The 72,089-nt window shown below is 38.5% G+C and overlaps 2 protein-coding genes across 2 annotated transcripts in view; one reads left to right on the plus strand and one right to left on the minus strand.

Annotated features, from left to right (window-relative positions):
- LOC127640664 (transmembrane protein 60-like) overlaps positions 1-1,905 on the minus strand; it is a 2,535-nt gene extending 630 nt beyond the window's left edge. The window contains exons 1-2 of the mRNA XM_052123354.1: positions 1,761-1,905; positions 1-325 (exon numbers count right to left, since the gene is read on the minus strand). The exon at positions 1-325 is cut by the window's left edge and continues 630 nt beyond it. Coding sequence (XP_051979314.1) covers positions 1-288 — 288 coding nt within the window. The 5' untranslated portion in view covers positions 289-325; positions 1,761-1,905. The remainder of the gene's footprint in view (positions 326-1,760) is intronic.
- A 21,264-nt stretch (positions 1,906-23,169) lies between these two features.
- Positions 23,170-33,025, plus strand: LOC127640549 (leucine-rich repeat neuronal protein 3-like). Its single transcript, XM_052123169.1, has 2 exons — positions 23,170-23,417; positions 30,039-33,025. The coding sequence occupies exon 2, from the start codon at positions 30,391-30,393 to the stop codon at positions 32,470-32,472; it is 2,082 nt and encodes a 693-aa protein (XP_051979129.1). The 5' UTR covers positions 23,170-23,417; positions 30,039-30,390; the 3' UTR covers positions 32,473-33,025.
- The last annotated feature ends 39,064 nt before the right edge of the window (positions 33,026-72,089 follow it).

Below are 72,089 nucleotides of genomic sequence, written 5' to 3' on the forward strand. Positions count from 1 at the left end.
TGCACAGAGCATCAGACAGAATGTTAGTTTAAGCAGCATGGCCACAAGGTACCACACCCGCTTCTTCAAGTTCTCCGCTCCATTGCGAGGGTCGAACCCCGGCTTGCAACGGCCTGCCATTTTGACAATGAGCATGAGCAGGAGTATGAGATCAAAGGTCCAGACAGGAAGGAAGATAAGAAACCAGTTCCAGGGGATTTTCTCATCCAGCTTTAGGACCAGCATTATGAGGAAGATAAGTGTGAAGATCCATGTGAGGAAAACTCTCTGGGCAAGGGACATGTTCATTGGTAGAGCTGGCCTAAGGGCACAGCAATGAACTGACCTGAGAGCAGGACAACACAGAACACACATCAATTACCATCAGATACATTAAGATGCTTTTTTGTGAAAAAAGAGACAGTACAGAAGTGTAAACGCACTGTCCCACTGCTTAAAAGGAATATTCCAGGATCAGTACCAGTTAAGATCAATCAAAAGCATTTGTGGCATAATGTTGATTATCCCAAAAATAAAAAATCAACTTGTCCCTCCTTTTATTTAAATAAGCACAAATCGTGAGGCACTTACAATGGGAGTGAATGGGGACAATATTTGGAGGGTTGAAAGGCAGAAATGTGAAGCTTATAATTTTATAAAAGCACTTGTGTGGAATAATGAAGGCCTCTTTCAAAGGCTGTGTCTATAGGAATGAGTTTCCTGTCTCTGTACCCTCACATACCCCACGTAGCTCAAACATATATGTTATACCCATATAGGGTAAAGAATAATTTTATTGGTGGGGGTCCAATGGAATGTGGTTTTTCTGGACCATATAACGAAGTGCCGAACAATAAACGTGGAAGTATTTGATAGCACTGGGTCTCTGTGTCATTTTTTCTTCCCTCAGCTGAGCCGCATCGAGACGGGGATTGCAGATAAAGAAAAATAAATTAAATACTTTGAATGACAAATATATAATATATATATATATATATATATATATATATATATATATATATATATATATATATATATATATATATATTCTCTAACAGATTGCATTAATTATTCTGTTAAACTTGTGTATTATTTAAGATGTTAAATTATTTTAATCGTCGTTTACCAGGATTACGCTATTAACAGTGTTACGTTGTCATGGCAACATAGTTGTAAAATAGGATATAACTTTACACAGAAAAGATTAGTCAGTGATATTATCACGTTAAATCATGTTAATACATATTGTTTACTCCTTGAAGCTATACTTCCATTGTACGTGCCTCAATGTAACCCCGATTTTTGCTTTTTAATAAAAGCAGCAAATCGAAATACATTTTTGTGGTAATCAATATTATGCCACAAATGTTGTCGGTTGAGTTTAACTTGGATTGAACCCCGAATATTCCTTTAACATTAATTTCCTCTAAAATGGTTATTTTAAAGTGAATGAAAATAACAATTCTGACCCTTATAAATTCTCATCCTCATGTTGTTCCAAACCCATGGGAGATGTTAAGATGAATGTTAGCCTTAGTCACCATTTCGTTTCATTGTATCTTTTAGCCATACCATGAAAGTAAACAGTGACTGAAGCTGTCATTCTGCATATATATATATATTCTATCATGACTCCCCTGTCCTGAATTAAACCTATTTTTAAAGGTTGTTACACTACTAGCAATAAACTAGCTGTGATGCTGGACGGGATGGTTCTATCTCTATTAAGACAACACAACGGGATCAAACCCGTATTTAACGCAGTTGACAGATAAGCTTACCCAGGATAAAGACAATCCGGCAGATGTTTCAGTCAGAGAGATGTCTGATAAATGCAAAACCTTTTTAAATGACAGTGTACAATTTGAACACAGCTACAGCTCAATACGTTTTCAAAACAACTAGACGTCACGTGAAAGATTAACTTGAAGTGCGCAGCGCCGTCTACCGGGCAGGAGGATGAATCATACTAACAATTATATGTTATAAAGTATTTAGTCATTAGTAATTAAGTTTAGTAATTAGTAATTCAAGTAATAATAACACCTTGTTCACTTTTAATTTATATAGGAATCTTCATATCAGATTACTGGTAAAATGAATGCCAATAATTTGCATGTGATTTGCACGCATTGTTAAAGTGGCTGAGCTGAAATAAGAGCACTCGCGCAAAGTCTGTCAAATATTGACTAATATTATCTAATACTGAAAATATAGCGATGCATTTAAATTATTAATAGTAAAGTGTTAATAAAAGCTCTACAACAGTGCTACTTTTTTGTTGTTACCCATGTTGATGGTGGCAGCCATGTCCTGCACACCTGCGCAAGGATCCTGCTGAAAATGAATTAGGCTATAAAGTGTATGGTTGCAAAATTTATTGTTTAGTGTGTTTTTGATTAATATGAAAGATGACGTAATTCTGGAATCAATGACGTAATACACAATCAATAACATGGTTTTGTTTTCCCACAATGAAAACACATTTTAGGCTATAGGCCTACCTTTTTTTTTTTTTTTTTTTAAATCTCCTTTGCATATTTAATACAATTTACCCTTTTGTAGTTTTGTAATTTTAAAACATTAAAGGGATAGTTCACCCAAAAATGAAAATTATCTCATCATTTTCGCACCGCATGCCATCCCAGATGTGTATGACTTTCTTTCTTCTGCTCAACGCAAATATTTTTTGAAGGATATCTCAACTCTGTAGGTCCTCACATGATGAAAGTGAATGGGAACAAACATTTTGAATCTCTAAAAAGTATAATGCCAGTCAAAAAGTAATCCACAAGACTCCAGTGTTTAATCTATATCTTCAGAAGCAATGTGATAGGTGTGGGTGAGAAACAGATAAGTCATTTTTTAGTATGAATTCTCCTCCCTGCTAAATAGGTGACGATACTCATGAAGAATGCGAATCGCAAAACCACAAGAATAATGTGAAATTGGAGATTGATTAATGAAAATGACTTTGTATTGATCTGTTTCTTACCTACACCTATCATATCGATTTGAAGGACATGGATTTAACCACTGGAGTCTGATGGATTACTTCAATGCTGTCTTTATGTGCTTTTTTGAGCTTCCAAGTTTTGGTCACCATTCACTTGTATTGTGGACCTACAGAGAGAAATATTCTTCTAAAAATGTTTGTTTGTGTTCTGCAGAAAAAAGCAAGTCACACACATCTGGAATAGCATGAGGGTGAGTAAATCATGAGAGAATTTTCATTTTTGGTTGAACTATTCCTCTGATCCGCAGTGCCACAACCCAAAAGTAAACTCGATTTCTTCGTCCAGCCACAAGATAGCACTGTTTCATTGTCTTGAATGGTTGAACAGCTTCTATCGGCCTCTATCGAGTTGCAAGCTGATCTTCACAATTAGCGAGGATTAGTGATGATTAATCAGCACTTTAAAGACTGCAAATTAATCGCTATCTCTACAAATGGAAATGGAATCCTAGTTCAATTTCGGCGTAGGCCTACCATTATGTAAATGCATTGTAGTTTTGCTCTTTTATAAACTTGATATGTAAGAGCAGACATTTTTACACTAGAATGAAACAAAAATTTAATTTTTCAGATTTCTCTTAGGTCAAAGCCACACACCTGTACTAAAATCCACTAATATCCAACATATTACATACACAATAGCCTATTTTCTAAAATACCCTTTAGGATACAAAAAAAAAAAAAGGGTGAATTGATAAAACACAAAGGGCCACATGCATGCTGAATCAGTTAATGAGCTTATTACCCTTTGCAAATATCCTGTTGTGGCTGCCATTACCAAATGCTTAAGGGGATGTCAGGACAAAAAAGCCAGATACAGCAGCTTCTTTGTTCCTTGTAACTTAGGCCTATTAGTGAAACACATAAATGCAAGTTGCCTTCAGGCCCTGAGTTGAGGATTGTGTTTTAATTGGGTCAGTCTCATTCTGCCGCCTGTTGCCACTACATGAGCTGATATAGAGAGCTGGAAAAAGCAAAGCATCTCTATGCCTTTTTAAGGGATGCACAAGGTATTGGAGCTAGCATACATCAACCCTGCTACTCCCTTTTGAAAATGTAGTTCTTGCATAACCATAGTTTACCTGTGCCTTCTGTGGTTGTACGACGTATACCACATGAAAGAAAACTAGTAGTAAAATGTAATACCCATATAGAACCATGGATGTCTCCACAATATCTTGAACATTGATTTCATGATTTCATGTGTTATTGTAGTTTAGCTAAAATTACACAGATCAATCTTTAAGGCACCGCTCACTTCGCATGAAAATCAGTCTACAGGCTTTAATAGGCAACCTAGAAAGTCCGGGAAGGGCTAACTTTTTAAGTTGCGTTACAAGCCGTTCACACATTGGCAAACAAGGGTGAATATTACATGAAAATTGTTACATATTGCACCTTTAAGAAGAGAAATAACCTTCCTTATTTTATGGGGTGCCCCAACCGATTCACATTCCATGTGGATAGAGACAATCCACTCATATTAACATCTGACATTTTGCCATATAAGAAAAAATGTATTGTGTGTCAAAGACAAGATTATAAAAACCACATTCCAACATTAGTGCAACAATCAAACACCGAACATTCCCTGGAACAAAAAACAAATCGGAAAAAAAAAATCGGAAAAAAGAAAAACGTGCGCATTAACTCCGCGAACGACAGCTCCAACTGGCATCTGTCCCTCAAAACTCAAACAGTCCATGTAAGCCTATGAAGCCTGTGACAACCTTGCTGTCAGATTGCTCAAGTCCAGAATTTCTATACAAATTTTGTGAGACAGAACTACACAGCAAAAGATAATCAAAAAAACAACTCTAGCAAATAGGCAGAATAAACACAAGTGTGTAGCTTCATCCATAAAACTGTCCTGAAGGTGTATTATTCTACTAAATAAACTCCAGCCACTAGGCAGAACCGGCACAAAGTGTGCAGATTCTTCAAACAGTCAAATGGGGGGCTTTATAAATGTATACCAAATTTATAAAAAAATACCAAAGTGTAATAAAACAATAAAAAATGAAATATTTGAAGTTTTATTGAAGGGATAGTTCACCCGAAAATGAAAATTCCTCCTTGACCAATAGGTGGCAATATGCACAAAGAATGCGAATCGGCAAAAACAAAAGAAGAATGTGAAAGTGAAAGGTGAGAGTCATAGTAAAAAAAAAAGGACTTAAATACACCTATCATATCTCTTCTGAAGACATGGATTAAACCACTGAAGTCATATGGATTACTTTAATGTGCTTTTGGAGCTTAAATAATGTGGTACCCATTAATTGAAAAAAAGTTTGCAAAGTTATGCAAAAGTAGGTACTTGATGCATCTTAAAGTGATACTGAGGGTCAAGAAAAGGTCGCCTTTATCTTGCTTTTGTAAAAGTTGTAGCTGCAATCTGGCAGAGCCATTTGCTTTGATTTTAGCCATTCATAAATATTTCATATTAAGTAAAACATAGTGTCCTACTGTGCTTTACATTCCAGGCATTGTTGAGTGTTCAGCACAGCTGGACACTAAATATTAAACGCATTCTCTGGAATACTGTTGCACTAAACAAGTGGTGGTGGTGTAGTGGCCTATATACATTTATCATCTATTTTTGGAAATAATTTAGCAATAATGATGATTTTTCCAGTAGTTGTTAATTATTAGATAAGGATTTTCAAAAATCATTTCAAGGAAATTGCAGATTGGAGTAGGTTTCAAGTACCAATTTTTGGATTTGATGAACAAAAAAAAATGTGTGTGTGTGTGTGTGTAAACAAATGTCTCTGGTAAGACAAACATGTCCTCAGATTTGAGAACAGTATAACTGTGAAGAGTAATATCTAGCAAATTAAGTATTTTAGAGAAGAGCATAACTAGGAAAATAAAAATTCACTATAGAAATGTCCATACATTTTCCATGACCTTAAAAATGGTATTTGCTTTCTTGGCCTGGAATTACATTTCTAAAATTCATTGATATTTCCAGGTTCCCTTCCGAGGGAACTCGCACTGCGTCGTTGAAAACGACTCTTTGGGGAACGCTCCTTAGCGTGCGCCTCTGAATTATGAATGAAACTATTCCAATCTTGATTGGTGTTGCGTCATGACGTAACATGTGACGGCATAACCGGATGCATAAAAGTGACGCCGGTACACACACACATTAGCTTTCGCTCTTCAGCAAGCGCTCTATGTTGAAATTGTTTGTCTTATTTGGTGTTGTTTGTCTGATTTAAAAATATTATGGCCACCGAACAGTTCAAGAAGTGCGTGCACCCCTGCCCTCGTTTCATTACGTGTAGGGACACGCACGCTTTATGTGTGAACTGTTTGGGAGCGCTAGCACGCACTGAGGCAGCTCTCGAGGGATCTGCCTGTGAAAGTTGTGAAGCATTACCCATGAGAGTGCTGCGCTCCGGTTGGCGTGCTTTAATGAGCACGGTCAGGCTCGCGTTCCCCACGGTTTTGGTCCCGCGTCTGTTGAGGCAGCGCGGCGATTGAAATCGCGGGGTTCGCAGCGGATTTGCAGATGAGAATGAGACTGCTGCGCACGTTCTCATTCTTCGTTTGAGGATCCTGAGCCTACTGTGAGTGGTGCAGAAGCCCGCGTCGCGCTTCTTCTGCCCATGATCAGGTCCCGTTGCTTGAGCTCACTGCTTCCGAGGAAGTGGATATGCTCAGCATCGATGCGGATCGACCGTGAGCCAAGCACGCCAGTTTTTGGCCAAGCTTATGAGGAGCTGATTGAGGTTGTGACGTGTGCCGTGGCCAGACTGAATATCAGCTGGCCACAAAATGAGCAGGGAACGCAAGTTGAAAGCAAATTAGACGTGCGTTTCCTGCGGCACAGATCACAACCTCAGCGCCGGGGTTTGCCGCTTTTCCCCGATCTCCACAAAGATATCTAAAACGAGATCGTGGGGTAAACCGCATTCGTCCCGTATCTCCAGCCCCAGTGTTTGATTACAGACGATGATTTGGGGGCACGGGATATGGGCTAAAACCCCGGCGCTGCCTAGTAAGCCCTGCAGAGATACATCTGCTTTAATAAGTAGGGCTTACATGGCCGCACACAATCGGTGTTGGTTTCCGCCGTCTCTGACGCTTCGGGCCACATCAATTTCCAGCTGAACGCACACCGTGCCGTTCGTGTCAAAAAAAAAAACCCAACAAGCATCAATTGTGGTCACAAGAACCGTATCGACTAAATCCTGCCGGTCTTCCGCTTCAGGAAGTCGAGAACAGTGCTCGAAAAACACCCGAGACCAGCCTCGAGAGGCTGGTTCCCTTAGTAGATTTTGTAGAGGCATGGAATCATCTTCCCAACATATCTGCATGGGTCCTGCATATAATAAAATCAGGGTACAGACTGCAGTTCGGGCACCGCCCCCAAATTCTCTGGGGTGGTGCAGACTACAGTGGTTCCGAGCAGGCTCAGGTGATGGAACAAGAAGTGCAATCTCTGCTGCTGAAGGAGGCCATAGAACGTGTTCCTCATTCAGACAGGGAGTCCGGTCTTTACAGCCGGTACTTTATAGTTCCAAAAAAGGATGGGGGGTTGAGGCCGATTTTAGATCTCAGTGTTTTGAACCGGCCTTTGAGGAGGTTCAGGTTCAAAATGCTTACCATTCCTGTCATCGTGAGTCAGATCAGATCCGAGGACTGGTTTGTCACGATAGATCTAAAAGATGCCTATTTTCATGTACCCATCCTTCCATGTCACAGGAGGTTCCTGAGGTTCGCTTCGGGGCGAAGCTTACCAATATCGGGTTCTTCCGTTCGCCTAGCACTCTCTCCCCGCACATTCACCAAATGTATGGATGCAGCTCCTGCTCCTCTGAGACTTCAGGGCATCCGCGATACTGAATTTTATCGATGACTGGCTCATTCTGGCCCAGTCTCGAGAAATGGCGGTTCGGCATCGAGATGTCGTCCTTGGCCATATTCGAAGTTTGGGGTTGAGACTCAACACAAAAAGAGTGTGTTACAACCATCCCAGTGCACAACGTTTCTGGGTGTTGTGTGGGACTCGGTTACGATGCAGGCACGCATGTCTCCTGCACGTATCGAGTCCGTTCTGGCGATGGTGTCCGGGTTAAAACTAGGCCAGGCCATCACTGTAAAGCAGTTTCAAAGACTGCTGGGCCTCATGGCAGCGGCATCCAACATTATACCTTTGGGCCTTCTACACATGAGGCCCCTCCAGTGGTGGCTGAAAGCCAAGGGGTTTTCCCCAAGGGGAATCCATTTCAGTATAATCAGAGTAACGCGCAGATGCCTTCGTTCTCTGCTAATATGGAAGAAACCTTGGTTCCTGTCCCTAGGGCCAGTGTTGGGAGCGTCATGTCGCCGGAAAACCGCTTCGACAGACGCCTCCCTCACTGGCTGGGGCGCGGTCATGGACGGTCGCTTTGCCAGGGGTCTGTGGCAGGACCATCATCATTCTTGGCACATAAACTGTCTAGAGATGTTGGCTGTGTTCAGGGCTCTGAGGAGCTTCCTTCCAGACATCTAAGGTTACCATGTCCTAGTACGCTCGGACAATACATCAGTGGTAGCTTATCTGAACCAACAAGGGGGACTCGGATCGGCCCTCTGTGCAGACTGGCGCATCAGATAATTCTTTGGTCCCAAGGGAAAATACTGTCTATCAGAGCAATGTATGTTCCGGGGTTCAGAATCAGGGAGCAGACATCCTGTCGAGGCAGGGGCTGAGGCCCGGGAATGGAGACTTCATCCAGAGGTGGTGAAGTCGATAGGGGACAAATTTGGACCATCGGAAGTGGATCTATCCGCATCTCGAGGGACGCCCCACTGTCCACTTTGGTTCTTCCTCTCACATCCAGCCCAACTGGGGTTGGATGCCATGGTACAGGCCTGGCCGAGGCCTCGCCTGTACGCATTTCCCCGATCGCTCTGCTCCCGGAGTCCTGGAAAGGGTCCGCCAAGAGGGCATCAGTCTACTTCTGGTTGCCCCGATGTGGCCGGCCCGAGTATGGTTCTCAGACATAATTTCACTCCTGATAGCTCCGCCATGGCAGATTCCTCTGAGGAGGGATCTGTTGTCTCAGGCAGGGGGCACAGTTTTCCACCCTCGTCCAGAGCTGTGGAAACTGTGGGTCTGGCCCCTGAGGGGGTTCAGTACCTAAATGCTGGTCTATCAGCGGGGTGGTTGAAACCATACTTGGCTCTAGGGCTCCGCCTACTAGGAGATTATATGGCCTCAAGTGGAATGTGTTCTCCACTTGGTGTAGAGAACATGAATTAGATCCAGTTAACTGCCCGGTGGCTTCAGTTCTGGAGTTTCTTCAAAATCGTTTCTCTGCGGGTCTCTCCCTTCCACACTTAAGGTGTACGTGGCTGCCATTTCGGCTTTCCATGCACCACTGAGTGATGGGCCTCTGGGGAGGCACCAGCTGGTCATTCGTTTTCTCCGTGGTACATGGAGGATGAGACCGACAACCAGGTCCAGGGTTCCTGCCTGGGACCTGGCGGTGGTTCTCGAAGGGTTATCCCTGGCCCCCTTCGGACCCCTTCAGTCGGCTTCACCCAAGGACCTGACGTTCAAGATGGCTTTTCTCTTAGCTATTACCTCTCTAAAGAGGGTGGGAGATCTTCAAGCCCTGGCAGTAACACCAGCTTGCTTGGAGTTTGACCCTGGCGGAGTTAAAGCCATTCTGCACCCGAGACCTGGCTATGTGCCTAAGGTGCCTTCTAACGCGGCACGGTCCACGGTCCTGCAGGCTTTTCATCCTCCACCTCATGTGTCGGCAGAAGAAGAGAGGCTCCATTTGCTCTGCCCTGTCAGAGCTTTGGGCATTTACCTCGAGAGGTCCTCTTCTTGGAGGAGGTCGGACCAACTGTTAGTGTGTTTTGGGTCACCTAAGAAGGGGCTCCCTGCCTTGAAACAAACCATTAGTAATTGGATTGTTCAGGCTATTATCTCGGCCTACAGGTGCTAACTTGCCTTCACCTTTGGCCATAAGGGCTCATTCAACTAGAGGCATGGCGTCCTCTAGGGCTCTCTTATCGGGAGTGCCCCTCCAGGAGATCTGTGAGGCAGCCGGTTGGGCTACCCCGCACACTTTCATCAGGTTTTATAGTCTGCACCTCCCTAGTACGCCTGGCGCACGTGTGCCCTCGCCCTAGTTGAGTGCCTGAGTTCAGTTTCACTCTAGGGCAGGCCTTTTTTCGGTGCGTGGCCTAGTGGGCATTCGTTCCCCAAAGAGTCGCTTTCAACGACGCAGTGCGAAGTTCCCTCGGAAGGGAACGCCTCGGTTATGACTATAACCCTTGTTCCCTGAGAAGGGAACGAGACACTGCGTCGCCCTGCCACACCCCTCAATGCCTGAGAGCGGCTTGCTTCATCGCTAGGCTAATGTGTGTGTGTACCGGCGTCACTTTTATGCATCCGGTTATGCCGTCACATGTTACGTCATGGCGCAACACCAATCAAGATTGGAATAGTTTCATTCATAATTCAGAGGCACGCTAAGGAGCGTTCCCCAAAGAGTCGTTTTCAACGACGCAGTGTCTCGTTCCCTTCTCAGGGAACAAGGGTTATAGTCATAACCCGAGACGTTTTCCATGACAGAACCCAGTATCATGGTATAATGTAAACTTTTTATTTAGTAAAACTACAGCAGTGTGACAGTCCAACATTTAGTAAAATATTGCAAAAGCCAAATTCTACAAAAAGGATATGCATGTTCAAACTCAAGAAAAAGTCAACATTTCATACAGAAAACAAGTGAACCTAAGCCCATTTTAAATACAAAAAGAAATGTAGGATGTAGAATGTATGTGGATTCTCCACGGCACAAAAAAAGCTTCATGAGAAAGATACACCATTCATCTTGCATCTACATCAACAACTGAAAGCACACATCTCTTTGACTCTAAGGTAAATTCAATTTGAGCCTTCAATTTCCTCTTGTGGGTTTTTAATGTGGTTGTCATGTTCAATGAGCGATTGCTTCCATACAACAGAGTTTTGTGGGTACTAAAATAAGCAGCTATGGCATGCTTGTTCCCCGTGTCCTTCTAGAGAAGATTAAAAGCTTGATATTGAACTCATGTTTTGTCACCGCAGCAAGACATCTTGTTTACACAGGATGAGAAGATAATACAGAATATCAGACATGAAAAACATGTTTTTCTCCATATACGGGTGATACTTCAAATACGGGAACTTTTCTGACTTTTAAGAGGATTTTATAGGAAAAAGTTTCTTCCATAATTAAATAAATAAAACCAAAAATCTCATCATTCTTCTGTTAAAAAAAGTTTGAAACTGTCAACGACAGTGAAATTCTACTTTGCAAAAACAATCAATTTCTTTTTATATTTATACATTTGAAGGTAACTGGTTGATCAAGGTCATACATGTCTAGGATTTTAACATATGTGAAAAAAAGGTTTGAATAAGATGTGTAAAGATTTCAAGTAGTTAACAGTGCCCCTTATGGAAGAATCACCCATGTATGTATGCACAAGTGCTGCATGGCTTCATCTCCGTTATCTTTTGTTTCTGCAGTATCCTAAGATTTGTGCCCATTCCCTGATTCACTTAAGCCCTAAGGTTGTCTGTGGTGATTTATGTTTGACAGCCATTGAACTCATCACAGCCTTGTGCGAATATCCGCATTGACCTGTGGCCACTCACATTAAATCTGATCGAGTTTAGTCTAGCATGGTATTCTACCTTCCCTCTAGGAGCAATCTGCAAATTCATAGCTATGGCATTTAAGGACAAATTTATCTTTGGTAGCATAAGATCAATATAAAATTGTAGCCAATTTTGCTTTTACATAGGGTTTGTGCATATGGACATACTTTATCTACAGCACAGAACAGGTGGATATGTCAGATATATCACTAAGTATAACACTAGCTATTATCTATGAGACTTAATTGGACTCTTAGGTAATCTATTGCCATAAAATGGAAATTAGGATTTAAAGTATTGCAGATCACAGCATTTTCCAATTCACTAACTAGTTTGTCGATAATTTGACTACATCAATTAAATGGTTGCCAAATATATATATATTTTTTGGACACAATTAGCCATTAGAAATAAATAAATAATTAAGGCAAATGTTTGTATCCCATTGTATCACATGTATTTTATTTGTCAAAACTGAAAGTATAATACAGTACATGGTTTAACTCTATTCTATGAATTTGATCATCAAATTGGACCAAAAGCACAAACCTGCACAAAGGGTTGGAATATGTACAATTTACAATAACTATTTAAGTTACTACCGTAGGACTCATTCCTTGGCACTGATTTGGCCCACATGGTTTTAAACAAAACATTTATATAGTCTCATGAGGGTTGATGGTTATATATGATAGTCCTTAAGTTCAGTCAGTAATTGTCCTCTGTTGCTCCATCACAGTTCAACAGGGGTCGTCGTTCAGGGGGAGTGATGGCTCTGTCCGCTGCCACCGACTGGGTGGCCAGATGATGTGATACGCCCAACCTTCGTCAAGACCAAGTGAAATCTGTGGAGATAAGAATCACCAAGCTTTGGCAAATATTGTACTGCAAAATTTAATCATATCAAGGTATCCTGAAATGCTAAATAAAATATTAAAATATTGATCTCAATATTGATATCAGAAAAAAATGCTTTTGGTAGATTGCCATTACGCTTTTCGCAAATTCTTGTTCTTGTTTGGAGATGAGAGCTACCAGTTGAAATATTAATCCTGTAGTTTAACTGGTACATAAAATCATGCAGATATGGGTCAGGAGCTTCAGTTAATGTTCACATTAACCATCAGAATGGGGAATTTTTAGAAAGTGGCATGATTGTAGACAGACTGGTTTGAGTATTTCTGTAACTGCTGATCTTCTGGGACTTTCACACACAACAGTCTCTAGAGTGTACAGAGAATGGTGCGAAAAACAAAAAACAACCAATGAGCAGCAGTTCTGTGGACGAAAAAACCTAGTTGATGACAGAGCTCAACGGAGAATGGCCAGACTGGTTCAAGCTGACAGAAAGGCTACGGTAACTCAGATAACCACTCTTTACAATTGTAGTGATCAGAATACACATGTCGATCCTTGAGGCGAATGGGCTACAACAGAAGACGACCATGTTGGGTTCCACTTCTGTCAACCAAGAACAGAAAACTGGCAGCAGTGGGCCTACCATTTGAGTACCTCAGCAGAATTCCAGATTTGTCAGACCAGGTGATGTTTTTCCAATAGTGTCCAGTTTTGTTGAGCCTGTGCCCACTGCAGCCTCAGTGTCCTGTTCTTGGCAGATAATTGTGGTACCCGGAAGGATCTTATGCTGTTGTAGCCCATCCACCTCAATGTTCAATGTCTTGCGTGTTCAGAAATGCTTTTCTGCATAGAACTGTTGTAACGTGTGGTTATTTTGGTTACGGTCACCTTTCTGTCAGCTTGGACCAGTCTGACCATTCTCCTCTGACCTCTATCATCAACAAGCCGTTTTTGCCCACAGAACTGCTGCTTGCTGGATGATTTTTGCACCATTCTTTTTACAATCTAGAGACTATTGTGCGTGAAAATCCCAGGAGATCAGCAGTTACAGAAATACTCAAATCAGCCCATCTTGCAACAACAATCATGCAACGGTCTAAATCACTGACAGCACATTTTCCCCCATTCTTTTGGTTGATGTGAACATTAACTGAAGCTCCTAACACGTATCTATATGTTTTTATTACACTGTGGCCACATGATTAGCTGATTAGATAAATCACATGAAAACATAGATAAACAGGTGTACCTAATAAAGTGGCTGGTGAGTGTATCTCTAACTGGCGTTTCACAGCCGGGGGGTGTGGAAGAGATTCCAGAAAGCTCCCAAAAACTTTGATTTGGAGGGTATTGTAAATACCTGTGGGGTTTGGAGGGATGATAATGTAATCACCCACAGGGGATGATATGGACCAGGCAGATCCTTTTGTTTAACAGCATGCCAAAATCTAAGTAACAGTTGAATGTATTGCAGACAATCAGGTGTCTGTGATCTTTGAGTTGACCCTCACTGATGCCGGCCTAGAAGGAACTGGATGTCAGAGTTTAATCAAATGTGTGACATTTTACAGTGTTTTGCGGGAAAAATAAATGTACAATTAGTGCTTTGCCACATGCTGAAGTCGTGTCAATATTTCAGAATCAAAATATTTCATAAAACAGCATTAAAAATCTATACAGCATTTAAGTCAATGTGAATTGCTAATTTAAACACATTTTACTTACAGTAATGTGACATATTTTCAAGGGAAACATGATATTCATTGAAGAAAAATGTGGGGCGGGACTAATTCTATACATAGAGAATTGATTAGATGGTTATAAATGGGTGTTACATAGTCTGAGTTTGCTAGAACACCTAAATTGCTATATGGCAATCGGGTAACATTAAGAGACATCAATGGAAAAAGAAAGTCAAGACAAGAAAAGCAAGTTATTACATTTTGATTAAAGAGTACGAAGACCATTTTTTAAATAACATGCACCACTGAATTATTGACGCTGAGCGTAAGAATGTGAATTAAATTAAATATGGTCAGTTTTATTTCATGTTGACTATGGATCAATTTACAATCTGTGAAAGATCTAAATAGTGCATAGTTTGTCTTGAAAAGGGCATAAAGTGAAAAAAGGACATACATTTACTCCTTACACACACACACACACACACACACACACACACACACACACACACACACACACACACACACACACACATGTTGTGTTTCCATGTTTTATGGGGACTTTCCATAGACATAATGGTTTTTATACTGTACAAACTTTATATTCTATCCCCTAAACCTAACCCTACCCCTAAACCTAACCCTCACAGAAAACTTTCTGCATTTTTACATTTTCAAAAAACATAATTTAGTATGATTTATAAGCTGTTTTCCTCATGGGGACCGACAAAATGTCCCCACAAGGTTAAAAATTTCGGGTTTTACTATCCTTATGGGGACATTTGGCCCCCACAAAGTGATAAATACACGCTCACACACACACACACACACACACACACACACACACACACACACACACACACACACACACACACACACACACACACACACACACACACATATCTTGGTGTATAATGCATCAAGTGAAGGTAACACTGCAGTCTGCAATGACAAAAGTGAAAGCAATTGCCTGAAACATCCAACAAGAATATTTGCTTTGTGATATATGACCTGATGGTTTTCCAGCAAATAGATCTCACACACTCCTGTAGGTCCCTGGTCTACAGGGAAACCACAGCATTTTTGGGTAATGGATGTGAAACAATAATAAAAGAGACCTGGGAAGTTTGTGGTTCAGTGAGAGACTCATTCATTTGCTTTCTGACAAGAAGGATTGCGAAAATTTGCATGATGACAAACACTTGAAACCTCAGCGACTTGCAAAACTGCAAGAACTGAAGCTATCTGAGTCAGTGACTACATGGACAGGACATTTGCTGTGGTCTTCAATTCACCACTATAGAACTTTACCCTGCAATCGCTTACATCAGTGTTCCAAAACCCTAATAAAACCAGAAAGACTTAATAGCTTCTACATTTAATATGTGTGGTATGCAAAATATGGTTGTCAACACAGTTATCTTTCAACCACTTTAGAATATACAATCTGACTGAGGTGTCGTTTCAATAAATGGAGCTGAAAACTAGTTTGAATCCATTGTGCTTTCTCAAATCATTCATTTATGAATTGCCAGATTTGCAAATATGTATATTTATAAATGTTTCACACATTATTTCTGTATGTAATGTTGACCCACATTTAGGCAAGGAAAAACACACATTTTGTGAAAAAATGTAAAAAGCAGGGGATTGGATCCAAACATAAATATCCGTTTACAGACTTATCCAAAATGACTTCATGTGTTTTATCCTAGTACTCAAGAATCAGTGAGTCCAAACACAAATCAGTAATGAAGCTTCTTCAAAGAACTCATAATATCTCAATCTCTATACATTACAAAGCACACCAGGGGAATTCAAGCACATCAAGGCTGTTAAGAGAGTTCCATGAAAGCAACAATCTACTGTATGCTTGTGTTGAATTTTTAATAAATACTTCAATTTGTGGCTAAATCTGCCTGTGGTGGTGACATCAAGCAAAGATCCTTTGAAACTGATGCCTGAAACAAAGTTTTTGTAGGTCATCTCTGGGATTACACAAATGTAACGTCTTGCCATTGATTGAGCCAATGCTGTGTTGGAATGCTAAAAAAAAACAGAACAATGGGTTTCCATCAAAATGTTTCTCATTTTGTGAGCGCGTTTCTAAAAATTAGACTAAAGAAAATAAGAATCGTAGTGCGTTTCCATCCACTATGTCATGTGCATCATCTTTAGGGAGCTGCCTTGTCATGATGGAGCAGCTGAATGACCTCCTTGCTTCAGGGAGAGTTTTATTTGCAGGATTGGAGCAATTGTACCTCATTTTAATAGATGCTGCCAGAAGATGCCGCAGAGCAAGTGTAATATCTGATATAATGAGGGCTGAAATGGATGTGATGCCCATACAACACCATCCTCCGCATATATGGAGCACCTGCACTCAAAACTGTTCTGATGGATTATGAGGACCCACTTTAAAGACCAGCTGTGTGATAAACACCGAATGTCAAGAGCTATGTCCAAAGAATTGTGTGCCAAGGTCTGTCTTTCACTGGGTCATTCACATGAAGTTGTCTAACATTCGTAACGTGCAGAAATGGTCAAAACACGTAATCGTTTTGCGAATAAACTTTTTCCATCAACTTAATTCGCATTTGAACTAATGCGAAAATGTAGAAAATCCACCTCCTCCTAGCACATAAAATTTTAAGCAAATTTTGAAAGTTTATTTGCATATCAAGTGTTTCCATTGAGGATTTCGTATGCGCAATTTTAAAAAAACGTATATAAAAATGGTTGGAAACGCAGCTACTAAGTGTTTAAATATATATATATATATATATATATATATATATATATATATATATATATATATATATATATATATATATATATATATTTAAGCTTATTAAAAAGAAAACAGACAGTGTGTTTACATGACATTTGAAAGCTCCATAGTTAACAAGTTTCTACTATAGCGCTCAGGAATGTGCAACCGAGGGTAAGATTTTCTCTGAAAAATGAATTATATTCCGGGTTGTTTCTCACCAAAACCTATTGTATGTCTTCAGAAGCATGAGTCACATGGACTACTTTTGTAAATCTTTTGGGTCCTTTAAATGAGGCACTATCCACTGCCATTACATTAAATAGACAGTTTAGTGATATTCACCTCCTTTTGCATTGGGAATAAGAAAGAAAAGCATAATACATAGGGCAATAAGCAACAGTAATAGTGATGTCTAGTAAACGGTTAAGAGCGGTGCAATATTAAGCACTGCTAATTATTTGATTACCGGTCTGAACGTGTTGCTGTCAAAACTGTGGCCATGATGAACACTATTAGTTTCATTCTCAGTTGTTTATGATACAGCTGAAAAGATGCATGTACTGTATCCACCACTGCTGCATTTGGTTCTTGGACCTTTCTCTAAATCTAAGATCAATAATTAATGTTTGCACAGCTGCTGCAGTCTTTGTTTTATATTTAAGATGACTTTCTGACATGGCAATAGCTCATATCAGTTGTAGAGACTTATGTGAGCGCTCGTGTAATACAGTAGAAGAGATCTTTGCAGATTCCATAAGAGCAGGGCCATTACCATTATAGACATTGAGGAGGATATATTATGAGAAATGGGGTGCACTTTCCCTCCCCCCAATATACAGATCAGAGGCCAATATGGGATTTTCCAATGAAAAATTCTTAAATGTTTACATTTGGTCTCCCAATCTTTGGTTATTAGGCTAAATATTTTAATAATATCAATTATAAAAATATAAAATTTTCACTAACAGTACTTCATCTAAATAAATAGTAATTCACGTAATTACATTTTGCGTGTAGATGATGTTAGTCACATTACAACTTCTGATTGAAAAAAATCATACCAGCCATACTGTAACCCTATTTGTAACCACAACTCTATCTACACTATATGGCCCAAAGTATATGGACACTCATACAGTATGTGCTTCATGAGTTGATTTACTGTATAAGGGTCCAAGAGTGTTTTAAGATGTTCCTATCAGCCAGAAAACATCTAGCCCATCATTAAATAATCTCTAAAAGCCATCACACCAAGGATTTCCTCATAAGATCCCAAGATCACCTTGAGATGCAGTTGTTGACCATGAATGGTTTGATGAGTAACATTAATGTTTAATGACACTTTCGGCTAAATGGTGCATTTGTGCAATGCATTTAAAGATGAACAAGACTAAAACAGCATGCTTAATAAGCTCAAACAGATCCTTCTTAGGGTTTGTCTGGTGTATAGAGGGATGTTTAGTATGACTAAATACATTTAGGCAACATTTAAGTGCACAACCAAACATGCCCTGCCATTACAAGTTGTTACAACCTTGGATTGTCACAAGTTAAACAACCCCGGAACCATTAATTACCATAATGCCATTTAGACCAGTGGTTCTCAACTAGTTTAGCTTCAGGACCAAGATTTGGATTTTGCTATTCTAACGATTATACGGTTAGTTGCACATTATTGTTTGCATTTAGCATTGTTTTACCCCTGCTGTTTGCAAGACCCAATCAGATCAGACCTGCAACCCATTTCAGTTTGAGACCCATCAGTTGAGAACCACTGATCTAGGGCATAAAATCTCTAACAAATTGTACCATTTGACATATAAACAACAAACTAGAACAAACTTACTTGATGAAGTCACCTTCAACCCCGATGACTCGTTTGATGACCTTCTGCTGAGGATTCTTCGGGCTCCTAAAGAGGGACACACGAGAACAGGCATGAGATGGCACTGCTAGAACATTTGCATACTGTTGATAGAACTGCTCTTGGTTTATTTGTGGATGCTGCCGAGCTCAGTGGATTATGGTGCATTAGGGACAACTTTCTGAGAGCAGATGGGTCTTATCTGCTGGAATCAAGAAAAAGCTCCATAAAATACCAAAACTCTTGATTTGGGAGTGCAATATTACTAGACATAATTTCATTTGCTTTAGTTCTCAGCATAATCTGTTTTATGGAATATTTCCTTACATTTGGAACATAGGCACAAAGACAACAACAAAAGCAGAAGAAAATGATGCTTAAAGTGGTTTATTTGGGCAGTGACTTCATTTGCTCATAAAAATACTATATGGCATTAAACCAGTTACAAACATGTACATTTAAGCAATATCACACGAGCAAGAGTACTGTTGTACTGAAAATCAGCATGGCTATGATTCAGTCACAGGCTTTTATACAATAGTTCTAATAACAAGAAGTTAGCATCAAGTGGTTTACATTTTAGACACAATCTGGACAATTATTTGATCTATTTTTGCTCTACTAACTAAAATAGTTTAAGACTGAGCCTGTCTGGATGCCACGGACACTGACAAATGTAGTGATACAAACATTGAAGTGTCCCAGAGCTGTTTTATTAAACATCAGCACTCTCGGATCGGCGATTGTTCAATGAAGGAACTTAAGGTTTTAGATAAATAATATATAATTTAACTTAAGTCGTTATTCACTGATAATCTTTATATCCGCTGGAGCTTGAGTATAGCCTGTGTCCACATTTAGATTAAAAAATTGTGCATTTAATAGGATAGCCTTGCATTATAATAGCCTTAGTTGAGGCTGAAAGCGTTTTTGCATTAAAAATCTAGATTCAGCGTAATGAATGGAACAGAACGCAGGTGCTCTTGGCACAGCCATCATCGTGCAATGGTCAAAGATGTCAATCTGGCAATTTTTTCCAAAAAGTAGACAAGTGCCAAAACGTGTTTGTTGTGAATGGCATTCATATTCGATGTAAACAGCCCTATAGAAAACATTTTTCAGGTAGTCCTGTTGTAAAATCTTTACCATTCAGTTAAATTAGACTTAAGTTAAATTAGTTAAATTATCAGTCAAAGTGATCTTCAGTTATGTCAGGTCTCTAAGTGTTTCATGAGTAGATTTCCTTTACAAGTGGGTCTTAATTGTGTTTGAAGTGTTTGGCATCCCATACTGAATGAACTTGCCATCAGTCATTTTCCAGAGGGCATGGAAAAATGAATCAAAATCAGTTTTTATTTCTCAGGACTCACTGTTCCATCAATTTTGACCAGATCCCCAACACCATTACCTGAAATAACCCAGACCGTTGAACCACCATTGTGCTTACCAGGATACAGTAAACAGCCATCGATGGACTTCTCATCTCATTCGTCCTTGAAACTTTCTGCAACTGGTTGTCACTTGACATGCTTTATGGAATTGCACATACGGTAATCTTTTCTGCTTGTTGTCTTTCTGCTAGAACAGTTTCTCAGCTGCAACACACCCTACAAGACTTCTTATGAGATGACTTCCCTCAGTTGAAGCATGTACTTTAGTGCCAGATGACTCACACAAATGCTGAGCCAGCGGTTTACAGAAAATTGCCTAGTTTCTTCAGATTAAATTTTGACAGCTTGAACATCACATCTTAAAATCCAGGTGCATTGGGGAGACAAAACTGTGCACCTGGAGCTAATACATCTTACATGATATTAATAAGAAACTCTATAATAATTCTTGTAATTCTACATAGTTTTTTGTTTTTTAAACAAGTGCATAAAGAAAACCCAAACAAATACAGTAGATGCCTAAACGGCATACTTAAATGTAATGCGTTTCATTGTTTCCTTGTTAAAGTACTTTCTCTTATCCCAGCTTAATATGCAGAGACAATTTTATTGTGTGTAATGTGTGTAAAAACTGTGTCACTCATTATTTTTGCAATTCCATGTAGTAGTGGCGCAGAAGTTACATACTTTACTTTAAAATAAACTACAAAGAAACAACGTTCTCGTTTACGCAGTGGATTTTCTTTTGACATACATCGCATCAAACTTCCTGTCAAAACCTATGCAGCGCTAAAGCTTCAGACAGCACTAGTGCAGACTCCATGAATTCTACAGGCCTGAATATTGTTGGTGTTTATCTCAAGTATTCCATGTGGCAAACTGGGAAAAAACTTTTATGTAAGTTTGCAGAGAAGGGCAGTTTATGCAAGAACATCAATTGTGGGTGTTAAGCCTACTTCACTTACAAAAATGATCATGGTACTACTGTTTTTTGTACATGTGCTATGGTACTACCATGTTGTTTCTGGACATGGTACTGCCATGTTATTTTAATTCTTTAATGTACTTTTGGAGTACCATGTAAATATCATAGTACATGAATTTCAGTACCATGGTATATCAAAGTATTACTGTACCGCAAACAAAATTATTTTTACATGGCTCATTGTACATATCGCTGCAGTTTCCTGGTGAAATAAACACTAAATATGCTACAACAACAATGACATTTATTCCCTTTCACACAAAACACAACATCTTATGATATCTAAAAACATTTACTATAGTTCATGACTTGTAAGGCGATACATTTTACCATTTGCATTATATAACCAACTACATTAACAAGCTTATTTGAGCATTATCAAGTTGTGAGGTAGCTCAACTGCTCTTGTGATGCAAAGGACAAGGGTATGAGTCCTAAAGAGAATGTGTGTTGAAACATGAGCCAAAAATGTCATAGAAGCACCACAAAATTACATGGTTGCTTCAGAAATTAAATTTGTCATATTACATTTGCTTTTTATGACACTAGTTGGGTTTAGGGTAGGGAGATACAGTAGGTTGCATTGATTTAAAACTCGACTTAACATTTACCTTTACCTTATCTGTTTGGTAGAACATTTAACTCACTTTTAGCTCCACACAGTGGACATTTCACTTCGGAAAAGCCATGATATGTGTAATGAACCATGTAACGTAATTATTAAAAAGTGTCACCACAGATACTGTAATTTTCATGAGATCTTTTTTTTAGAAGGGTTATCTAAGACTTAAAAATGAATTTGGATTTTACAAAAAGTTTTGTCCAAATAAGAATCTTCATTTAAAGGAATATAAACATTCTCTCATAATTTACTCACTCTTATGCCATCCCAGATATGTATGACTTTCTTTCATCTGCTGAACAGCATTGGGTAGCATTGGATCAGCGTTCACGTCGTGCTCCCTGTCAACTCCAACCTGGTCTCCAGCCAGGATCCGAAGTTGCAATGATCCAACCAGCAGACCGAATTCCAGCAATGAATCCCGGTCACGTGCCACAACCATCAGCAGATCCCGTCGAGCCAGTGCGCAGTGCCCAACAACCGACATTGGACCGGCAACTTAACGTCGAGGGGCTGTCTGCAGCCAAACGAACACTCACCTGCTGAACTCAAATGAAGATTTTTAGAAGAATTTCTCAGCTCTTTTAGATCATACAATGCAAGTGAATGGGTGCCACATTTTTTAACTCTAAAAATCACATAAATCAACATACAAATAATCTCCAGTGGATAAATCTATATCTTCAAAAGCGATATGCTAGGTGTGTGAAAGAAACAGATCACTTTTACATTCTTCTTGTGTTTTTGGTGATACACATTCTTCATGCATATCGCCCCCTACTGGGCAGAAAGAATAATAATATCACTTCTGAAGATATAGATTAAAACACTGGAGTCATATGGATTACTTTTCTAATGCTTTTATGTGCTTTTTGGAGCTTAACATTTTTACCACTCATTCACTTGCATTGTATGGATTTACAGAGCTGAAATATTCTTCTAAAAATCACAATTTGTGTTCTGGAGAGGAAAGAAAGTCATAAACGTGGCGTGGCATCGAGCAATGTACTGAAAACTACAAATAGAGATTATGGCAACAAGGCAAAGATTGAGAAAGACAGAGGTATGTATGTGTGTGCAGAAGAGAAAATGATAGTATGAAAATAAAAGGGGGGGCACTAAAAGGGGAGGAATGCAGTAGCCACACCCCTTATCCTGCCCCCTTTTAGCACAGAAATGCATGAGGGAGCTCTCACCTGACTGACAGCCCTGCATGCCCAATCAGCTTGAAGCAAATGTGGGAACGATGGGTAACAATTTGCCTGTCCCTGGGGAAACTGGGTGGAGTGTGTGTGCACCAGAATGTGTGTATCATTCCAAGCACAGCACAGACAGTAGTGTGTCAGTGTTGGATGGAATACTCACTTCTCCTCTCCTCAGTCAGCGGTGCTTTCAGCATCACTGATAGAACTGCATGGAGAGAGATACATCATCCATTGCTCTCTTCTGTTCTGTAAATCTCTCAAATAAGGCTAAAATTAACTTGGATCTAAATATATATAACTACAAGTCTCGGAGCTTGAATCCTGCCTGCGATAGTGGAAAGGAATACATTATGTGTTTCAAACAATGAGGATCATTCTCTCTGGTAAGTGCTGCCCTCTCTCCCTCTCTCTCTCTCTCTCTCTCTCTCTCTCTCTCTCTCTCTCTCTCTTTTTAAAATGACTCATGTGCTTTCTGTGGTGAGTATTTTAATAGTGTGGCGATCCGAGGTCTCGGTGAGCTTATGCTTTCTCTGGAGGTGCTGTTAAGAAACAATGAAACAAAGGTTCAAAATGTATTCATTTGCTTTTTTCAGCTTTTTAAAAACATTTTTTTTTTTTTTAAATGCTTTTCTATTGGATTAGAAAACTGTGTTTAAGAAATGTCATAATGTCACGCACTGGCTCTACAGGTATCAGGGGGAGGAATGATAACTGTGAATTCAATAATGTGATGGGGATGATCAGTGGGAAATTATTAATTTTTGCCAAGCCAATTTACTACAAAAGGATTTTGAGATGAAAAGCTGATCAGCATTGCAGAAGGTAACAGGGATTGCAATTATGGGCAGTTTCAATTTTGTTGGATTTTATTGCCTTAGTTAAAGCCAAGTGCACCACTTTTATTCTTTACACAATTTAAGAATATATTAACATATTTTAGTAAACTGCTTAAAAGATGGATTTAAAAAAAAAACATTCTGTTTGAGTTGAATTTTAGTTTTGCAAACTCAAAGGAGAAAGAGAGCTCAAAGAATGTAAGGGGCTGACAGTTTCAGTCACCATTCATTTTTATTGAATGGGAAAAAGCAGCATCTACATTCTTCAAACTTTCATAATACATGAGGGTGAGTAAAAGATTTTGGGTGAACTATCCCTTAAAAAGCTTACTAAAAGGTATCAAATTTACATATTGTATTAATGTTTCATAAATCACAGAAAACTGAGGATTCAGGCAGCAACTATCAGTAAAACAACATGTTTTCTGACAACAGTTCTGAAGGTCCTCACCTTGAGGCTGACTAAACTTTATCTTACTGTTAAAATTACTCTTTGGGATCATTTCTGCTCCATAAGCTGTTTGTGCAGTTTGCACTTTTAATCAACCCTGCTATTTTAACTGTCACATGTTGTGACTGTATAACAATGTTTGTCACTGTAGATGTAGATGAAAATTTGTGATGCAAGCTCATTCACCGCTTTTTGGGATGGGACCTGGGGCTGTATTACACAAACTCCTACCTTATTTATTTTTAACCATTTAAAATGTCTTCTGCCTTTCTTGCAAGCTAAATAATTTGGGATGTTAGAGAGAATGTGAGGCAGTATCATACAACAAAACTGGCCATTTTTGTGTTAAAATCAGTGTTGCAACTCTTTGATTAGTCAGAGACTTGATGTAGTTTTGGAATTCAATCCTTTGACATCCTATAATAATATGTTATCTTTAAGTGAAATGCATTTGTGCTGTTGCAGTGCAAAGTCTTCTGCACTATTAAAGAGATTCTGTAATAATTGAATCACCCTTGCTGTCCCAAACCTGCATTGCTTTCTTGTTAAGCAGAATGTTAGCCTCAGTCACCATTCTCTTTAATCGACCTACAGTAAGGGTGAATATTTGATGAACAAATTTTCATTTTAAAGGTGAGCTAACCCTGTAAGGTAATGAATGCATTTACAAAGTTCAAATTTTTGGTTTGGTATCAAGGCGACTTGCTTTTTATATTTAGCTGAAGATGCAGTAAATATCTATGGAAGCGTCTTTTGCCAGCTGCACTGTGGGGCAGTCCCTAATATATCATCTGATTTATGTGAAGCTAGTATATTCATCAAACGCCATTGAAATAAAGGAAAGCCAAATCAGGTAAAAGGATGTAAAATGGACATATTTGGACTAAGTATCATAGATTTATGTATGAACAATGTGAGGGTGAGATGAGAGAGAAAAATCAATAGGGACAATTGGGAAAAATAATAACATGTTTTAAGACAGGGCTGAAGAATATGTGACAGAAGAAGCTGATATATCTATAGCACTAAAACGTAATGAATTGCTGTCGTGTGGTGTGTTCACTGGTGGTGTGAAGCAGGTGAGAGCTGGAGGACTATATAATACACACTCTGTTGGCGCCCATGTCAGTGTAGTATCTTAGCTAATTATACTTCACACCAGGGTGTGTGAAGTGACACAGTGTAGTGTGATACGAAACAACACAAATAAATTACAACGTGGTGGGAAAAACTACAGCTGTCAAACACAGTCATGCCAAGCATATTACATATGTAATAATTGTATTTTATATGATGCTAATAGAAAAGAAAAGGACAGAACATAAAGGAATATAACAGAACATAATTAAAAAGAACAGAACCAAAGAGAACAGAGCAGAATATCACAAAATGTGCAGAACAGAATAGAACAGTATAGAAAAGAACAGAAGAGAATATAATACAATGAACAGAATAGAACAGTAGAGAAGAAAATAACAAAGTGGAAAGATAGAATAGAAAAGGACTGAGGAGAAGAGAACAGAACAGAACATAACAGGAAAGAATAGAATACAGTAGAATTTAATAGAACAGAAAAAGCAACAGAACAAAATGAGCAGTACAGAATAGAATAGGACAGAACAGTATAAGACAAAATAGAACAGTTAAAACAGAACAGAATAGAATGGCAAAGAACAGAACAATATAAACAGAACAGAACAGGATAGAATACAACAGCAAAAAATAGAATACAAAAGAACAGAACAAAATAAAATGAGCAAAATGCCCAAAATAAAATAAAATGAATGTTCCGACAAGTAATTTTTGTGCTGTTACAGCCAAAATAGAAGTGGACCTCAAAACACGCGGGTGGTTTCAATTGAACGCAAATGGTCAAGGGCTAAAAGTATAATCCATTAACTTCACCATTTTATTGCATGGCACCCTAGCGCTTGCTGTTGTGTTTTAAGCGTTCTGCCCACGGCACACATTTTGCCCCTTGCATTCACTCAGCTCGTGGTATGAAACCAAACCCGAGCACCCCTCAGATCCACTCCACTCCTTCAATAAAAAAACAGAGGGGAAGGCGTTTCACAGTCTGCGCAATGCCATCATAATGTGACAAGGTGTCACCTCTGATTCATGATGTCCCCGTGCACATGCTTCACTATGAGCGTGCTGCACCGCTGCCGAGGTACGGTGAGATTTCTGCTCACTCTAGCCTTGTGAATAAAACATTGCACAGCCGGGCCACTTTATTTGGTGTCTGTTGCATTAGAAATGGATGGAAATAAGTGTGTGTGTGTGTGTGTGTGTGTGTGTGTGTGTGTGTGTGTTATTTCCATGAGTACTTTTCCTCTAAAGTAGGCAAACCATAAATATTTCAGGTAAAGTGGTTGGACTTTGCTGGACTTTAAAAGAGGAGTGGTTGTTAAAAAAAAATCTACATAAAAAAAATATGTGATTCACAAAGAAAGAGAGGAACATCTTTTGTTGTTTTTCATACAAACACTGATGTCCTCTACAAATACAAATAAGTCAAAAATATACATAAGGACAAAAACACCATGTAAAAATATACATGGAAGGAACAGCTTTTATCACTTGTTACTTTGTTGCATAGTGCCCTGTTAAGACACTATGGGGGGAAAACACACACACACACACACACACACACACACACACACACACACACACACACACACACACACACACACACACACACACACACACACACACACAAGGGTGATGACAGATGATGACAGAATAAAACATTTTGCGTCCCTGATAAAAGCGTGTCATAATATAGCTTTAACTTATATTCTATCAAGCTAATGCAAGTTACCTGGGCAGAAACTGGTTGTGCATGTGGTTATAGAAGCTCTCTGCATAATTAAGTGCAGCATTCCACCAATCTACTGCATTAACAGCATGTATGGAGAGACATACACCACCACTCAAATCCCGAAGTGAGCACAACACTCATGAAGCATAGCTGAGGACTCTTTCAGTTAAGAACACATACATGAACAAATCAAATTAGTGTATGTGGGCATCTCTAGAGCAAAGCTCTTACCAGAAAATAGTCGGAAATGGGAGACCGGAGAGAGCAAGCGAGATTCATCACATGTTCACACTTATGTTTGCTCAGTGCATTTGTGGTGCACTTGTTATATATATATATATATATAAAAAGATTTGGGCAATGTATGTTCTCTAAAGGTAATGGCAGTTTGTTATCAATTAAAGGAATATTCAGGGTTCAATATGAGCAAAGCTCTATTGACAGCATTTGTGGAATAATATTGATTACCCCATTTTTTATTACTTATTCCCCCTTTTCTTTAAAACAGTAAAAATCTGTGTTACATACAATGTTACAGTGAATGGGAGTCAATTCGTAAATGTTAAAATACTCACCGTTTAAAAGGTAGGGCCACAAGACGTAAACAATATGCGTGTTAACAGGATTTTAGTGTGAAAACAAACATTTATTTACACCTTTTCTGTGTAAAAGATATATATAAAAAAAAAACTCAGTTGCCATGGCGACATAATGCCGTAAACTCTAAAAGCAGAGTAAAAACGATTATTGAAACAACTTTACAGTTAAAATAATCCACAAATTATCAAACAGAAGTAATAATGTAAGTGCTGTTATAAAATGTCAACCTTTACATTTTTGCCTTTAAACCATCCATAAATTTGCCTCATTCACATCCATTGCATTTTAAGTGCTTCACTGTAACCATGATCTTTTTCTAGAAAAGGAGAGACTCAAATAAAGTTGTAAACTCAAATGGTAATCAACATTATGCCACAAATGCTGTCACATGAGCTTAACTTGTATGAACCTGGAATGTTCCTTTAAATTAATAGTTCACTCAAAAATTTAAATTCAGCCATCATTTACTCACCCTTATGTTCTTCCAAAACCACATGACAAGCATTTTGCATATCATGGAAGTAAACAGTACCATCAAGCAGTGCAATTATATGAATTGAACTACAGCAAATGGGAAAATTTCCCTGTGAATAATGTTTGGTTTTAGAACAACATGAGGGTGTGTAAATGATTAGATCATTTTCATTTTTGGGTGAACTATCCTTTAATTAGAACTATCTGAGACATTGCACTTGCAACATTCAGTACCACCACATTCTCATACGTCAGACAGTAATCAGCTTCAGAAATCAGTTGACAACCTCATAATTTCTACTGAGTCAATGGGATGAATGGTGATCTTTGCACAATCCTGGCAAAAAGCAGGCTACAGAACCAAACAGATGGCTATGCAAGGAAAAGAGAGAGAGAAAAAATGGCCCCACCTGCTTGTTCTGACTAGCTGCCACAGTCAGACTAACAGAAACACACTGTCCTACAGGGGTTCTTTGCAAACCTGCTCCTATAGTGAAACTGACAGCTTCATCTTGCATTGCCAGGAGGCATCATGCTTTCTGTCTCGAAAGTTGCAAATCAATCATAATTTCAACATGTTAACTAAGATCTTCCAAGGACAAACCCTGTTATTTATATTAAATGTGAAATAAAACTAGATATTTACCAAAAGTTTTCAGTTTTTTACAAAATAATCTTGAGCTACGATGCTAATCTTGAGCTATCTGCACATATGGTGCAGGTTGGCTAATGTGTTGAAGTTTAATAAATACAGTCAGGGTGGCTACACCGGTTACAATTCCCCCTGTGCTTGGTACGCCTGATTTACTGTCACAATATAAAAGGTTAGAGAGCATCTGATTAGCTGTGGGATAACAAGTGCTTATGTCACCACAACTGCGAGAGCAAACATTTCATACACAAAGAGCTGCTCACTGTAGTATACAGTTCAAAAAGTATTTTAGTAAACCATACAAAAGTCGCAAAACAAAGAGGCCGAGTTCTCAGATGCATTTCAAAATCTCTTAATTAACTTACTGTACCCACTGGCAGCTGCCATTGTGAGACAAAATACAGTGGTTATCGCCAAACCTTTGGGGATGGCACTTTAGTGTGGAACAATTGCCCATCTGTGTAATCAGCCGGATTTAATGTCTATATATGTGGCAATAAAAACCTATATTAGCAATGCCTGTGGTATGCTTGGATAATACATTCAAAAGAAATTGAAAATGCATATTAAACGTGTTATGTATGATAGGAATTATAGCTGTTATATTGTATTCTGTGTAAATGCGCTTAAAATGTGTTATTATATTTGCAACACATCATATCAGGGAAATGAAAACATGTTACAATAGATTTAAGTGACTGGCTACTCAGTTGCCTAATAGACCACAATATCTCACAATTACAGAAAGATATAGGACTGCACTTAACTTAGATAGCATGCTGATGCCCAATATACCTGCATTGAGTAAACTTTTGTGTATTATATTAGTGATGTTGAGTAAAACATACACTTCTGTCACAAAGGACAGAGTCAGAACTGTCTTGATCCATGCACATTTTCCTAACACCTGTCCTTTTACACATAAATGCCTCTGAACATTTCAATATATTGAAAGAGTGGTCCCAATGGTAACATGATATATGTGTGAATGGTGAGCATATGAGGTAAAACTGGCAATAATGTATAATTTGATAGCACAAAAAAAAGTGTCACCTTCACTCAAAGTGTCTAAATATATCTTCATGATCCTAAATGACAATATGGCTATTCTTGATGCTAATGTGACACTGTATTCATTACCTATATTCTGTCTCTTATTCTCCGCAGATGGGAAATGACGAGTGCGACTGATTGAACATAATAACGATGGCAGACAAGTGGTCCATCCCCCACAGGAACCAGAGGAGCTCACCCTGCAAATTTCCACTGTCACAGCTTCCATTCCCCTAAGAATACCCTGACCTTCACATATGCAGCCTGCATGTCAACCCCACACAGGGTAAATTGAAAGGCTGCTTCTCTGTACCAAGACAACAGGCGAAGTCGTTGCTTTGGTGGACTTGCCATCAGCAGAAATACACCTTATTTTCACAACAAATGATTCAGTGTTTGCAAATTTAACGCCTCTAACTCCAGACCCCATAAGGACCATTTACAAGCTGAAGAGAGCAAGACCAAGATGAAAGACTTGCTGTTAGCGGTTTGCTTGCTGGCAGGACTTGCACTGAAAAACTCAGTTCAGACCTCTGAGTGGAGGGTTGTCTGCCTCAAGCTCTGCAAATGTGAAGTCCGACCCTGGTTCTCTCCCTCATCCATGTATAACGAGGCTCTGACTGTGGACTGCAATGATCAAGGACTTCTGTCTCTACCGGAGAGGTTGCCCTCAGACACACAAGTACTTCTATCACAGGCCAACAACATTGCAAAGATCAGCAGTCCCTTGGAATCCTTGGTACACCTAATGGAGGTAGACCTGTCTCAAAACAATATATCCTCATTGAGCGACATCTATCTAGGTCACCTTCCACAACTTCTGTCTTTACACCTAGAGGAGAACTGGCTAAGCAGCCTTCACGATAACTGCCTTGCACACTTTCCAAACCTTCAGGAGCTCTACATTAATCATAACCTTCTCTCCTTGATCAGTGCGGAGGCTTTCAAAGGGCTTAACAAGCTCCTGAGGCTCCATCTCAATTCAAACCAACTGAGGGCAATAAGAACAGAGTGGTTCCATGATCTTTCCCAGCTAGAAATCTTGATGATAGGGGAGAATCCAATTGTCAGAATACGAGACATGAATTTCAAGCCCCTTATCAATCTCCGCAGTCTTGTGCTAACCAGAATGAACCTCACAGAAATACCTGACAGTGCCCTGGTTGGCCTTGATAAGCTGGAGAGCATATCATTCTACGATAACATGTTCCCGAAAGTACCTCAAGCTGCTCTAAGACAAGTGCTGAATCTCAAGTTTCTGGATCTTAACAAGAATCCCATAGAGAGGATCCAAAGAGGGGACTTTGTGGACATGGTCCATCTGAAAGAACTAGGCATTAACAGTATGCCAGAGTTAGTTTCGATTGACAGCTTTGCCATACATAACCTCCCAGAGTTGACCAAAATTGAAGCAACAAACAATCCCAGACTTTCCTACATTCATCAGAATGCTTTCTCCAAGCTTCCCAGACTTGAGTCCCTCATGCTCAATAGCAATGCACTGAGGGCCCTTCATCGGATCACAGTGGAGTCCCTGCCTAACCTGCAGGAGGTGAGCTTGCACTCCAACCCCATTTACTGTGACTGTGTCATCCGCTGGATCAATATGAACAAGAACAAGGTCCGCTTCATGGAGCCGGATGCACTCTTTTGTTCAGGGCCCTTAGAGTTTCAAGGTCATCTTGTCAGGCACGTACACTTTCGTGAGATGGCGGATATCTGTCTGCCACTGATTTCACCAGAGAGCCTTCCCGATCAGGTCAATGTGGGTAGCGGTCATTCTATATCTATGCACTGCAGGGCATTTGCTGATCCTGAGCCTGAAATCTATTGGGTCACACCCTCAGGGGAGAAGATCTTACCACAAATGGTTTCCATCAAGTATTACCTGCACCCAGAGGGAACATTTGACATTTATGACATCTCAGAGAAGGAGGCTGGGCAGTACACCTGTGTGGCTCACAATCTCATTGGCTCAGATATGAGGTCGGTCTCAGTCATAGTAAACGGGTACTATCCGGTACCAACAAATGAATCTCTGCATGTACAAGTGAAAGGGATGGAGCCACATTCTGTAAGTATTTCTTGGGTGCCACCCAAGGGAAGCCTTGTGTCGAATATTAAGTGGTCGACCATGTCAAACCGCCTGTCCTTGCAATTCACAGCTCACGTGCTGTCTGATGTAAAGACATTCAACCTCACACACCTACACCCACTGACACAGTATGAGGTATGTGTGGAAATTACAGACCTGCAAAGCAGACACTTGAAGAACTGCTTGAACTTCAGCACCACAGATGACTCTGTTTCAAAAGGAAAAACGGACAATGGAATTGATTTGTTATATAGCATCACCGCGCTGCTTCTAATTGTGTCTGCAGTAGTGTGTTCGTTCATCTACATATTGCGGAGGAGTGATCCCCTTTACAGGAAATTAATAAATCAGCAGTCTGAGATACTGCCTTCTCACATTAAGCCAATGTGGGGGTCAAGGTCTAAAGCCAGTGATTCAGCCAATGAAACAGACTTGAGAAAAGGCTCTATTTGAGAGATGCAAAGATTTGTGTTGCAGTGGAAACAGGACTGCGACTAATATCTCTTTCAATCTAATACTAACTCACGTGGCTGGATCATTATGAAACGGATTCAGTGTGGTTTGAGGTCTGAGACATTTCCTGTTAAATCTGACATTGATTGCCAAAAGCCACTAATTGTTTAAATGTCACATTTCACTGAAGAGCATGATGGAAAATGCTATTTCATGCAGGATCAAAGAACAGCACATGAAAGGTTGTCCATGACTGTTTACACAAAGTGCAAAGCCTCAGTGTCCAAGACTTTATATTGTGGGCTTGTAGCAACACTACTTGTGCTGTTTCATTGTTAAAATAAACAATGCCAAGTTTCTGATGGACTATGCTTTATAGAATAGTACTCATGATAGTACACATGTACAACACTTTGTGATAAAATACATTTATACAGAAAATGACATCTTGTTGTTTTCATTGCAAATGTTTAATGCTTTACAATGCTTCTTTTTGCTAATTACACTGTCAGCTTAATTTCCAAATGAACAAGTGACTAGTATGTTTAATATGAATAAATATACAGGACAAATGTCAAGACAGCAGCTTGATAATCTGAAAAACATTTAATTAATTGGAAATATAAAAAAAGCATATGTGCTTATTATGTGATCTCAACATGGCGGCCACCATGAAGTGCCGACCTTCCTGATGTAGAATAAAATAGCTTTTTTTAGGCCATTTTCTAGGCTGTGACAAGAGTCTTCATCTCTTGTAAAAATACATAATTTTAAACATACGATTCAAAAATACTACCCATTGGAAAAACAAACTTCCTATACATTTTGGGTTCTTTTTTTTAAACATCAAACCAGATCAGTATAATGTTGCACTTTGAAAAAAACTGTTAACCAATATTTAAAAATCATTAAGGAATAACAACTTTATAAACACAACTCCAGAGGTTTCCCAAGAAGATGAATGTGCCTTAGTGATTACTGGAGAGGTGAAATAGGGGTGGTGAAATGAAGAGGTGGAGTTTTTGTGGCTAGGGGGTGGGCTTTAGAGAGAATCACAAAACTCATTGACTTAAGTGTCACATTATCTATTCTTACATTAAAAATCCAATAGGAATTCCAACGCTAAACTCCCACAGGTGATGAATCGCAGTCATAGAACGAATGATGCGGAGGATTTATCAGGCTTGCATGGCCATATATCACGGGGGTTTAGCATCCAACACAGGGCTTTTAGAATTGGAACATTTGTCACCTATACAGGAGCTAAATTATGCACTATGGTAGTGGATTGGTCAGCAGGAATGTGCTACATCTGGTCCCTCTATCTCACCACAAGCCTGCTGAGACAGGGCGGCATTATGGGTACAGCAACTCCAGCGATCATAAATAGGCGTTCACATTGAGTGCAGGTGTGAAAGGGCAAGTAAAGGGTCAAGAAGGCAGTGGATGAGAGGACACCACACCTGAATTCCTCACCTGGTGGTGTCATGTGTGATGATATTTTAATGACAAAAACAAACACTACAATTTTTTCATTTAAAATAAAATTTGTGGAAGTAGTTCTATTTAAATGTTTCAGATGTAATTAGTGGAAGTTTTTTCAAATGTCTTATTTACTTTATGTTGTGGTCCTGATTACCAACATTGTCAAGGATCTCTTAAAGGATGCCCATTAAACTGGCTCTACACTAGCAGACTCGAATTGGGTGAGGGGGTGTCACACTTAATGACTGTTTTTGCTAATCTTGCCTTCTTAGTCACATTTATTGAATACAAATGGAGGGAAGGTGTCACACTTAATGACAGCCTTTGACTTTTCTCAATGCTTCACTATCACAACCCATTTTCACAGCCAATCAACCTGAACCTTATCTAAACCATATGCATTACTTTAGTCATTGATATGAACTGATATTCATTAAAAGCACTTTTGATCCAAATAAATACCAGTTTATGTTACCACCAAGCACACTATAAACATCACAACATTACAAAAGGGATGTAAACATGTATTACATGGATTTCAGTAGATTTTTTGCTGTATTTACAGATTTTTAGTTGTATTTAAAGCTTCTGTAAAGTGTTTAATCTTAATAAGGAACATGTAGACATTTTTACCAAACAATAGGGACAATTTGGCCAGAGAAAAGGTGTCTTTAGCAGAAAGGGTAGTAGTTTGCACCCCTAAACAATAAAATGAAATGGGTCGATAAACATTTACAATGTTCTGTGCCTTATCACTGTAGCAATAGTATAAATATGAATTACACCCTGGCTACTCATCATCATTATTAAACGGTTCCTTACTATGTACATTGAGTTTGACGGTGATCTCCGACCCCTTATTTTCTTTTAATGGTTTGTAATGTTATGACATATAAGATATATCGTACAAACATACGTGCTGACTCCAAAGAGCAAGAAACTTCTCCTCCAAATGCACCATCCACGATCACTTTCCAGACGCCATGCTTTTTCTGCAGAAAAAAAGACGCTGAAAAGACGTTCATTCAGTATGCGTTTACATAGGAAAACAATGGGAAAACATAACAGATGTGCCTGAAAACATATTTAGTGTAGCAGCCCATATTTTTTCATTAATTCCGAAACCCAAAGTCCTACTTAAAAAACTGACCCGAACCCGGCCCGAAACCCGTTGGGTTCTCAGGTCCCTTTGGGCGTGGGTTGGGTTGCAGACCTCTACCAGACAGTCAAGTGATTAGTGCAGACCACTGGGAGGTGCTAATGGGTGCTCTGACACCCTCTGCCTGGCCAGTGATTATGTTAATGAGGCTAACACCAGAAAATCATTGGAAAAATCAGATAGTGTAGAGCATCTTTAGATTTGGATTTTGTGGGTAACTCCAAAAGTTAATAATTGGTGCCAAAATTTCATAGATTTTTGTTACATTATTTTTTTTACAATTTTAATTCATGCCACCAAAATTGAGCCTAATTAGGTAGTGGCAAAATATTTAAATAGTATATGGTATTACTACAGTGTGACAAAAACTAATTTGACCCAATCAATAAATTAAATTCAGTAAAATCAACAAAGCTTTCGACACTGTAAGCCAAGTGGCGTCTATACAGGGCTAGTAATTTAATGCAAACTATGTGAGGGTGATAACCTCTTGTTCACAGCAAAAAAATAAGCATAATAAGCATTTAAAATAATAAAAAATGTCCTACAAGTCAAGCATAGCATCTCTGTTCGGGAATAAAGAGTGCCTCAACCAAAGATGACGATGAGAAAGAGTCTCGCAAAAGCTAAAGTTACATGTTATTTAACATGTAACACAATTATAGTAACACAATGATCATGGCACAACAAGTCCAGCTACAAAACATAACCAGCCCAACAACTGAACATAATGGCAGCTGAATAAAAGAACAATACATATGGAGACAGTAAGAGGGTGGTAAAGATCGTCCCTTGCCTGCTGAAATCACAGGTAGGGCAACATGAGCAGGCTCGCATACAGAGACTTGTTCAATCAATCATCTTCTAGAACAAGGACATATTAGACCAGCAGTTGCCCCATCAAGAAAATCAATTCACTCTCCATTAATTTCTCACCACATAATGTAGTAATTAATATCAGGTATGACATATTTCGTGTGCACAGGAAGACAAATTACATCTTAATTAAGTGATTGGCCCAGAAACTGAGGAAATGAGCAAATGAGATTCTTCAGCAACATTTGTTCAATTCATCTTGATTAAATCCACCAATCACAGCGTTTATGTCACCAACTCTTCAAATATGATTTCACTATGATCATGCAACCGAGAAGAATGTTGTTAATTGTCTAATACTGTGTGCTTACTGTTTGATACATCAATTTCAAGCACCACCTGGTTTGATTGCTATTCATCCCCATTACAATGCTTTTGTTATGATTATGTTCCATGTCTCATCCATGAACTAAACCAATCAGCTCTAAAGTGAATCACATTACAAAAAAAAAAAAAACAAATGATGAAGGTACAAGATCTTGTACATAACATCTTTTATGAGACATGAATATATTATGTGACATAATTTGAAAGCAGAGACTTTGTGTTACCAAACAGAAGAAAAAAAACATAAAACACAGAACTCAATATTTGTATTATTTGCTTGATTTGCTCGATGCAACTTTGATGCACTGCATAATTTGAGAGTTTTGTTAATAAATTCAGCAGGCTCACGCATCATGAATGTAAGAACAAACCTTGCGTTTCTTAAATTTAAGCATATGTAGGGCTATATCTGGGGCATATCAAATGAAAATGTAAAGAGAGAAACTAACAATAAAAGCGGTATTGTTATAATATTTAAAAAATATGTGAAAATACCAGTAATATTGCATATTTTGTCCCACTGAAATGCTCATTCTACATTTCAGCATTGATTTTGAGTTGGATGTACAGTTGAAGTCAGAAGTTTACATACACATTTACATTTTTAACCACTCCACAGATTTAAATTATTGTTTTGGCAGTTCGTTTAGGACATCTACTTTGTGCATGACATGAGTAATTTTTCCAACAATTGTTTACTGACAGATTGTTTCACTTTTAATTGACAATATCACAATTCCAGTGGGTCAGAAGTTCACATACACTAAGTTAACTGTGCCTTTAAGCAGCTTGGAAAATTCCAGAAAATTGTCAAGTCTTTAGACAATTAGCCAATTCGCTTCTGATAGGAGGTGTACTGAATTTGAGGTGTACCTGTGGATGTATTATAAGGCCTACCTTCAAACTCAGTACCTCTTTGCTTGACATCATGACAAAATCAAAAGAAAACCTCAGAAAATAAAATGTGGACCTCCACAATTCTGGTTCTTCCTTGGGAGCAATTTCCAAATGCCTGAAGGTACCAAGTTCATCTGTACAAACAACAGTATGCAAGTATAAACACCATGGGACCACACAGCCATCATATCGCTCAGGAAGTAAACGCAAGAGGCCAACAATCCTGACTCAGTTGCACCAGTTCTGTCTGGAGGAATGGGCCAAAATTCCAGCAACTTATTGTGAGAAGATTGATATATTATATTTTCTTAAAACAAACTAAAATATTTTAGCCTAATATATATATATTTTTAAATCTATTTCATCTAAAAAAAAAATAGTGTATTTTGCATGAAAATGTAAATATATATATTTCTTTATTTTTATAGTTTTAACAGTGGTATTTGTAACAAAACCATACTAAGGACATGGAAGCACGAATCTTCTTCACTGCCATGGTTACATATTTCTATAAAACAAATTATGGCATTTTTGTAATTACATACAGTAGACCTACTCTAAATAACATAAAAACAATAATTACAAAATATAAACATTTAAAAATTTTAACAAAAATTTATTATATTCCCTCACTCCCCTAATGTAGACTATGACAAATTTAATAGAGCTGAAGCAGTGATATGATAATACTTATTATCAATCTATTTATTATGCCTATGTACAGTTAGTGTTACTATAGTAAATTCAAGGATGATCATGTAGATTTCTGTGTCGAATTCAAATGGTTTCCGCATCTCGTGCCTTGCTTATCACTGGTTCTCGTAGTGCTGCAGTGATCACATCTCTTGCATCTGCCACTGTTCCAAGTGATCTTAATATTGCTGCTGTTACACCAGTACTTAAAGGTCCCAACTTAGATCCATCTTCCCTCTGCAACTTTCATCCTATTTCTAACCAGCCTTTTATATCTCAACTTCTGGAATATGTTGTAGCCTTCCAGTTACAATCATATCTTGCAGCTAATAATCTCTATGACCCTTTCCAATCTGGTTTTCCCTATTCCACAGCAGTGAAACTGCTCTCTTGAAGGTTATTATTGATCTCCTCCTCTCTGCTGAATCTGTATTTCTCAGTATTCTGATCATGCTTGACCTGAGCTCTGCTTTTGACACTATATGCCAAACACTCCTTTCCTAACTTTCTGATATTGGTATTACTGGCACTGCTCTATCCTGGTTTTCTTCCTACTTCACTAACAAACAATATTTCATCTCTATTAAGAAAAACAAATCCCCTACTGCTCCTCTCACTCAGGGCATCCCCCAGGGTTCTGTACTGGGTCCATTACTGTTCATAATTTACATTCTCCCACTAGGCCAGTTCATCCGTCATCATGGTCTCAGTTATCACTGCCATCAGCTCATTAACTGCCTGTATCAATGTAGTAAAAATTGGGTTAAACAGTAATTTCTTCAAATTCAATGCTGACAAAACTAAGATCATGATTTCTGGGCCACAAACACTTATAAGAAATATTGACATTTGTGTCAATATTGATGGAAATCTGACCAAACCCTTTAAACCATTAAGAATCTGGGAATCACTTTCGATCCATCTCTTACTTTTGAAGCCCACATCAGAACCATCACTAAAGCTGCTTTCTTCCATCTACGTCACATTGCACGACTTCGCACCATTCTCAGTTTGAAGGATGCAAAATAGTTCATGCTTTCATATCATCACATCTCAACTACTGTAACTGCCTCTTTGCTGGCCTACCATCTAAAACTATTGCCTGATTACAATACATCCCAAACTCTGCAGCTAGATTTCTCACTAACACCAAGCATTCTGCACACATTACTCTCATCTTGTTTAGTCTTCACTGGCTGCCTCTCTCATGCCGTATTCAATTATTCTCCTGACATACAAAGCTCTCAATAATCTGGCACCTCATTATATATGTGACCTGCTATATCCATACACACCAGCATGCACTCTTCGTTCTTCTGATTCCAAATTGTTGTCTGTCCCTATTTCGTCTATCCACATTTGGTGGGAGATCCTTCAGTGTAGTTGCACCTAAACTGTGGAACTCTCTACCTCAGAGTCTCCGTGACATTTCCTATATTTCTATCTTTAAATCTCAGCTTAAAAGACATATTTTCTCAGCACATTATCTGTTTATTATTTCTGAAACAAATACACATTTAATGTGTTCCTGATATAATACTGGAATGTACAATATATAATGAATGGAATATTCCATATAAAGAATTATAATATAAATACATTTAAATAAAACAGCATGCACTGATTTAGACTGAAGAGTCACTTTTAATTAGGAAAGATATGAAGATACGACTGTGCTGTTTGGCAAGGTTAGAAACCCTGTTTAATGCTCCGCTTTGATTGCACATTTTGTAATGAATAATTTACCTGGTTGTAATGATCCTGTAAGCCGACCTGTTCAAGCAGTGCCATCGCTCTGAACGAGGTGATTACAGCAGTGAGCCAATGTGAGAAGCCAAGATTAGAAAAAATTAGCACAGTTCAGAGGAAGGTTAGCGAAAGCCTGGCGAGAGACATTCTTTGTATCAGTTTGCAACCTTGTTTTTAGGCATTGGCACTAAACTGATGCATTATAAACTATGTTCCCTCTTATTTCAGTTCTTGCTGAGAAAAAAAAACAACATATAAATACTGTAAGTTACATACTATATATGTACTGTCTGTTACTATAAATTAATTTTGATAAAATGACTGTACATTAATAAAATGCCAAAAAAAACCAATTATACATATTGTATATAAAATATATATGGTTAATTAATATACACCGATCACCCACAACATTACAACCACCTGCCTAATATTGTGTAGGTCCCCCTTGTGCCGCCAAAACAGCGCTAAACCGCATCTCAGAATAGCATTCTGAGATTAAATTCTTCTCACCACAATTGTACAGAGTGGTTATCTGAGTTACCATAGACTTTGTCAGATCGAAACAGTCTGGCCATTCTCTGTTCTCTGACCTCTCCCATCAAAATCCGCAGAACTGCCCCTCACTGGATTTTTTTTTGTTTTTTGCACCATTCTGATTAAATTCTAGAGAATGTTGCGTGTAGAAATCCCAGGAGAACCAACCCATCTGGCACCAACAATCATGCCACTGACCAAATCATTTATAACACATTTTATCCCCATTCTGATGGTTGATGTGAACATCATCTGAAGCTCCTGACCCATATCTGCATGATTTTATGCACTGCACTGCTGCCACATGATTGGCTGATTAGATAATAGCATGGATGATTGTTGGTGACAGATGGGCTTGTTTGAGTATTTCTGTAACTGCAGATCTCCTGGGATTTTCACACAAAACAGTCTCTAGAATTTACTCTGAATGGTGTCAAAAACAAAAAATGTACAGCCTTGTTGATGAGAGAGGTCAACAGAGGATGGACAGACTGGTTCGAACCGTTTTACAGTACCGGTAACTCAGATAACTGCTTTGTACAATTGTGTTGAGAAGAATATAATATCAGAATGCTATTCTGAGATGCGGGTTGGCGCTGTTTTGGCGGCACGAGGGGGGCCTACACAATATTAGGCAGGTGGTTTTAATGTTGTGGCTGATCTGTCTATTACTAATAATTATATCTAAGTAATAATACATAAAGGCCATACATCACTGTTATTTTTCAGACTTGTTATTAAGATCACAAATACAAGACAGAAAAAATAAAATAATGCATTGTCTCTGTGGGCTTCAGTATGCCATGAACTTCAAATCTCAATTCTGTTCACAAATTAATCAGCACAGTATATTTCCGTACAAGATTTCACAGCGCTTCATGCTGAAAAAAAAATCAATAGACATTCGGATAGTTGAATTCATACCCATTCAGTTACGTCTGATTAAAGAAACGTCTAGACTTTTCCACCATTATTTGAGTCTGCATTATGCACCAAATTTGTGTCCATCTGCATGGGAGAAACGTCAAATTTAAACAGCTACATACGCATGATTATAAATAAGGTGTAAATAAGGTTATAAATAAGGAGTTTTATTCTTGTTATGTTTTAACTTTATGTCTGAAGTACCTTTTATTTTAAAATGTAATCAAACTTCAGATGAGAGTTCTTTTTGCTTTTTATTTGGCACTGATCTGTGTCCATACCAACCAGTCAGTTTGTGCAAGGATGAGGCTATAAAAAAAGAAGAAGAGATGGGCATGTGTGGTCAAATACATCTGCACTAACATAAGAGCACCAGGGTAAAAAACACGATCACTTCAAAGAGAATTCATCTCTGGGCACCAGAGAGCATTTGCTTGTTTGTGTGTGTCAAGTTAAGATTTGATAAATCTAGTCTGCACTTGCGTTTTATGCAGGACAGCATTGGTTAAGTAACCCCCTGAGTAACATTACTCAAAAACCAAAGCCTGACAGCCAGAGATCTTAACATAGTAAATTAAATTCATCTATAGTGAATTATAAAGAGCTTAATTTTTTTCTAATCCATCACCTGGTATTCAATTTACACATCATGTTATTGCATTTAACCCTTGTGTGACCTTTGGGGCATTTTTGTCTTTTTCATTTTTGTTTTTTTGATAATTTTGGCTGTTAATGCCAAAGGCATACATTTTGCCAAAGGTTTGTATTTTTTAGGGAATTTTGATATATCAACCTCAGTTCCTATAATACATCTACAGTATAATACACTGTGTACACAAATAGTTCAGGACAAAAATGTCCCTGTTAAAATGGCAATATTTGATCCCAGTACCATTGAAACATGAAATCGTGAATTCTACGATATTATGCTTTCATTTCGGAGCCCTGGCTTCAAAATTAAAAATGTACCAGATGGCGTCATTTTTCTCATGTTTAGCCTATGGAGCAAATACATGCCTTTTTCCTATTTTCTGTATTATAGAGCACTGCAGGCCAATTGAATAAATGATGCACCTAAAACTGTGTGGATGTCAGAGTGTGCTTTGTATGTGTGTTTTGAGAAAGTTGTGTGTGTGCAAGATAACAACAGTGGCATTATGTAAACAAACTGGCATTTAAGGGGTTAAAATCCTGAAAATGAATGAATATTTGGTAGTTATGATCAGGACTGGTGTTAGATAAAGTCAGTGAAAGTGGAAAATAATATTTTTTTATGATTAACATTTTTATTGATTCCTACATCGAACACAGAATAGTAAAACATAAATACACATAATCAACATTTAACTCCCACTACCACCATCATAACACCCCCCAAAAAACATGGGTTGTGTCTCCATCTTCTGATTGGCATCGCCAGCAGGTGGGTGTGTCTTTAAGACCAAGCCTATACAATCTAGAGGGGGTCCAATAGAATCTAGGTAAAATGCTGAATTGCATAAGGCCGAACTCTTGCATCTCTAGATGCAGACTTTAAGTTTTTTAGAATCCTAGCCCACACTCCCTCCTCCAATACCAAGTTTAAATCTAACTCCCATAATCTCTTGATAGAAGTTAAAGCTCTGTCCCCCAGACTCTGAATTAGCAGGGAGTAATACACTGATGCCTCATGACCTTTTCCAAAAGCAGTAATCACCTCTCCCAGGGTATCTGCCACTTTAGGGGGTGTATGATACTCCCAAAAACAATACAGTGACATCTAGGAATCCCAAAATGTTGAACCATTTTTCAAAAGATCTCAACACTCCACTCTCATAAAGGCAGAAAGGGGACTTATTAATACATAATTTAGGATTCAGCTGTATGCTTGAGGCAACATTTAAATACATTTCCAAATTAAACACTCTGGACACTTTTGTCCATACCAAGTGCAAATGTGAGATAACGGTGTGAAACTTAACTTCTCCGATTAGTTTAATAGAAAGGCTTTGCAATGGCGAAATAGGGACAAGAACTTCCAGTCCAATACAGAAGCAGGGAGGGGTTCTCTCTGGTGGAAGTGATCAATGAGCCAAATGTCTGAGACCGAATGCATAATAATGAAGCAAAATCTTGGGTAGGCCTAGCCCAACCTTGTCAATCGGCCTATGTAACTTATTGAATTGTAATCTGGGACACTTACCATTCCAAACAAAGGACTTCACTGTGCTATCAAATTTCTTGAAACAAGAGAGGGGGAAATCTACAGGGAGAGACTGTAGCAGGTAGTTGAATTTTGGAATACAATTCATTTTAATAACATTAATCTTCCCAATCATGGATAAATGTAAGGAATCCCACCTGCCCACATCACTCTGAAAACTTTTTATTATGGGATCAAAATGAACTCTAAATAATTCAGACAAATTTGCTGGGAATAAAATGCCCAAATACTTAATGCCCTGTTTGGGCCACTGGAAGACGTTCCGCTGGAAAGCCTTAACTAGGCAGTACTCTGTCAGAGCCAAAGCTTCGGATTTAGACCAATTGACTCTGTATCCTTAAACTTAGAATAGGAATTAATAATTATATGGAGACAAGGCATAGATCTAGTTGGGTCAGAGAATAATAATAAAATATCATCTGTGTAAAGCAAACGTTTATGCGCCACATCCCGCCACCACTCCTGGAAAATCAACTTTCTTTCTTATCGTGGCTGCTAATGGTTCCAGGGCAAGACAGAACAATAAGGGGGAAAGAGGGCAACCTTGCCGGGTGCCCCTATCCACAATAAAATAATCATAAATTAATCCTTTTGTTTGTACCGCTGCTACCGGGTGTATATAAAGTAACTTAATCCATCCAATAAAAGTATTCCCGAGCCTGTATATTTCCAAAATCTTAATAAGATAATCCCATTCTACCATATCAAACACCTTTTCAGCGTAAAGTGAGATGGCAGCATCCGGAGTCTGATCATTCACCAATGACCACATGATATTAATGAAACGCCTAATGTTATCAGAAGATCTACGGCCACAAATAAACTCCACCTGATCTATATGTATAAGAGATGTCATAACTTTATTTAATCGGTTAGCCAAAATTTTTGACAATATTTTTGCAAAATAATTTTAATATATATAAATTTTATGGCAGTTTTTTTGACATAGATATTTGTGTCCTCGACGGTCCTGAGTGTGTGTGTGTGTGTGTGTTTTTTATTATATCTGACACTGCACAAAATAAATAAATAAATAATGCATCAAAGTCAATGTTGTTGCTAATCATTGAGATATACTGGACTGTGATAATCCCCAACTTTTTTTTTTATAATTTCACTTAGCATTTAGTATATGAAAAATATTTATTTCTGTGTTTTTACATAAAAACAACAGTGGCATTATATAAACAAACTGGCATTTAAAGGGTTAAAATCCTGAAAATGAATGAATATTTGGTAGATATGATCAGGACAGATGTTGGGAAAAAAATTAACTCATTGAAAGTGGAAAATAATATTAATATATAATATTATTATGGCAGTTTTATGACACGGACATTTTTTGTCCTCTAAGGATCTCTGAGTAACTTTTTTTTAATTGACACTCAAGGGTTAAAGCAATAAATTCCATGAAAATAAGCATACAGTGAGGTTCAAAATCCCATTTTTATATTTTAATACATTATTCTTTATTATAGCAGCATAAAGTTGAATTGAAAAATGTCTTTTTTGTTTTTGGTATGTCCCAATTTTGCTGCATTAATGATAGCATGCACTTGAGCTGGCATAGACTCCACAAGTTTGTAGAAAACCTGATGATCCATGTTATCTATCATGATTTGAGAATGTTCCAAAGAACATCTTGAGTGCTTCTGTTGAAGCTAGAACATTTGACCTTTTGTACATGAGTTCACATGGTCATTGTCTAAAATATCCTGGCATTTATAAACATTTATTAAATATTTCTTATTAAATTTACATAAAATACATTTATATATATATTTTTTCAAAATCCTTAAACTTAAAATTTTTAATCAAATTCGGATTCTTAGATTTGCAATGTGGATCCCACTGTGTATGTGACCAAAGCCCATTCAATGCAATTCAGACAGATTGTCTTGACAATTTATTTAGTGTCACAACACCGAATCATTCAAGGAACCCAAATAGCTACAGGCAAGTGCCGATGTGATAAGTCTCCAGTCATTAATATGTCAGTGTATGTCAATGAGTAATCAAGACTGATTAACAGTGACTAGCAGTGTCATGATAAGGTTTCGACAACAACTATTAATGTTAGTGTAGAAATACTGCTATTTCCCTGACCTAAAGCTGTACAAAATGAGAAATGGGCTTCCTACAACACAGAACTTCACCAGAACAGCAATAGATCCTCTTCCAAGCTTGAAAGGGAACAAGTTGAGATTTGTTTGTAGCATTGCACCATCTATATCCCTTCAGTGAACAGAAAAATAAAATAAAAGAAAGTCTGATATTTACAGAATGCATAACCACTTCAATAATTGATAACATTTTAAGGGTCTGAAAAGTAAAGCCTTTCAACAAGATGATTGAACAAACAATGGCTGATGGACATTCTTTAAATATTTCATGTTGGAGTACAAAATGAATTTTACTGTGCTGTGAGCTGCTAACCAAGCTTGGAAAACAACTTTCAGTGATCTAGTGTCTTTAAAAGTGAAAAGTGTAATAGTTTCACTGTTAAACTGCTCTCTCCTATTTCGCTTAATAAGCCGAGACAACAATAAGTCAATAAGTCATCGACTGATTTCCTTCAAAAGTGTAAACACACTTGGTGGTGCTATAAAATAATTGCTGCGTTTGTTTGAGCATCCCAACATAGCAATATTGGCTAATCCAGTGGCATGAGTTTGGAGCAGGACTATCTGTTTGTCCAATAAATAAAAGATGAGGGGAGTGTTCTGTTTGCTCCTCTTCACATAATACCACTATACATAACTCCTCTTCTCAATAAAAACAAGCCTCACAATTAATTTTATGTGTACTCATATTTCAGCGCCACTCCAAAAGGCCTATATCAACAGATCTGTTCTGATTTAAAAAAAAAAAAAAAAAAAGACAATTTTATCATTTCCTCACCGTCATGTTATTCCAAAGTAAATGTTCTATCTTCAGTGGAGCACAAAATTAGATGTTAAACAGAATGACAGCCTCAGTCACCTTTCACTTTCATTGAATAGAAAAAAGACGCAATGAAAGTGAATAGCGAATGAGACAAACATTCTGCCAAACTTCTCCTTTTGTGTTCCACAGAGTTCAGAACAACATGAGGGTGAGTTAATATAGACCGAATTGTAATTTTTCGGTGAACTTTCCCTTTAAGAAAAAACATTGTATGAATGTGGACAGACTTTCATTTTGACAAGCCATGTGGTCGTATGCATACAAGGCTTTTTCCCAATGAAAACGTGTAACAATTACATGCTGCAGATACATTTTGTGCACAATAGCTTTGAACAGAACAAGCTCCATCAGAAGAAAAACCTACAACGACAAAGGAGAACTGTGAGAAATTGTGGCTTAAAAGCATGCAGAGAGACAGGATGACAGATAAGGCTGAGTAATTCTGGCTGGTTGTCTGGCAGTGCTGATGTACAGATGGCTAGAGCCTACAGCCTGTTGGTCCATACTGTCGGAGTGATATACGAATGACACCACATCTGTTTTCTTTTCTTTTTTAAAGCACATACTGTACACAAATGCATCTAGACTACTTTCTGTAAGTAGAAGATGCCAGTCAAAAAAATAAAATAAATAAATAATATTAAAAAGAAAATTTGTATTGTAGAAATATATGTGGAATGAGTAACAAAATTAGTTCACTAACAAATAATCTTTTTAAATAAAGAGTATAACAGAAGGCTACCTAAAGTTTGATTTTATTGTATTAATATGTAAATTTGTTTGTTCATTGGTTGCTCTCAATGGGAATCGATGTCGTGCTTTTCGCCATCTCGTACTAATTATTACATGTTGTCATCAGACTCTTGTGAAAAAACACTGCGCTCCTGTGTGAGACACAGAAAAACAAGATCAAAAACTTTCTTAAGTGCATGCTTACATAGAAAAACAATGAAAAAGAGTGCAGACGGACACAAAAACATGTTCGGTGTGAACAGGTCATAAAGTGTCGATGGAATATTCTTAATCAAATTTTTAAATCATGATTTTAGGTAAAAAACATTAAGTTTAAGGGAAAGTTAATGTTTTAATCCCTGTAACTGGTCACTGTTTCATTTCAGTTTTTCACAATTATTATCACCTAATTGTCTCTCAAGAGCAGTTATGCTGTGATAAAAAAAAAAACAAATAAACATTAAAAAAATGTAAGCGAAGACAGTAAAAAAAGTTAGACAGGCATTTTAAGTATAGTCAGTTTTTTTTGGCCTCTAGAGTGCATGGTTAAGACATCTATGTTTTATCCTATCATTCTCAGGTTAATTTTGCTGACAGGTCCCCGGGGTCACTGTCAGGAGAGCTTTACAGGATAAAGCTACAGGCTCTCTAGTCTCTATGGCATTTGAAGTCACCTGGGGCTAGCTTGTTCCCTCAGCTGTGAGTAAGCCCTGGTCCCAGACAAAGAAAAACTTCAAATGGAAAATCTCTATTAAAAATGTTCTTTATAACTCTACTACCCTTAAACTAGATGAGAATCTGGGAACTGTAAAGTCAGTGAAGTTGAAGTTCAAAATTAAAGTTTCTCATTTGACAAGTTCTTGGCTGCAGAACAAGAACTCAGAAGTTACACGAGTTAACTCAAACCAACTCCAGAGTCTGCACATTAATATGAGCATAAATATTGCAACATGATTTGAGCAAATAGATTATTGATGAAAATATAAACGATGTCTACAAGTGCAAACGGTTCTACAGCTTTTTCTTTTGCAATCAATGGCTTCAGTGGTTTATGGTGAGTCAAGATGATTTTGCTTGTAACAATGTCACTGCAGGGAGCAGAACACATTACTGTGTCTTTAATATGAGGAACTTGGGAGCACATTTGCTGCTGCATTAACATAAAAGATCCACCATTTACATTTCCTTCACTTAGTCCACATGGCATCATGGGACAGTGTCTCATTACTGAGAGCCATTTGCCCATTAACACAGCCTGGATTATTCCACTAAAATGGTTAAAGGTGTTGACAATTATGGTTGCATGGCAAGTGGTATTGTGTGTGAGTGTCTGAGAAAAAAAAAACAAAAAACACACACTTAAAGAGTGATGGAACTGAAGCAGCCATGATTTTGAAAAACATGTTGCTGAGAGTCTTATAATGCAGATATAATATTAAGAGTGTTCATGCTTGACTGCTGAGCATGAAGTTTAATGCTAAATAAATTATAAAGTATATTCACATCTACATATTTAATTAATCTCATTAATCTCATTGATTAATAAATCTCACAGTAAAATCAACCACTTAATTCAATATTCATGTATTCAATAAGGATTTGTAAACAAATACTGTACACCTCTTAAGCTGTAAACATTAGTGCTGTCAATCAATTCCAATTTTTAATAGAAATAATTAAATGATATGGCCATTCATTAATCACAATTAATTGCATTAATATAAATATTTGCTGAGATAACCTCAAAATAACAATAATTCAATATTTAATGATTAAATAATTATAAATAGTTACATTTCAATAATAATATTTATAATATGCTGTTTATAATAAAAAATAATTCTGATATTCAAACTGCATTACATAATTGTGGCAGACGAGTAAAGCATTGATAAGGCAATATAAAAAGTGTCTTTAAAATGCAATATATTTTTGCGTAGCGTCATAAACACAGCGTTTTTAGGTCGGTTTGAAACAAAAACCCACATCTGGAGATCAATTGAGCTCCATCTAGCTGCTTTTGAACGGCAGAACGCATCCTCTTCTTGTGTTTCGCTAGTGTCAAGCAAGCTTTTAGCTGTGTCTCATTTGGAAGGCTGCGTGTTAGGTAGGACGTGCCCTTTGAATGCTGCAGTATTAAACGAGGTGGCCTTCGTAAGACAAACGGAAACATAACGTAACATGGTTGCTATGACAGCATTACACTCTTTAACAAGTGCGAGCACTTTCAGTGAGAAGGGAACAAAGTCCCTTTAGAAGGGAATGTATGAGATACATTTTAGCAGAGTTATAATGATGCAAAGAGATTTTACAGATGTACTTTTAGTCTATAATATTTAATTTTAATTATATATTACTATAATTATACATCTTATATACTCTGCACCCATCTACTGAGGTACTTCAACTTGAGAATGAACATTCCTTGCGTTTGAACATCATATTTACGGGGAAATTGGCAATCGTCATTTGTTTTAGACATTTCCGTTGAAGCAAATAATTGTGGGTTGTGAGTGCCCATGAAGGTTACACCTCATGCATCCTCCGAATTCCCATGAAAGAAGGGCGCATTCGAAGTGTCCCACTCGCTTTTCTGAAACGAGACAGCCTCGATGACGTATGCGGCCGACAAATGCGACCTCCGGAGGACGCAGCCTTCCAAACGAGACACAGCCTTTGTGTTGTTTGTTCCCTGTACAGCTGCACATTAAACAGCTGGAGTTTCACTTACTGCCCCCTGCTGAAAACAGGTGGCACTTCAAGCTTGAATTGGTCCAATGGTAAGAATATTTCATATAGGTTCGGGGACATGATTAATTCCATACATTTATTTAACACGCCATTTTAAAAATAATTAATTGTACTGAATTAATGCATTCAATCGACAGCCCTAGTAAATACAAGATGCAGTCAGTGCATCCATATTGTACATCAGTGTCCATCAAAATGTACAAAATGTATATTTAAAGTTTACATACGAATAGCTACAAAACATAAAAAGATCAATTAGGTAATAAAGTACACTGCACACTAAGACCAGAAAAGTGCATTAAGAAACTAAATAGGGTACATTTTGATCTCATGTTCATTTTAAGCAACTATTCTAAATCAATAGACATTACAGACCTTTAACCTGCATGCCACAAATAAAACATGATTAAAAAAAGTTATTTAGATAAAAAACAAATTTATGCCACATGACAGTGAAACTAGTGGTAACAAAATACAACACTAAATGCACTAGTTTGGGTTAAAACTTTACACAAAAGTATGGAATAAACAATGCCACCACAGATCCTTTATTCAAGTCACATGTACCGCCCTCAAAATCTCTTGTGCATATGTACAGCATTCATGGGTAGCCCACTTGTTTTGAATAGAGATATTTCTGTACCACCCAACAGTATATGTCTCAACTGAGTTTTCTCTCCCACATAAATCTCACCAAAGAAAAATAAGTACACACTTATCTACTTCTCTCAGACCTGTGCTCACATTTAAACATGAAAAGAAATGGAGGTGAGGGAACAGAAAAGCACTTATCACCCAGAAAACAACAAACATGGTGGACAGGAACTGTTGAATGTATACAACTGTAGAATAAACATATTTGAAAGGAGATTATGGTTTTAATATTTAAATTAATGCAAATATACTACTCCTGATTAATTGCCTGGCTGACAGGTCGTTGAATTCTGCAGAGAGTTTGCACTAAGAGGTCTCAACAGTGAAATGACAAATAAGGCACTTTAGATTTTCCTGTTGCGTGAGTCATTTAAAATCTGTAATATAAGATCTGTAATATTTTAGTACATTTAAGAAAAGGGATCAAGTGCTAAAGAAATATTCTGGGTAATCTTCAGAAGAAGACTCTGTATATAACTCAAGTCGCATCGCCTACTTTCATGACACTAGTGGGAGCATTTAGCCTTAAAGTGTGTCACAATCAACTTTCATTGTTTGGAAATCTGGGATTGCAACTTTTTTTATATATATATCTCCTTTTGTGATCCAAAATCTTATTTTGATCTTTGGTTGAACACTCTCTTTAAATCCTATGAGTAACTAGCACTGTTACTCTTCTGGCTTGGTGTCAATGCTTCTAGAGTGTGGGCTGTTCATCCAGACTGCTGAAAGATGTTTCACCTGCTCTGTTCTTCTCACTATCTCCGTCTGACTTTTAGAGCCTTCTGTCTGGTGCTTTTCTTTCCCCTACTATTCTCAGTCATTTTCTGTCAATCCTTTCATCCATCTTTTAGTGCTTCCAACATCGCAGCAGCTGGGTCGGGAATATTGCATGCGGCGTGACGCTGAGCATCAGCATGCCAGTGGAGCTTTGGAGACACTCACATTCTGTACTGAAACCGCCCCACCCCCTCAAGGGAAAAAACAAGAGGGATGACAGAGAATGAGATAGATAGATATGAAGCAGAGAAAATCCCAGACAAATGGAACTTTAAAGTCTGTCTCTAACAATATAAACCACAGAAATCTGCATTGGTAATCAAAAGTTTGTAGGTTCAAAACCCGCAAGGAATGGTCAAAACTCGAATGTACTACATTGAAAGACACATGAATAAGCTTGGAAATGGTAAATCAGTAAACTTTTGAAGTGAAGTATTTCTAAAAATCATTGGCTATGAAGCATTAAGTTCTGGTAGTAAAACCAAAGGATCAAAATGTGAATGTATCAGTAAAGCTGGCATCTTTTCCACAGGGACTTTACTTATTTACAGGGCTCACATCATTAATGCAAACAGACCACAGTGCACAACCAAATAATACAAAGTGAAAAGACACTTCTGTGCTCGTAAGGAATTCAAACTCTGTTTCCGACAAGCAATCCAACCTAGTTTGACAGCCAAAGCAGTGACAGTGTTTTCAAAATGACTAGTTACTACAACTTACTACAAATAACATTAATGTTATACAATATAATAATCTCACTAAATAATTTCATATTAATATTGCTTCACGTTTTTCCAGAGAGATCCTTTTATCGAGTCATGTAAGGTCTTGGCATTTTACAAATGTGAGTTTAGTCATGCTTTGTACAGTGAAATGTAAAACTGTGACTACTGTTGTACTGCATGTCTGGCCTTTCAAAGAATCAGTGCAATCACCATGTGTGAAGACGCGTGCATGTATTGCTTTGGTTTTTTAAAAGCGTGTCTCAAGGGATCCAAAACTGCCAGGGCTAAATCATGCTCTTCCAGTATTTGACAGCATTTTACATGCCAACAAAGCAATAAACTTAAAAGCCAAGTCAGTTATATGGAAATGCCTACTCAGGAAAATCCATTAAAATGGCACTTATTATGTCCAAATGGAAAAACTACAATTTAAATTGGGGTTCAAAGATCTGAGCCCACATTGAAAATCTGGATGTTAACCGGAAATGTTTTATGGTTTTAATAATTTAAAATAAAGAATTAAATTTTTTAAAGCAAAACTAGTTAAAAACCATGAATATAAGGATGATTAATTATTTGGAATAATAAAATTCACCCTTTTTGTAACTCTGCTCTAACAAAAATTTGTCTCTGTTATAGTCTGAAAATGACATTCTTACCCATAATTCTACTAATATTTTATACCCCAGTATTAATATTGTGTGTTTAACACTTTTGAGCACACTAAACTAAGACTCTTGCCAACTTGTGGCACAAGTCAGCAGTTTGGGACATTTTTCAAAAGACTATATTAAATGGAGATTAAAACTGCAACAAAACAGCAGTATTTAAATGGAATGTTTAAAATGTTTTCAATGTTAAAATACTTTCTAAAATCCAGGCCCAGACAAAGTCTGCTGACTTTTTTCATATTGTATTTTCTGCGCTGATTTTTAGGGAAGATCTGCGGAATTCTGCAGAAGGGATTTAAACACATCAAATGTATTCAATGGACCTGACAGTATTGCACTCTTATTAGTAGCAAAAAGCATCATAAATTTAGCCAACCTATTTCATAAACAAACATGCAAACATGCAGTCAGATGTTTTCTTCGGAGCCTAGCGGTTGTGCAGAAGCAAGCTGAAGTTCACTACTGTTCCACTCACCTCTGTTGGCAGAGCTCTGCTGTTGGATCTACGGAGCATTACCAGCGTCTTTCTCCTTCTCTGCATGCTTACTTCTAAAAGAGTATTTTCCCCTCTAAAAGAGTTTGTTTTCACTCACAAAAGAGCGATACTCAGCAGGCACTTAAAGAACTGCACCTGGGTAGTCCCGACCCCGATGTGCTGCAGGAACTGTGCTCTGCCACCGACCTCGCTCTCAGAGCCACGAAGGTCACGGCAGGCGATGGCCACCCTCGTGGTCCAGGAATGCCACCTTTGGCTAAACATGGTCGAGATGTGCGATGTTAACAAGACCCTTTTTCTCAACGCCCCCGTCTCCCAGCTTGGCCTCTTCAGCGACACGTCAATGACTTCACCCAGCAGTTTTTGGCGGTAAAGAGGCAGACGGAAGCTATCTCACACATCATGCCGTGGCGATGCCCTGGCGCAGACCGCGCCACGTCTGCCCACCAAGGGCGTCCCCCTGTGTCCAAGCAAAAGGCAGCCCCGCCTCAACCCAGGCCCAATCGTCAAGCGCCGCAGGTGCGTATGCCCCGTCTCCAGGACCCCCTCTAGGACCCGGAAAGCTCCTAAGTGCTCCTGAGACAGAAGAACCAGGCAGTCAGATGTTCTCTCCGGAGCTGGCATCAGGACCACTCCTCGACTCCGGACCCACGACTGTCCATTCCCGGCATATAAAGGTTGATTTCCCCAAAATCAACCTTTGAGCATCTCAATCAGGGTGGCATGATAACAATCTGGCTCAACCAAAGGTGTGCAGTTTGAGACGGGATTACACTGTGTAACAATTCATTTTTTAATTTTTTTTGGTTCCTGGGTAGTAAGTGTTATTTCCTAATTGCTTATGCCTCAAAAGTATAGAAAATGGCTATTATTTCCCACAAACTTTGCTTTTGTGACCAGGACAGTGATATTTTTAAATGTACCTATTTCCAATGAGAAAATGGGCGAATTTTGTGTCTTTTCGTTCACATAAAGTCTTTTTAGAAGTGAGTATTTTTTTTTAGATTTACGATTATACTGTAAATCACTTTCACGAATCAGCTCCCAAATGTAGTCTCCCATCATGTTCTCGTTATACTGTCATTGGTAGAGGCATTCAAAGTCCAGTATATCCTGATGAAAGCGCTCGACTTGCTCCTCTGAGTACCCTCCAATGTTCTCCTTGAATTTATCAAGATGAGCATCAAAGATATGGACTTTGAGGGACTTCAGAGGTGGAGCTGAGGAGAGAAACCAATACAAACCCAATCAAAAAGACCTCAACGACTTAATTAGAGATCTTGGTCTCAACAAGTCCAATGCCGAGCTTTTGACGTCTAGGCTCAAACAGTGGAACTTGGATGAAAGTGTGTAAGTTGCAGATCAGAGGAAGCACCACCAACCTTTTTCTAGCTTCTTCACCCATCAAGACAGGCTCTGCTTCTTCCACAATGTGACCAGTCTGTTCGAGGCAATCGGAATCATCTGTAACCAGAATGAGTGGCACCTCTTCATTGACAGCTCATCCAGGAGCCTCAAAGCTGTGCTGCTCCATAATGGTAACAAGTACTCGTCTCTTACCCTGGCTCACTCGGTGCACCTGAAAGAGGATTACAACAACATCAAGACCTTGCTGGATGCCTTGAACTATGATGAGTACGGCTGGGAGGTCATAGGATACTTAAAAATGGTGGCATTCCTGATGGATCTCCAAGGCAGTTTTACCAAGTTTCCCTGCTATCTTTGCCTTTGGGACAGCAGGGACACCAAGGCACACTACCACAGGTGGGACTGACCAGAGACGGGACTGGCCACATCGGACCGAGTTCTCTGTGGGGAGGAACAACGTCAAGTGGGACACTTTTCAAATTGGGCCTTATGAAACAATTTTTCAGAGCTCTAGATAAGGAGTCGGCAGCTTTCAAGTACCTTCAAGACTTCTTCCCTAAGCTGTCTGAGCCAAAGGTCAAAGCTGGTGTCTTTGTCAGACCACAGATAAAGATCCTGGAGTGCAACGAATTCCCCAAGAAGCTCACTAGTAAGGAGAAAGTGGCTTGGAACAGATTTGTTGCAGTGGTTCGGGGCTTCCTGGGCAATCACAAGGCTGAAAACTATGTGGAGCTGGTTGAGATTCTGGTGAAGAACTACAGCACAATGGGCTTAGTGTTACTTTAGTATGAAGACATGTTCATTTGGATTCATATATTGCTTTTTTCTGACTTTATGTGAATGAAAAGACACACATTCACTTGTTTACTCATTGGAAATAGGTCAATTTAAAAATATCACTGTCCTGGTCACAAAAGCAAAGTTTGTGGGGAATAATAGCCATTTTCTATACTTTTGAGGCATAAGCAATTAGGAAATAACACTTACTACCCAGGAACAAAACTTGTGTTATATAGTGTTACCTTATCTGACCAATATAAGATGGGGGAGTGTTTGGGGAAACTTGCTTGAAAACAATCATTATTCCATTTGGTGATTCTACTGGCATACAATATTAGCTGGATTTGAACAATGTAAATCTCTTTAAAAGTACATAAAACACTATGGTTTTACAATTATTGCTGTACAAATTGCCATGGAAATGTCATGTTTCTTGGATAGGTAAATCTTTGTACTTCGGAGTACCATGTAAATATCATGGTACATGAATATGGTATGAAAATGTTTTTAAAATGAATATTCCGTTACATCATTTTAATTACAAAAAACATAATAAATGACTCATCACATCTTTTCCTTTTATAAAAAATAAATAAAATAAAATCCTAGCAATTAAAACATCCTAGCTATTACAAAATGTTTAAAATGTAATTTCCATCACTTTCATTTCCACAACCGAATTCTATTAAACAAAAATCACTTGAGAAGAGACATAAATTACATTATGGTGGAAGTTCATACTTTGATGCAAGTATATCCACTGATGGACATTGTTAGTAGACAAATTAAACAAACTAGTGAGTTTTATTTTCTAAAAGACCACAGGGCCAAAAGTCCTCACAGTTGAAGAAACCCACTTAAATGGAAACACTGAGTTCCAACACTTCTACAAACCTGACAAATCCAACCCAATCCCAGACGAGGACACCAAGTTCAAACACATATATCTACTAATCCACCTGTGCAGAGATCTCCCATTCCTATTAGATTTCTTACTCCGTTCATTCCTTCTCTCTATTTTCCTGAACAGATATGCTCTCCAGCCCTGCAGTTAAGATGATGAAAAGCAGACTGGTCAATGAAATGACTGTAATGAAAGATAAACAAAAGAGATCTGCAGAGGCTGAGAAAGTGGTACAGGCCCAAACAGAAGACAACAGAGAGAGAAGAGAAGCTTTACTTAAATTAATTCTCTTTCCCTGGAGAAACAAAGCAGGAGAACTTCAATTAACTCCTTTGAGGGTCCTTTACTTATACTGAACCACATCAAGAGCACCAGGTCCCTTCAGCCAGTAATAAAACACAACTATCGTGAGAGAAACAAAAATTGGTCTCAGTTCAGCCGCAGAAGGCAACTTCGATGGCACATCTAGAGAAACAGTGGAGGAAGTCAGTGATTTTTCCTCATTAAAATGAGTAGCATTTTTGAAATATAGGTTTAAAATTATGAACACTCACATGATCCAGTCATATAAGTAGCCTAATAAAAGCTGATTTATTTTATATAGAGATGGGCTGCCTCATGGGGGCCGCCATGTTGAGATCACATGACCAGATAAATACTATACACTTTATCTCTGTAACCTCCACGTTACTGGACACTGGCCAAATGAATAAATTAAACATTTAGAATAATCATTCTATAAAGGAAAACAAATTGTTTTTGTGTTATGCTGCATCCACACTGCTAGGTATCAGTGCAAAATACACAGAATTAACAAATATTTACTGTGTGCATCTTAAATACCTTTGATGATGTCATAAACTATAATTCCATGAAGTATTGCTAAATACAAATCAGAAACAATGGTAAATATAAAACATATGACTTAAAGCGAATTCTGATTGGTGGAGTTATCTTCTGAATTATGGGTAGTGTAGTCCTATATTGGGAATTCTGCAATTTAAAAAAAAATTAAGCTGAAATCACACTGCACTGAAAAAAATATTTTGGGGATGTTACTTACTACTCCTAAACATTGGTTAAAATGTACCTAAGGAAATAAGCTCTTCAGTTTACCTAATCATTTTAAGTAGATTTACTTAATAATTAACAGTAAAATATTTTATTTAATTAGAAGCAGTGTCCTCTAATAATTTAATGAAAAACGACAACAAACAAAAGCCTCATAAAATGTATAAACATAAGGGGTCTTACCAAGTTTCCTATTCTTTCAGGGGGAAAAGACCCTGCGGAGACCACACCTGCCCAGGAACGGGGAGGTAAGTGGCGAGATACATCACATGGGCCCCTCAGGTCACATGTGGAAAAAATGGTGCGGTGGTAGATCCAGCCTCAAGGAGGGGGGAGTTGCTACAGCAGGAGGGCAGCTGGCACTGCAATCCACCTGGTCAGTTCATCAGCGTGTTACCGAGTTCTACTGGCTCGGACCTGAGAAGACACGGGACGATACTGACTCAACCCTGAGATTGTAATATCTCGCAAAGGTATTAGGTGTTCCCCAACCCGCTGCTCTACATATGTCTGCCAGGGAGGTGCCCCTGGCCAGTGCCCACAAGGACGCAACACTCCTTGTTGAGTGTGCTCGGACACGGCCTGGGTGTGGTAGGCCAATGAAATGGCATCCACCGACCAGTGGGAGTGCCTCTGTTTGGAGAAAGCGTTCCACAAGTACGCAAAAACGGGACCGGGGGGTGCGGAAGTGAGTAGGAACAGTCATCCAACCGCGATGACTGTGGGGAGGACGGAGGGTTCCAGTCCAGCCACACACTGGCGGCGGCCCGGGCAAGCATATCGGATGCATTTCTGATGCAGCGGCGAGCTCATCCACCTCGCGCTCTAGAGAATAGGCAGACTGGCCGAGAGGACAGCTGCTGTTGCCTCGAGCACGGACGGGATTCAACGAGCGTGCCGGGGGACGGGTGGTCCGAGGGGGAGTACCCGGCGGAGCTGCACCCGATGCCATCCCCAGATCGCCTCCATCGCCAGCATTTATAAAGACGCGTCCAGAAAAGGACGTTCAACGCCAGCTGCTTATTTGCTCTTTTAGAGGAAATAACTCTTTCAGAGAAAATCACTCTTTTATAACTCTTTTAAGTTTCTTGCACTGTCAAAGCGCCCAGGGATAAACTGCACTGCCGTGCAGTGAAGGAGAAAGCCGCTGTAATGTGCCGTAGAATCCAACCGGCAAGCGTCAAAGGAAAACAGGAACAGCTGTGCGACTCGCAGATGACTGCAACACGACCATCGGCTCAGAAGAAGATTTCTGAATGAAATCGACGTATTTGCCTGCTTTTATAACCGTATATCAGGGGCGGGGTATGCAAATACTGTCTGCCTAAGTCCCATTGGCCTTTTTTCATAGATCAGGGGCATATTCGGCGCTTAAGTGAGACCCCTAGTGTCGCTTCCTAGACACAACGTTGAAGTGAGCGACAGACAGGGAACTGCAGGTTTTTATTTTCAGTGTGACATTTAAATACAGACGCACATGTTGTGTCATATGAAACATATACTATCACCTAGCAATTTTGGAGCTTATGGTAGGTGTTTCTTGAAAGGTTTAAACATTAAAGCTAAAATCTAAATCTACATGGATAATATGAACACTTACAAATTAAGGTTCCAAAAAGGCGTTTTCGCAGCAATGGTAAAGAAGAACCATTTTTGGTTCCCGAAAGAACCTTTCAGTGAAAGGTTTTTAAAAGAACCGTTTTAGTCTAAAGAAACTTTTTCCACTGCAAAGAACATTTTGGGAAAGTTCCGTGGTTGTTAAAGTTTCTTCAGAGTTTCCCTACCTTGCACATACATTACCCCTTGCACATGTACATATGCTATTCTATGTTATATGACCTGTTATTTGTATGTCTATTTATACTCCTACCTTGTTTTATATTCTGTGTCTCACTGTAATGTTTTGTGTGCACTTGTTTCTCCTATCACTAAAAAATAAAATTAAAAATACCTTGTGTACGTGAGAACACTTGGCAATAAAGCTCATTCTGATTCTGATTCATGGAACCATGCATGCCGATAAAGAATCTTTATTTTTTAAGAGTTAATGTGACTTACTGTTGCACTCTAATAGGCTGCAGAATTACAACCAACATTTAAATGTGCAAACACATGTCTCTTCCTTGCTACGTTAAGCCATTCACAAACACTTTGTTGAGTGTTCTGATTAATTCATTCTTGACTTCAGCATGACTTCTTGCGACTCTAAGTGTTATCCGTGCTTCATGAACATAGGCGCAGGGCACACATGGATTTATCATCCGCCGTCTTAATACTCATACTCCTAGAGCATCTGGAGAATTAAGCCACTTGACTCACGTCAATTGCTACAAACTTAATTAGACAGATCATAAAGCCTGCTGAGTCCTCTGCTAATGCATGGCGCTCGGCTCCATGGGAGAATGTGACAACTATTTTTAACTTTTCGAGACAACAGCTGCAAGCATAAATGAGGGTCCTCATTAAACACTGTGTGTCCTATTAAAATGAAACGGGGAGAGAAGTTACATTTAACTGCATAGGCATTCAGTCCTTTCAAAAATTCATAACAATGAACTATCTGACAATGCAATTAGTCACAAAATGTTGTTCCAAAGCCATATGACTTTCTGTCTTCCATGAAAAACAAAAGCAGTTTTGTGGGACTATGCCTTTAAAATTGGACTGGTATCTGCAGCTGTTTTGTGAGAGTTTTCAACTATTCCAGTTATTGTCAAATGTTTCCATGACTACATAGAAAGCACTTATTTAGAAAAAGTGGCATGAATTCCACATAACATAAAATAATCTTCCATGACTTTTAGTTCTTTTAGTTATAGGGCTCTATTTTTGTGAGTGTGCAAAGTGCAGCGCTACACGCAATGACTGTGTGCAAAGTCTTATTCAATTTTCGTGAGAGCGTTAATTCTAATCGCAATTTTTGTGCAAGTGTAAAGTGCAAGTGGGCGTTATTGGTGTATGCGTGCAAACTGTGGGTGTAAATGCGCAAACTTTGTTTTTTTTTGTATATTAATGAGGTGGTGCAAAGCGCAATTTGCTATTTTCCTGAGAAATAGGTTGTTGTGCTAAGACGTTTGAAAACCACGTCTTAACTCAGTACAAAGATTTTAGCAATTGCAGTTTGGAGATTCCACCAACAGGTAGTAATAAATTAATGTCCAAACTCTGAAAATATAGTGGAACATGAAATTATGTCTCTGTGTGTGCCGGCTCATCTCAGGGTGAGTTCGACCTCTTGTTCGGTGCCTGTGAAATTTAGTTTCGAGTGCAGCATCGGAGAGCGGGCCTTGTCCAGTCAGACGCAAATGCCTTGTCTGGGCTTTCCCCTTCGGGTGAGATTGCCTAGGCACACACTGCCATGGAAATACCGAATGTGCTTTCCCGGGCAGCCGCGAGTGTCGGGCTAGAGTGGAACTTCTCTGCTCTCCCCTGAACCCTTCCGGCTCAACGATTGGTATCTCGGCTTGCGGCGCTGCTCACAGCCACGCCCCGCCCCAGTTCCATTCTTCCCGGAAATGCATGAGGAGCTGACAAGATTGTGAACGGCACCTTTTACTGCCCGGTCCCGATCTTTCAGTTCCCCCGCCCTCACTACCCTCAATGGTGGGGCGGCCAAGGGCTACTTGGTGATGTCCCCAGTGGATAAGTGCGGTGCACCTATACCCTCAGAGCACCATCACCTGGCACGGGTGCCCGAAGCTCCCGTCTAGCGCTTGTAGGTTTATATCAGCCCTTGCCACTGGACAAGCCGTCTCCGCCCTGCACACCATGGCTCTCCTGCAAGTCCACCAAGCCAAGGTGCTGAAAGAGCTGCACGAGAGTAGTCCCGCCCCGAGATTGATGCAGGAACTGCGATCAGCGACCGACCTCGCCCTCTGGGCAACGAAGGTCACAGCGCGGTCTCTTGGGCGGGCGCTGTGCACCTTGTGGTCCAGGAGCACCACCATTGGCTTAACCTGGTCGAGATGAGAGAGGCAGACAATACATGGTCCTTTAATGCCCCCATTTCCCAGGCCAGCCTATTTGGTGACACCGTCGAGGACTTTGCCCAGCAGATCTCGGCAGTAAAGCAGCAGACGGAGACCATCCTGCCCAGAAAGTGGCGTGGCTCAAGATCCCACACTCCATCTGCTCATCTTTTTAAGGTATTTTAATGTTGAAAAAATTGGCTCCTGAAAAAACTTAAACTTTAAGCTGCCTAAACCCTGAAAGAACAAATAGCAACACATCAAAACTTCCTGAAATAAGATCAGTTGCATTTTAAGACATACCTTCAGGTCTTTCTGTATAATGAATGAAGTTTACTTTGAATATTTTACATCTATGTGAAAAATATGATCGAACAGGAAATAAAAGACTATTGTTCATGATGATTAGAACTTCCGAGAGGTTTTAAGCCCTTATTGTGCCCTTTAAACAGCTGACATTTCAGCCTGTCCCTTGGAAATAACAGCAGCCTTTGCATTTGGCCTGATTTCTCAGTGGGTTTAATTACAGCCTTAGGTCTGTTAGACCCAGTGTAATCTGTCCTAGCCCAGGGTAAATACTTAATCTAAAGCTGCATCTACACACAAACACACACACACACACACACACACACACACACACACACACACACACACACACACACACACACACACACACACTATATTGCAGCAACATCTTCAGCCTGAAATAATTAGCAAATTGAAATAAATTGGAGATTTTCAATTGTGTTCGGCATTGAAAATCATCCTGTAGACAATGCAGGTTCTTTGTTTGTAAAAATCAATATGTTAATGACAGTAACCCATTTGCACAGATTGCTTAGTGAATGGGATTTAGAAGCTCACAAAATGCATACAAGGTTCACTCTGTGTTAGCGTTTTGTGCAGCATAGCTTTGAGATCACATAACCGCCCTTGTGCAGGTGAAAGAGCTCTTACACTATTCTACATTTGCCCACATATTCGCCCACACTCTTGAACACACATGCATACATACACAGAAAACTCTTTTTTCTTCTGGAATAATGAATCTGCCTGCAAGGCTCTAATAGCAGGAATCTTGAACCTTTTTCAAACCAAGGTCCCCTTAGTGGATAGAGAGATGGTGCAGGGGCCCCCCCTGTTACATGCCCACCCCCGCAAGTAGTAGCGAAGAGTGAGGACTGCCCACTTAATGGCCAAACATTCCTTTTCTACAGTGCTGTACTTAGTCTCTCTCAAGGAAAGTTTTCAACTAATGTAAAGCACTGGCTGTTCCTCCCCCTCCACCACCTACAAAAGTACCACCCCCAACCCCTCGTCTGAAGCGTCCGTCTGTAAAATAAAAGGGATGGAGAAGTCGTTTTAGTAAGATCAGTCCGCATACTGGTGACAGCCAAATAGTTAGGTACAAACCTACGATAATTGCCAGCCAGCCAGCCCCAGGACTGGCTTACCTCCTTTTTTGGTCTTAGGTCTTGGGGAGGCTGCAATCACTGCGGTTTTATCAATTTGGGGACACACTTGCCCGTGGCCTAAGTGGATGGGCATACTGTATCTCCACACGTCCAATTGTGCACTTCTTTGGGTTTGCCATGAGCACTGATCGTCTCAAAGAACTCAGGACAGCCCGCAGATGTTGCAGGTATCGCTGCCAATCATTACTGTAAATAACGATATCATCTAGATAGGCAATGGCATAAGCACCATGCAGTCTGAGGATTCAGTCCATTAGACGCTGGAACATAGCTGGGGCCCCAGACAAACCGAACGGAAGCATCATGAATTGATGTAAGCCAAACAGTGTGGAGAAGGCCATTTTCTCACATGATATTGAGGTTAAGGGGATTTGCCTATAGCTCTTTAACAAAACCAGTGTCGAATTAATACAAGCTGTGTCTAAACGATTGAGCAGTTCATCAATACGAAGCATTGGGTATGCATCAAATTTAGACACCGCATTTACCTTTCGATAATCCACCTAGAACAGGAACGACCCATCGCTCTTAAGAACAAGCACTACTGGGCTGGACCAGACACTGTTGGATTCTTCTATTCCTCCCATCTCGAGCATTGCATCCAAGTCTTCTGGTACCACAGGACTGGACGTTGTTGGAATAAGGAAGCGGGGTTCAGGTAATATTAAACTCTTTATTCTGTATAATAAACACTCAAAGGACTTTTATCAACACTCTATCGCGGGCACAGTGGTGCCTCTCTTTCTGGTGTTCTGGTGTGGGCTCCTCTTATCGCTCGTCCCGAATTACTGCAATTCAAAACTAATTGTCCAGCTTTGGACACTAGGGGCAGTGGTTCGTATTTCAGTAAGAAATGACCACTTTTAGCTGAAGAACTTTCGACCTACTGTTGCCAAATTCACCATTAGATCAGTTAGACCATGGCATAAGCTACAGTTTAGCTAGGTCGATTTATTAGAAATATGCACAACATCTAACAGTCCTAGGGGGTAAATAATTTGCAGTCAAAAAGTTCAGAGGAAAAAGACAGCGTTCGCCCATGACAGAGGAAGACGATCAGACACGTCGACCAACAAAACCATCAGTGTGATAGGGAGAAACGCAAAGTGCCATGAAAGCAACGGTGAAGTCATCACCTCCATAAAAAACGAGTAATTTACAAGAACGAACATCAGACACTGTCATGTGTGGGCAAGCCAGGCAGCATTGCAATGTCAGGGTGATGCCTGACTTCTGGGGGTAAGGCACATTGGCACTTACAGAACTCACATTGAAACTGACAGTGTGTGTTAGTCTATCAGACTGGCAGAGGATACAGGGCTGACAGTCTAGGTATCTCTACGGTGTCTTGTCATTTCACTCTCTATCTTTTAGAATAGGAACAGTTCATTCAAAAATTTTATTTCTGTCATTATTTACTCATTATTCCAAACCTGTATTACTGTTTCCTCTGTGGAACTCAAAAGGAGATATTTAGCAAGATGCTCACACTGTTATTTTCCATACAATTTGAGTGAATGAGAACTGGGGCTGTAGAGCAAGCTGAACAGACTGAAAGTGCCATTTGAACATGTTGGATTAAGACATTTTGTTTTAGGTTTGTTATGTTCCATGAAAGAAAGCAAGTCATAGGGGTTTGAAATGACATGAGAGTGAGTAAATGAAGACAGAATTCTCATTTTCAGGTAGGGGATGTTTACGGCTCATTAAAAAGCCTTCTACTACTGAATGCTTACATGTAACAGCAGTGTACAATACGTGATAAACTACAGTCAACAAGAATTCTGCTTTAGACACTCACATAGCAAGTTTTAAAGTATTAAAATTAACTGACAAGCATCCAATTGGCCAGATACTTTCTTTGATCTCTCCTCATATCCACAGAGCTGTAATATTTACTGTAATCCCTCTGCAGGAATACATGCTTTGCATCCTAACAAGTAGACTCAACACTGCACTCAGTGACATGACCGGAAATGATGGGAAAAAGAGTGGGGATTGGATCAGGAAGTTACATGAGTTGGATTACTAGTGCCACACATATGAGGGCCAGAGCTCAATATGTTGAAGTATACTCAGGCATGATACATACGTTTTTAATCTATCAATTTATCAAATCGATCAATTTGCTCAGATGGCTTAAAGTAAAAATGATGACATTCACAACCTATGTTACTTTCGAAATGTGACTTTCCAAATAACAACTTTATCAATCAAGAACTGATTGGATGGTGAAAAGATATATACCAGAATTTGCAGTCAATATTAGAGGACATCTCTTCTCCTGAAACATCCCATTGGTTAAAAAGAAAAGAAAAAGAAGCCCTAGACAATTGATTTTGAAAATTTTGATGCAAATTATAAATGTTATCCTTTGGAGTAACATGCACCGATGAATCATGCACAATAAGATCAGGAAAGTTTACTAGGAAAGTAAACAGGGCCAATATAGGCAGGACAGTGGCTTAAATGCAAAGAACTGAACGGCTAAACATAAATGTTCAAGTTGTTGGAATATACAAGCTAGCACAAATAATATGAATATATGTGGTATGCCTAGCCTTGAATACAAGTCTCCTTGGCAACTGCACACATGTGGAGAGACTACAGAGAAAGATAGGGACTGAATCACAGCCAAGACTGTGAAAAGTGATCAGAAAAGAGAGAATACTGTATGCTGAAACAAACACAAAGACTGTCCTTTGGCATATGTCATTTACATGGAGATGTATTCAGAGGATAACATTTTTTAGTTTAGGCTATTTGATGAGGAGGCAGCCTAAAAGGATGGTTTTCACACATTGTCATTGTCACAATCATTATCAAACCCCTGATGGTTTAAAGATATATCAAGGGTGAATTAGGGTTTATGGTCCTTTAGCAAATTGCCAATACCCTTGAGTACAAAATACACAGATTAAAAGACCAATTCTTTAAAAGAGCAGCTTATTTCAGTTTGTTTGGAGTTGTAATAGTTGAAACTAAGCCAAGAACACACTCTCATTTACAATCACTCCATGTGCAGCTAGGGGATAAAATAACTTGTTAAACAGCAAAAGTTGGTGTTACAAAAGGGGAAAAAACACAGCAATGAGCAGCCTAGTGTCACTAACTCAAACTCTAACTCAAATTCCACCACTGCAAAAAATGATTTTCAAGTATTTTTGTCTTGTTTTCCAGTACAAATATCTAAACATTCTTAAAATGTGATTTATGTACTTGAAATCTAATCATACTTAACTTTTACACATATTGTTTTTTGTGTCAGATTTATCTTCAAACAAGTCTTTATATCTTATCCCATTTTGCTTGACAAGTAAATAAATCAAGTTTTAAGTATGTTTAGATATTTTACAGGAAAACAAGACAAAAATACTTTAAAAAAAAAATTATTTTTTTGCAGTGACGGGGGCTCTGATGGAATGGAACCAAAAACTGGATTTTTTTCAGCTGGATTTTTTCACTTTCCAAGAGTCCTGTTTCAAAACCAAGTGAGCTGCCTTGCTGTCTCCTCTCTATCTAGGCAACTTCATTCTGGAAAAGCATCCTTAACAGAAATGGAACCTCATAAGTGAGCGATTAGAAACTATGTATGAATGTATGTGTGAAATGAGGCAGTGTTCCCACCCTTTTCAAGGCACAATTTTCCAGGACATTTCCAGGACATTTTAATGTGCAAAAACACTCTCATGTTAATCTACATAAAGCTGTGATTGAATTAAATAAATACATAGTCTGTATGTGCTGTGCACTTCATAGTGCTCTGCTCTCTGTGAACCCACACACACAGGAGCATGTGTGATGATCATAATGAGGTGTTTTCAGTGTATGAGCAGCTTTACACATTCATTTTGAAGCATGCATCACTTGCAGATTATCTATTTATTCAGTTAAATCACAGACTTCCACAGATTAATTATCACATTGGGAAATATCGCAATTTAAATGTAATTAATTGTCATTTTCATCCAAATATGTCATATTCCATGACATTTAGCTTTTTATAGATAATGTCATTTATTTGACTAGATTTCATGATTCCGTCAGTGTTTTGCGCATGCCACATGTGGTAACCATGGTATAAGCAGACTCTGTTGAATTATTAAAATGTGAAAATGTATTAACATCCCAAAGTGTGAAGGCTGAATCACCATGCAACCAACTCAGGGTGTGAATTCTTTTACAAAAATAAATCTGTGGTCCGAAATCATCATTTTCTAAAGTTTATATCTCATATGTTTTTGTAGTTAACACAACAGCAATGTTGGAACAAAAACATTTTGTACTATATTTTCTACTATATCAATCCTTATATATTAATACTTATATAGTATCAATACTATATAATCTATTTCGTCAGAGCAAAGCAAAAATGACAGCAAATGAGCAGACAAAGTGGGGGATTCGTTAATGACAGTTAACCGTTGATGTTGTTTCACAATGCACAGGTACCGGCAGAGACAAAACAATACGAATGTGTATTTGACTGCTATTCCGAGTCCCGATCATTACCATGTTTTTGTACACATAACAAAAACGTTGTTAGCAACACAGTCAAACAGTTTTATTGTATTAAAATATTTTCCAGGACAAACAATTATTTTCCAGGGAAAATAAGCTAATAACGTCACTGTATTTTTCAGGTTGGTTCAGCTAATGCGCATGCACTTTTTCAAGTTGACTTACAGGCAATGTCTTTATCTAAAAGGTGATTTAATCTAAGCACAAATGCAAAATTTCGAGCAGAATTATCCTTTATTTTAGTGGAAAAAAAGCTTCAGATGTTAGTGCTTCTCATCTGTGTTGATATTAAACACACTGAAGAAGATCCATGAAGTTTTCATACTTTTGTGTGTGTTAGCTTTTTAAAATTTTCTGATTGGATGGTTATTTCCACTTTAAAGCTGCTTGTAACCGCCAAAGTTAAAACTCTTGTTTTAGCCCAGCGGTTGATTGACAGGTAAGGGTTGGAGCATCACTGCGGTTGTGGGACGCAAACAAGATAGATTAGGGTTTACACCTCAATTGCTCATAATTGATTTCAAGTCATTTTTATTTGTATAATGCTTTTCACAACACACATAGTTTCAAAGCTTTACAGAAAATCTTGCATTAACAAAAAATGAAACTGTAATATCTATAAAGTATTAGAGTGATCATTGTGTAATTTGATGAAATATGATTATAAATTGTGTATAAAAATTAAATGCATAATAGTTGTATTTAGAACCCCTGTGAGCAAGCTGAATGCAACTGTGGCAAGAAACACAAAACTCCATAAGACAGCAGCCATTTCACCCTGTGGCTCAAGACTGGTTGCCCACTGAAGCTAAGTATGGTTAAACCTGGCCAGTACCTGGATGGAAGACCTCCTGGGGAAAGCTAAATTTGCTGCTGGAAGAGGTAATAGGGAGGCCAGCAGGGGGTACTCACCCAGTGGTCTGTGTTGGTCCTAATGACCCAGTATAGTGATGGGGACACTATACTATAAAACATTCACTGTTCTTTGGATGAGACATTAAACCAAGACAATCCCAGGGCACTCCTTGTAAAAGAGTAAGAGTATCACCCTGTTGTCCTGGCCAAATTCTCCCATTGGCCCTTCTCAATCATGGACTTCTAATAATCCCCATACATTAATTAGCTGATTAACTCTACTCTCTCCTCTCCACCAATAGCTGGTGTGTGATGAGCATGGTGGATGCTGCACACTGGTGGTGGTTGAGGAGAGTCCCCTGTGTAAATCACTTTGAGTGTAGTGTCAGAAAAGCGCTATATAAATGTAACGTTCATAAGATGTTGGTTAATGGAGAAAAATAACCTTGGGAGAAACCAGGCTCATTGTGGGGCTAGTTCCCCTCTGGCTAACCAGCATGATTATAATGCCAATACTAGTTATTTATGTGCTGTGCAGGTCATAGTTTAAGATTAGTAAAATCTGTTAAGGTCCAGTGTTTAATTTGACTTTTTTTATGAAGTTCAAATAGATGCATTGTCCTTTGTTAGCTGGCTGATGAAGTTTTTTTTGGCAATTAAATGATAGTCTATGTATTCCATTTCAAGACTGTAGTCCATCAATGGACAAATGTGATGCAGGCAGAGATCAATGAGGTGCATTGCAGTTCAACCGGCAGGTCATTTTGGTGAGGTTTGGTGGGGTCCATCCTAAGTCCAATGTTCAGGCAGTGGCATATGAAGTATTCAATGTCTTACAGTTGAAGCTGGCATCAGTTCATCCTCTTAAGTCCATCGTAAAATACTGAAGTGATGCCTGGCTAGCACCGGCTGCATTTAGTCATCATTACTCAGAGACACATTGCAGTGGTGCTCTGGATATGAATCCTGAGGTTGAGACATGGAAACAATTAGAATAATATTAGCGTAGATGTCATTCAATTTTATTCAGAGTTATAGATCATGATAGATGTTTCTGGTTCTGGCACACCTAACTAAAGCAGCCTAATTGTGAGTTGAAGGATAAATTAGGTGTATGCTTGACTAAATATAAGAGTCTTTAGTCTAGACTTAAACTGAGGGAGTGTGTCTGGATCCTGAACAGTGTTATGGAGACTCTTCCACAGTTTAGGAGCCAAATAAGAAAAGGTTCTACCTCCTTTTGTGGATTTTGATATTCTAGGATCTATTAACAAGCCAGAATTTTGTGAACTTAATGAACGTGATGGAATACAGAGTGTGAAAGTCACTTAAATACTGTGGAGCTAAACCATTCAAAGCTTTGAATGTAGTTAACTGAATTTTTTAAATAATACGGAATCTTAACAGGTAGCCAATAAATGGTAGATAAAATGGGGCTAATATGATAATTTTTCTTGATTCTAGTCAGCAATCTGGCAGCTGAATTATTAACCAATTAAAGTTTATTTATTGAACATGCTGGACATCCTCCCAGTAATGCATTACAATAATCTAGTCTTGAGGTGATGAATGCATGAAAGTCTGCAAGAGGCTTTTTCGTTCCTGGTGTAACTTGGCAGTTGTTGTTGCCATCCTGTACCTGTCCCGCAGGTGTGATATTCGGATGTACCGGTCCGGTGTTGTTACAAATGATCTGCAAGGATGATCAGCTGTCCTTCCTGTCTCCCTGTACTGCTGTCTTAGGCATCTTACAGTACAGACATTGCAATTTATTGCCCTAGCCACATCTGCAAGTTAACAGACACACCCGTCCACGCAATGTCTCTTTGCTTCAATGTTTTCCCTTGAATATTACAATGAAAACGCATCATCACTTCCAAACATTTACTATATATAATTAATCGCTACAAAACAAAAGGCTTTCAGTATTCATAACATTACAATAGTGAGACTCTATGAAAGGTGACAGATGGGGTTAAAATGGCCTAATAAGCAGGCTGTGATGCTAATTTTGAAAGCCCTGCGTGACGTCTGGAACCTAGCTGCGACGTTGCAATGACAGCTAAAAGGCAAATGGAAGAACTAATTAATGAGCTCAATGGCCGAAAACCGTGATAAATTACAAAGATGAATTACATCTCCTCAGGAGAAGACATATAGGAGCACTCATGCCATTGGAGAGTACAGGAAAAACAATATCTGAAACATTTGATTGCATGTAATGAAACTGAAGAACATCAGTGATTAGAGTAGAATGCATTAAATGTTTTTTTTTGTTTTGTTTTTTAAAAGAGGATAGTTCACCCCAAATTAAAATTCTATCATAATTTACTCTCTCATTCATTCCAAACAAATTTCTTTTTTGTTAGGATCAGACAGCCTCAGTCACCATTCAGTTTTATTGTATGGAGAAAAGATGCAATGGAAGTGTTTGGTGACTGAGGATAACATATTTCTTGTTCTACAGAAGAAAGTCATACAGGTTTGGAACAAAATTAGGGTAAGTAAAGTATGATCAAATGTAAAAAATTTGGGTGAACTATCCCATTGAATCTCAATACACTGAGATGGGATAGGCACAAGATCTTTCATCTAATGATATTTTGATTGGATTTTTTTTAAAGGCTAAAATACAAAAATAGCTGTTTTCTTTTTGGAAGCCAGTAAGATAAAAAGAAACAAATGTTCAAGCCAAATCTACGCCCTTGTTCACAAGTCCAATTTTATCACAGAGAGCCTACATCTAGTGTAGGTGACAATAAACATGTCAGTCATCTTGTTTCCCTCTTTGTAGTATTTTAGGCTATAATTGATGGAAAATTGTACATTTATTTTTTCTTTGTCCTCTGCTTAAAAAACAACCTTAAGTACTGCTCTCAACACTGTCAAATAATGTTTTAAATAAACCTTTCGATAATAAGTCTCAGAATTTCACAAATGTGAGACACAATCATAACATGATTAGCCTAATAATACATAATCACATAATATATTAAGCACTATAACATTAGCAAGAAAATGCTATACTGAATATTAGGCTATAGGTAATATATGATTAGATTTTTGACACAGAATGGCCAGTTATTTTGTTTGTTTTTGCTCTGCCAAAGTGAATAGTTCCAAAAGAACCCAAAGCAAGATTCAGTGTTGGGGAAGCTACAGCTTCCGCTACTCATTACTTCAAGTAGTTTAATTACAGTCAAGCAACTATTTAAAAAAGTAATTTTTCTACTAACAGAAAATCATTAACTACATTGGAGCTATTTAAATAAGAAATAATTTTTTTAATAAATAACAATTGGATTATGATATTTAATTCTGCAATCAGAAGTTCTGATTGCAATTAAATAATATCACCTGATATGATATTATTTAATTAGAGTGAAATTCCATTATGAAAATTAACATGGTTTTACTACAGTAACCATAGTAATATCATGATATTTGTAGTAAAATCATAGTAACCACAAAATGAAGCATGATTGGTTACTACAATATTCATATTGTAACACCTTGGTTAGTTTTATGAGGGGTTAAATGAATAGGGTGACAAAATTACATTTGACTTCAATTTATACCTGCACTATAAAACTATAAAACACTTACGAAAATTACTTTTATAATGCTTTTGTGATATTTGAACCTTTAGAGGCCTGGCCACCATTCACTTGCATTGTATGGACCTACAGAGCTGAAATTTTCTTCTAAAAATCTTCATCTGCGTTCTGCTGAAGAAAAAAGTCATATACATCTGAGATGGCATGAGGGTGAGTAAATGATGAGAGATCTTCAATATTGGGTTAACTAATCCTTTAAGGTTGTGCAGTGCTCAGGTGAATCAGTGAATCATTTATGTGAACTAGTTCATTTACATTAATATTCCAATAGTACTGAATCACTAAACTGAATCAGAGTTCCCACCGCTAAATAAAGGGAATTGATTATTTGAACTGGTTCATTTACATGAACTGTCTGAAAGAACCAATTCTAAAATTATTCTGATTTTCAGGTGCTATATGAGGGAGAGAGAGAGAGAGAGAGCGAGAGAGAGGACATTTTAAGTGAGT

This window comes from Xyrauchen texanus, chromosome 49 (assembly GCF_025860055.1).
Source record: "Xyrauchen texanus isolate HMW12.3.18 chromosome 49, RBS_HiC_50CHRs, whole genome shotgun sequence".
Lineage (NCBI taxonomy): Eukaryota > Metazoa > Chordata > Actinopteri > Cypriniformes > Catostomidae > Xyrauchen > Xyrauchen texanus.

Excerpts from the sequence above, each read along its gene's own strand:
- LOC127640549 (XM_052123169.1), top strand. The coding sequence starts at position 30,391 with ATGAAAGACTTGCTGTTAGCGGTTTGCTTGCTGGCAGGACTTGCACTG.